We start from the raw sequence: 72,089 nt of genomic DNA on the forward strand, positions 1-72,089 counted from the left end.
TGGCATGGACATATATACACTACCAAATGTAAAATAGATAGCTAGTGGGAAGCAGCCGCATAGCACAGGGAGATCAGCTCGGTGCTTTGTGACCACCTAGAGGGGTGGGATAGGGAGGGTGGCAGGGAGGGAGACGCAAGAGGGAGGAGATATGGAGACATATGTATATGTATAACTGATTCACTTTGTTATAAAGCAGAAACTAACACACCATTGTAAAGCAATTATACTCCAATAAAGATGTTAAAAAATAATAATAATGAACAAATTCTGTTAATGGGTATGAAGTTTCTATTGGGCATAGCAAAAGTGTTTTTAAATTGATTATAGTGATGGCTGCCTAACTGTGCATATGTTAAAAGCCATAAATGGTACACTTTAAAAGCAAGAATTGTGTGGTACATGAATATTATCTTTAAAAACTGTTATGTTAAAAACAACAACAAAAACTCCGGATTTGCTAATGACAGTCATTAATGACCTCAGCGAGAGCAGCTGAGTAGTGGTAGGGGTTGAAGCCAGACTGAAGAGGGTCAAGAAACAAATGGAAGATGAGGACGTAGGCAACAAACATCACCTGCCCTTTCTAGATGTTCTGACAAAGGAGATAAAGGAGTTCTAGAAAGGGGAAGGTTTACAGGGACTGTGATGTTTTAAAAAGGAAAAAGAGAGAAAATCCAATAGAGAGAAAATGTTGGAGCCCATGGAAACTTCAGTTTCAAACACTGGAAGAAGATCTATCTTCTCTGATTTAAAACAGAAAAAATATTTCTTCCTAATATCTGTCTAAATATGACCTTTTCTTCCCTAAGATAATGTGGTGGCTTTCTCCAAGAGTTCCCATCATTTACATTTTACCAATTACTCCTTATTAGTCAGGATTCAGGTAATGGAAAGTATCACATTGCAAGAAATATAGCCTCCAAGGATTAGAATTTAATCTTTATGTAATCCTTATTCTTTTATCTCCAGAATTGGACTTTAATACTGAGGATGTAAAATGACAGCATCTCTCAAAAATGTTAAATTTTTAGTCAGCCAAAGATAGGACTAAGGCCATCAATATGGAAGGATGTAAAACTGTGGTTATTTTCAAATCAATAGATAAACTTTTTCCCCTAATATCTGAGCCTAGATAACCATTTTAGAACTCTGGAACATATCCATGGATCATTCCAATTTACCTATTCCCTAGAATTTAAAACTATCCAGTAATGGCCTTTTACCAAAACTTAATTTCTGGGTTCATTATTTTCCAAGACTGAGTCCTCCTGTGGTAGTTCTAAAATCTTTGTTATTTTTCTGAATGCTTAAATTCAATTCCAGCTGAAAGCTCTTGATAAAAATCCCTGATATTGGTCTTCCCTGGTGGTGCAGTGGTTAAGAATCCGCCTGCCAATGCAGGGGACACGGGTTCGAGCCCCGGTCCGGGAAGATCCCACATGCTGCGGAGCAACTAAGACCGCGAGCCACAACTACTGAAGCCCGCGCACCTAGAGCCCGTGCTCCACAACAATAGAAGCCACCACAATGAGAAGCCTGCGCACCGTAACAAAGAGTAGCCCCCACTTGCCGCAACAAGAGAAAGCCTGCACGCAGCAATGAAGACCCAATGCAGCCAAAAATAAATAAATAAAAAAAATTTTTAAATCCCTCATATTAATAAAGAGTTGGTGGTGGAAACTATAATAATGTGTTATCTTTATTAATTTTCCTATTTCTAGGCCATAAATTATATCCTGATGGGTGCTCTGATGCAGGGAAATACCATTCAGAAATGTAACAGAACAGTAGTACCATAGGGAACTGGTTCAGATATGACCCTTTTGAAAAGGAAGAACGTCTAACCTTGGCAATTATTCATTGTAGGCAGCCTTCTTGCCATATCTCGTTTTCATCAGCTGAAAGCTCAATAATGTTAGTTTCAGCTGAACAATTTATATATGGATAGAACACTTTTTTAATCATGGTAGAAGACAATTGTTAACCTTCTTGATATAGAAACGTTGGCACAGAAGCCAGAAGTTATACGGTCCAGAAATAATTTTGCTACAAAATATATGTAGCTTCTGATGCAGTGTTATGTCATCATTCTGCCCTTAGCCATCCTGACTCATTCTTTGCATTGGTGTTCACATTGAATTAACATAAATTCAAGACAAAAATCTCTCCATATCACCTTAGGAATGCTGGCTCATTAATTTTTTTGCTGTGTTAATAGTCCCTTATAATTCAACCTTACTAATGCATGTAACATTCATTTTAAACAACAGTAGCTTTATTTACAGGAGAAACACTAAGAGGAGATTTGACATAGTAGTTAAGAACACATACTCCAGGGCCACACAGAAATCTGCTGTTACCCTTATACCCATTCCTTTATAATGTGCATTTGGCTCCCGAGTATGTGCTCTTACCCACTGTATTAAATGTGCATTTGAATCCCAGCTCCGCCATTTAATAGCTTTAGAATTTGGGCACGTAATTTGACTGCTCTGTGCCTCATTTTTTTCATGAGTAAAATGGGAGTAACAGCATTTCATAGGACTGCAATGGGAATTAAATGAATTACTCCATATCAAGTGCTCCAGAACAGTGCTGGGTACATACAACATCCTCAGTAAACGCTAGCCACTGTTATTAGTTCTTATTTTAAATTAACTAAGAAAATAATTCACAATATAAAATTTGAACCTAAATATTGCATACAGTGTTAGGAAATCTGATAGTGCTTGAGGAAATTCTTGCAAGCTGAACAAGCACTGGCGTATCATGGAGAACCAGGGGAGGTTCAAGTCTGAAGTGCAGGAGCAGGTCTTGTTTCCAGCCTTACCAACCAGCAGTGTGACTCTGGGCGTGGCCTCCTCCTGTCCCATGGAGAGATTCAACTACATAGTCTCTGAAATTACTTCCAGCCTCAAACAGTCTGTTCCTTGAATTCACATTTTTTGTGTTCTGTCAGCTGAGTAGTACTATTTGTATAATCTGAACAGAAACAAATAAATACCTGCAAAATAGTTTTCATAAAGTTAAAAAAAGGTAAAGTAACATAGATAGAGCCCAAAGCCCAAAATATGAATGTGAGTGGCCTTGGCCCTTTAACGCATTTTGTTGTATGAACACCTCAATGAGAATTCCACTAAATACTGGAGAGGAGAGCCTGTCTAGGATTTTACAACGCACAGTATTGGGTCCAGCCTAGCCTTCTCAGGGCTGACCACAGGGGACTTCTGGCCTATGACTCCATTTCTAATCCTGATATTCTTATATTGACAACATGATAGCCCATAAATAGCTTCTCAGGAAAAAGCAAAATTGATCGCACATCATTTCAAATAAAATTAGAATAAAGACTTGATTTCTAAGACTCCTGGACTTCTGGAAAACTTTTTTAAACTGACATGACTGAAATAAAAACTCCTGAAAAATAACGGAATGATGGTGTTTTATACACATTTATTTTAAAGCATAATATATAAGAAAAAGTAGAGTGTCTCACAAAGCATTTGATAAAAAATAGCTTTCAGGACAAATTTTAATCTCTAAAGTCTCTACCAAGGATAAGTATATACACTTTTAGTCATAAAAGTGCAATTTTAAAGGCAGATTTCAGACCTCTTAAGCTACATGATAGCTAATGGCCAGGACATTAAAAATGTGCATTTATAAAAATTTGAGGAAGTTCATGAAAATGTTTTGTAAACATTACAAACAAACATCTACCATATAATGTGGGAGGTTTCATAATCTGCTTACAAATGCTTAAATCCTGTCTTTTATAACACTATCTTATAAAGTTATTATTATAAAGTTTTAAACATTCTGGTTTAGATTTCCTTATGTCACCTTCACTAATATCAAGCACAGGTCTGTACTACACATATATATACACTACTTTTTCCCTTGCATAATGTTCCTCCCTAAGAATATCTTTAGTCTGAGGAAAACTCAGAGCATAGCAAAATGCTGCTTTAACTGCTTAATTAAATGTTGAGTGTCCACGTGATCTGGAAATGCTGCTTCAGACTTTTGAGCAGCAATGTAGCTCCTCTGTAGATCTCCCATCTGTAAGAAAGACCAGACCAGAATAAGACCACAGAATGAGAACCAGAAAAAAAAAAAAAAAAAGACATAGTATCTGCACAATGTAGAAACCCAAGGTGAATTGCTTGATTGTGCTACTTTGATTTAAAATTTTTTTCACCTAGATTACAACTCAATCTTGAAAAAACATGAGAAAAGTAAAATAACCAATTAATAAATAATTTCTGCTCTATTACAGTTGTCTAGTTATGAATTCATAAACCTGTGTTTTCTTTTCCTGTCACTGATAGTTATCATAAAAATAAACTGATGTCTGCATGCTAAAACAGCCAGCTCGGTAAGAAAACTATTTGTAATGTACCACAGACAATGACATATTTTGATTAGGGTATTATCTTTTAGACAGAAAATTCAAGTAAAAACTATTGTATTTAAGATACAATAACATGTTCTGGGAGCTTTTAAATGGTTGCTAACACAGTAATGTTGGGCAGATAACCTGGTTTTAAAAGTTTATAAAGGACATATCTGATTTTCTTTTCTTTTTTTTTTTTTTGCAGTACACGGGCCTCTCACTGTTGTGGCCTCTCCCATAGCGGAGCACAGGCTCTGGACACGCAGGCTTAGCGGCCATGGCTCACGGGCTTAGCCACTCTGCGGCATGTGGGATCCTCCTGGACCGGGGCATGAACCCGTGTCCCCTGCATCGGCAGGCGGACTCTCAACCACTGCGCCACCAGGGAAGCCCAACATATCTGATTTTCAATAAACTTTATGTTAAAGTCCAGTCCCCAAGGAAAACACACACAGTAACCAAATCCATCTGAATGTATTTTGATTCATGTATACATTTCTACAAAGAGAAAGCTTTTTAGTGTGTACACACCAAAAAAACCCAAAACAAATCTAGATCATTCACTTCTGGTAGTTTTTTGGTAACATGCATATGAATTAAAAACGTAAGTTTCCTTTTTTAAATCATAGCATTTCTTTTCAACATGCAATTTTCTCTTATGGAAATGTAGCCTTTGGCTTAAAGAAATATTTCATTTGCATTATATATTATTAAAATGTAATAATAGTCCTGAAAGAAAGTAATCAAGGCTTCTTTGTGGTTTAACTAAGTGGCAGCACAGTGCAGTGGAAAATATGTGGGAATCCTTGGGAGCTGGGCATGAATTCTGCCATGGGACTCCAGGGAAGTCTTTTAAGTTCCAGAAGCCCTGGGTTCCATTAGAATATAAGCTGCACGAGGTAGAGGTTTCTGTTTTACTCATTGCTAACATCCTCTGTGCCGACAACAGTGCCTGGTACGTAGCAGAGGCTCAACAAATGAAACATCAGTTGTATGAAAAAATGAGTAGGGGAGGTAAGTGTTACCTACATCGCAGGGTTGTTGAGAGAATTAGCGGTTCAGAGAGCACCTGGAACAGTGGCCAGCACTTAACACGCACTCAAAAATGACAACTTATGAATAACAGCTTATTTTATTTTCAAAACAGAAATGAAAGTGCAAATGACTTCACATTCATGCTATGAAAAATGATTTTTATAATGTCTTTTGGTCTATAAAGAGTCTTTACATCAGCAAACATTTTTAGCCATTTCCTTATCCTCAAAACTCACCTTCCATGTTAAAGTAAGGTTTCCAAGTCAAAGTTATTAGATGACTTTTGTTTGTTTCCTCTTATTGTTAAAATGGCACATGATTCCTTTTAGCTCTTGGATGTTAACTGACTTGTAACACAGTATCAATGGTTGCATTTTCCCCATATTGTTCATAGCTAAAACAGCTTTCACTAATATCCCTAATTTTACAGCATCATGCCAGACTTGATGGCAATATGACCTACAAATAATATACAGGATTTCCTTGCTGCAAACGCTAATTACTAAATCCTTCCCAAACCAGGAGTTAATGAATAGTTTTTCAATGATTAAATGTCATATCTGAAAACATAAAATAATTCTTCTGCAATCTATAATGGTGTTAAGTTTAGCTAATATTCAGTGATAAATATACTTAAAGTGTATTAAACTGTCCCTCGAAGTGAAGACATATGTGTACATAATAATTAAGTGTTGAAAAAAATAATCTCTCAGGAAGTTATGGGTAGAATGTCCTTATTTAACTGCACATTGTTCTAAAAGCAAGAAATAAAAACAAACAGGTCAGATGATAAATTGACAAAGAAAGAGAATACCTTATCAGAAACTGTTGCAAAATTAAAATGCGGTTCATACATGTGGGGTGCTAAAGATGAAGCAGTTTGTAACAGTGCTCTTGCCTGTGTTAAAAAAAAAGGAAAGAAAAGAGAAACCAAAGCTATATGAGCATATATTAGCACTGTATTTGTGATTTTTTTGGTTTATTTTGGTAAAAGAATACTTTACCCAGGATAGGACTTTAATAAACAAAACCCTGTAATAAATAAGATGAATTCCTCATGAAATACAACTTACTGATAACCAGGAACTACCTATATCTTGCCAAAATTATATTAATAATAAAATGCTTCAAAATATGGAAAAAATGATGGAATCCAAAAGTTATGTGAGAAACACTGATCTTACAAAGTTTATATTTCAGTATGATGTACAACTGAAAAATAATGCTCTCAATGCTAAAAAGTCTTATTAATCTAGTTTTTGTTGATGTTGATTGATTCAGTAGGCTTCTAATTACCTGTTCTCTAATGCAACAACAAAAACCACCAAAAAACCACTGTAAATTCAAATCCCCAATTTCTGTGCTGGATGACACTGAGCAAGCATTTATTATACTGCTGACCTGAAAATGACAACTGAAGGCGACTGAAAATGACGAGCTTTCTGTTCTCTAAAGTACTCAAAAGACAAAATTCACATCGTTTTTTTGTCCCCTCTAGACTCAAAGGATCACACATTGCAGAGACCACTGAGAGACACGAGATGCCCGTACACTCATTGTTAAGATCACAAACTCAGCATTCCAAGCTGCCGAACAGCCTTTCAACTTGTAGCCAATCTTCTATGTATGACCCTGAGGACAAATTCTTTTATCTTTTTTTAATGGAAAATAAATAATAGTTTAAATAGGATAGTGGACATTAAATTTTGTTTTATGATTTGCTACTTTTTTTAATTGAGCTATAATTTTTAATAATAATGAAACCTTTCACCAAAACATTTCCAATCAATTGTATGCTAGAGAAACTACAGTAAGTAGGAGGGAAAGAAAATCACCAACATGGAAACAGAGAAAATCATAAAGAACACTTGCTTCAAATGGACACAGGCAAAGTTCTATGACAGAACAAGTTCCCAGTTTAGAGTAGTTAGTTTTTGTTTAAAAAATACAAATCCATCTTATTTACTTTGGGAAAATTTTGTGAAACAAAGGCAGCATCCAGTGACGTTTCTTTGCTTATTTTATTAAGTTTATCAACGTGCTTAGGAGACCAGGCTGGAGGTTAACATCCTGGCGTGCTGCTCACTACGTCTGTGACCTTGGGTAGTTACTTACCCTCCTCTAGTCTGTTTCTTCATCTGTAAAACAGAGGATGTAATATCTATCGATGTTGATTGCCATTAATATTGTATGAGTGTATTCAGCATTTTAAACTTCTTGTTATGTAAATAACAGTAATAATAATAAAATTTATTAAGCATCTATCATGTGCTTTTACTACGCCAAGGGCTTTGCATGCACAATCTGCTCATCTTCACAAGCACACCTTCGGGTCAGTACTGTTATTACCCTATTTTATTTATCATCCACTCATTCCACCAATACTAAGCACCTACTGAGTGTCAGGCAATGTTTTCGATACTGAAAATATAGCAGTTAGAAGACACAGAAGGCCCCTGTTTTCATGCAGCTAGCATTCTACATTTTACATATAAAGATGAAAATATCTGGTAAAATGATAAGTATTGTGAAGAAAAAAATAGTAGGAGATGTGATAGCACCTGAGGGCTCCTTTAGACTGATGTTCAAGCAGGTCTTTCTAAAAAGGCGGTAATTAAGCTAAGACCTGAATGATAAAAAGAAAAGAGTCATTTCAGGATCTGAAAGTATTTTCCAAAGGCACTACAGTAAGTGCTACTGCCCAGCAGCAAGCAGCTAATGTTTCTGGAGGTCAGTAGTGAAGGAGTAGTGGCAAAAGATACAGTCTGGCGGGACCCAGAGGCTAGATTAGGTGGGGCCCCGTAGGCTAAGGTTTGAAGTTCAAATTTTATTCCAAGTGCAGGGAGAAGCCTTTGGAGGATGCTAAGCAATGTAGTAATAAATAATCTTGTTTTTTGAAAATATCCTCTAGGCCAGCGGTCCCCAACCTTTTTGGCACCAGGGACCGGTTTTGTGGAAGACAGGTTTTCAACGGGCGGGGGTGAGGGAGGGGGGCATGGTTCAGATGGCGATGGGGAGCGATGCGGGGCGGCAGATGAAGCTTCTGCTCGCTCGCCCGCCGCTCGCCTCCTGCTGTGCCGCCCAGGTCCTAACGGGCTTCAGCCCAGGGGTTGGGGACCCCTGCTCTGGGCTGCTCTGAGGGAGATGTATTATAGGGTGCTACTCCTTGCTGATGGAAGTGGAAACAAAAGCAAGAGCTAGGAGACCCTTGTAGTCACCCAGGCAGGAGATGAGAGCAGCTTGGAGAAGGGGGCCGGGAGGGGAGGACTGAAGAGGTGGGGGTAGAATTGACAGGGCTCACTGGACAGCACGGAGGCAAAGGGTGGCAGGGAAGGCACTCAGAAAAGACAGGTTTCGAGGGTGGGTCCTAGGATTTTGGCTTGAGCAGCTGGATGGCGGATGTGGGGCGGTGTGAGTGGTGGAACAGTTCACGAAGATAGGGAAGCCTGGGGAGGTGCAGATTTGTCCTAATAAAATCAAGTGCTCTATTTTGGATACTGAAAGGTTAAGTAACTTGTCCAAGGTCACACTGCTAACACGTGACAGAGCTGGGATCAAACCCAGGCCAGTCAGACTCCAGAGCTCATTTTAAAATTATAACGTAAAGAGAGCTGCACGTGACAGCTTTTCTTTGAAGAAAGAAGACTGTCCACAGTAACCCAGTAGTTCACTGACCTGTTCGACATGGCCCTTCCGCATCTCCAGCACGGCCAGGTTGTTGTAGGCCTCTGCGTGGTTATTGTTGTTGACCAGAGCCAGCCTGAAGCACTGATGGGCCAGATTTGTATCTCCTATTCCCTACAAAAGAAAAGCACAAACCCGTACACACAAATCCATTCACTTCCCCCTGCCACCTCTGTCCTCCTTTCCTCATACAAATCTTGTGGCCACCACAGAATAAACAACATAGTACCAACACAGGAGTCAAGTGTGAATTGTACATAAGAGGATTTAACCTAAGAAGATAAAGTGAGCTGCAGTGACCCCTAGCAATCTCCAAATTGCTACAAAGGCTGTAACCAAACCTGGATTTCCAATATCTGAAAACTTCTTCAAACTAACATGTGGCTATCTTCTCTATTACAGAAATTATATTACAGAAACAACATACCACAGCTACATGTCCCAAGTTGTACCAGACGTCAGCTATCTCTTCTTCATTTTCAGCCAGAGAAAGGGCACGTTCAAATGAGGTCAGAGTCATATCATACTGCTGGGCATAGAAGCAACAGAGCCCCAGGTTGTTAAAAAGCTGGCAGTTATAGACACCCATCTGCAGGAGTCGCCTTTTGGAAAAAGAGCACACATAGTTTGGTGTCAGACCAACTTTATAACTATTAAGACATATTTTTTACAAAGTTAGAAATGAATTCACTTTATAATTTTTAATACCCTCCAAAGAACATAAAGTATTATAGTAAATGAAAAATATTTTAGAGCAAATACAAAAGCATGTCTTTTGTAATGGTACTAGTCATAGGAAATGCATCCAGAGGCAAGGTCAGAAATAACTTACATCACTTTTTTTTTCCCCAAAAGCTTTGTTAGAGAGTCAAAATAATCAATAAATAGTCACATAAAGTAAAACCCACACATTTTTGCCTCATACAGCTTTGGTGCTTGTAGGTAAATTTCTAAGAGCTTCTAGTCAATTTGAGGCCTGTGTTTAGCATTTACCGCCAAGTTTTCAGCTGAGTTGGATGCTATTTTTGGTTATTTGTATTGTGTGGTTTAGCTGCATCTAACGACCTCCGATGAGCTTCTACTCAGGAAGACAAGATTGTCAGAGGATCCTCATGTTATCCACTTAGCTTTCACACTGCAGCTCAAGAACCTCATTTTGCTTCTACGAGTCATTAATCCCAAAGGATGAGAGTTCAAATAAGCATATGAAAATCACCCCAGCTGCCCCAAGGAACCCATGAGCCACTGTGGGGGTAGGCGAGTGGGGTCAGCTGTATGTGCACAGGCTACATTCATCTTATTGTTTTATGCTTCAACATATATTTGGAAAGAACTCTTGTCAGCTGCCAGTTATCTCCTTGTATACTACCCAGGGGCTAAAGAGGAAATCATAATTAAAAAATTAATTTCAGGAACCATCTATAGGATAAAATAAGTACGTGTTCAAAGAACCAGTGAGAATAATTTGTTTAGATTTTGAAAAAATATTTGGACAAGAGTTGACAATACTTCACAAAACCGGAATCCTGTTTAAGGTCCTCGTCAGGATTAGGGCCTGGGGCCCACTGCTCTTTGCAAATCACATTACTATTTTACCTTCAGGGTCTTGATATTATGTACAGTGGTATTAATGGAGGCAGTGATGTGGAAGTGCTTCTAGGAACTGTTATTGGCGGATAACAAAACGGCCAATTTATACAATGACAAGGTGTTTAAAACTCAGGCAATTATCCAGGTGTGTTTCTGCAAGATGCCAAATACTTGTGCATTTCCAAATTATTAGATATAGCTTTAATATTCATAAAACATCTGGGTGCTTGAATTTTTAGTCTCATATAGACATGGCCTAAACATTATTTCTCTACATTTTCATCCCATCTTTATTACTGTTGCATCACTATTTCATAGGAAAGCAGTTCTACAAATTGAATGTAAAGTGCACCTGTAAAACCGGAGGGCTACTTCTGGTTGATCAGAGTAAAAATGGTTGCTTCCAATGCATGCAATGGCTTCCACATGAGTATTGTCCTGTTTCAAAACCTCTTTGTAGTATTCAGTGGCTGATGAAATATTGTTCATTTCCTATTCTCCATCAAGACAGAAGAGCAATACTGTATTAATATTGGACAAGAAATTATTTTTATTCTGACTGGTTTAGATTATTTTATTCAATTAAATATTTATTAAGAGCCTACCATATGCCAGACTCTGTTCTAGGCCCTGGGGACACAATGTGAACAATAAGATAAAATTACAGTCAGCCCTCTGTATCTGCAGGTTCTGTAACCACGATTTCAACAAGCCACAGATCAAAAATTTTCAGAAAAAAATTCCAGAAAATTCCAAAAAACAAAACTTGAATTTGCTGCACTAGCAAGTATTTATATAGCATTTACATTGTATTTATAGCTAGTTATATAGCATTTACATTGTGTTAGGTATTATAAGCAATCTAGAGATGATTTAAAGTATACAGACGGATGTGGGTAGGTTATATGCAAATCCTATGCCATTTTATATAAGGGCCTTGAGCATCCATGGGTTTTGGCAACCAAGGGGTCCTGGAACCAATCCCCCCGGGATACGAGAAGACGGCTGTACTGTCCTCAAGGAGGTTACATCTGGTAGGAAGACAAACAAATGAACAACTATCTAAGAGGAAGTTCTTTCAGTTTTTCACCACTGAGTATGATGTTATCTGTGGGTCTGTCATATACGGACTTTATTATGTTGAGGTATGTTCCTCTATGCCCATTTTCTTTTTTTTTTTTTTTTTTTTTTTTGCCGTACGCGGGCTTCTCACTGTTGTGGCCTCTCCCGTTGCGGAGCACAGGCTCCAGACGCGCAGGCTCAGCGGCCATGGCTCACGGGCCCAGCCGCTCCGCGGCATGTGGGATCTTCCCGGACCGGGACACGAACCCGTGTCCCCTGCATCGGCAGGCGGACTCTCAACCACTGCGCCACCAGGGAAGCCCTATGCCCATTTTCTTGAGAGTTTTTTATCATAAATGGATGCTGAATTTTCTCAAAAGTTTTTTCTGCCATCTATTGAGATGATCATATGGTTTTTAGTATTCAAGCTGTTAATGTGGTGTATCACATTGATTGATTTGCGAATATTGAAAAATCCTTGCATCCCTGGGATAAATCCCACTTGATGATGGTGTGATCCTTTTAAGGTATTGTTGGATTTGGTTTGTTAATATTTTGTTGAAGATTTCTGCATTTCCTCTAAGATCAGGAACAAGACAAGGATGCCCACTCTCACCACTTTTATTCAACATAGAGTTGGAAGTCCTAGCCACAGCAACCAGACAAGAAAAAGAAATAAAAGGAATCCAAATTGGAAAGGAAGAAGTAAAACTGTCACTGTTTGCAGATGACACGAGACTATACATAGAAATTCCTCAAGACACCACCAGAAAACTACTAGAGCTCATCAATGAATTCAGTTACATTACAGAATACAAAATTAATACATAGAAATCTGTTGTATTTCTATACACTAACGACAAACTATCAGAAAGAGAAATTAAAGAAACATCCCATTTACCATTGCGACAAAAAGAATAAAATACTAGGAATAAACCTATCAAAGGAGGTAAAAGATCTATACTTGGAAAACTATAAGACACTAATGAAAGAAATTGAAGATGACACAGATGGAAAGATATACTATGTTCTTGGATTGGAAAAATCAATACTGTTAAAATGACTATACTACCCAAGGCAATCTACAGGTTTGATGCAATCCCTATCAAAATAGCAATGGCATTTTTCACAGAACTAGAAAAAGTAATTTTAAAATTTGTATGGAGACACAGAAGACCCTGAATAGCCAAAACAATCTTAAGAAAGAAGAACAGAGCTGGAGGAATCATACTTCAGACTATACTACAAAGCTACAGTAATGAAAACAGTATGGTGGACTTCCCTGGTGGCCTAGTGATTGGGATTCTGGGCTTTCACTGTGGTGGCCCGGGTTCAATCCCTGGATCCCTGGTCAGGGAAATCCCGCAAGCTGCACGGTGCAGCCAAAAACAACAACAAACAAACAAAACCAGTATGGTGCTGGCATAAAACCAGACAGACATATAGATCAATGGAACAGAATAGAGAGCCCGGAAATAAAACCAGGTACTTATGGTCAATTAATCTACCACAAAGGAGGCAAGAATATACAATGAAGAAAAGACAGTCTCTTCAATAAGTGGTGCTGAGAAAACTGGACAGTTACATGTAAAAGAATGAAATTAGAACATTTTTTTCACACCATATTCAAAAATAAACTCAAAATGGATTAAAGACCTAAATGTAACACCAGAAACCATAAAACTCCTAGGAGAAAACATAGGCAGAACACTCTTTGACATATATCGTAGCAATATTTTTTTGGATCTGTCTCCTAAAGCAGGGGTCCCCAATCCCCAGGCCATGGACCAGTATCGGTCCGTGGCCTGTTAGGAACTGCTCCACATAGCAGGAGGTGAGCAGTGGGCGAGCGAGCAAAGCTTCATCTGCAGCTCCCCATTGCTCCCCATCACTCGCATTACCACCTGAACCACCCCCCCCCGCCCCCATCTGTGGAAAAATTATCTTCCACGAAACTGGTCCCTGGTGCCAAAAAGGTTGGGGGCCGCTGTCCTAAAGCAAAGGAAATTAAAGGAAAAATAAGCAAATGGGAACTAAATAGACTTAAAAGCTTTTGCACAGCAAAGGAAACCACTGACAGAATGAAAAGACAGCCTAATGAATGGGAGAAAATATATGCAACTCATATGACTGATAAATGGTTAGTATCCAAAATATATAAACAGCTCATACGATTCAACATCAAAAAATAAACAACCCAATTAAAAAATGGGCAGAAGACCTGAATTGATATTTTTCCAAAGAGGACATTCAGATGGCCAACATACACATGAAAAGATGCTCAATATCATTAATCATCAAAGAAATGCAAATTAAAGCCACAATGATATATCACCTTACACCTGTCAGAATGGCTGTCATCAAAAAGACCATAACTAACAAATGCTGGCAAGGATGTGGAGAAAAGGGAACCCTCGTATATTGTTGGTCAGAATGCAAATTGGTGCAGCCACAGTGGAAGACAGTACGGTGGTTTCTCAAAAAACTAAAAATACAACTACCATATGACCCAGCAATTCCACTCCTGAGTATATATCTGAAAAAAACAAAAACACTAATTCGAAAAGATTCATGCACCCCAAAGTTCATACAATTGCTAAAATATGGAAATAACCTAAATGTCCATCAATAGATGCATGGATAAAGAAGATGTGATTATACACACACACACACACACACACACACACACACACACACACACACACACACAATAGAATACTACTCAGCCATAAAAAAGAGTGAAATTTTACCATTTGCAACAACATGAATGGACTTGGAGTGTATTATGCATAATGAAATAAGTCAGAGAAAGACAAATACTATATGATGTCACTTATATATGTAATCTAAAAAATACAACAAACTAGTGAATATAACAAAAAAGAAACAGACACAGATATAGATAACAAACTAGTGGTTACCAGTGGGGAGAGGGAATGAAGGATGGGCAAGACAGGGACAGAGGATTAAGAGACACAAACTATTATGTATAAAATAAGCTACAAGAATATATTGTACAACACAGGAAATATAGCCAATATTTTATAACCATAAATGGAGTATATAACATTTAAAAATTGTGAATTATTATGTTGTACACCTATAACTTATACAGTATTGTATATCAACTATATCTCAATTAAAGACTTACATCTATTAAATTTATCACCAATTTCATCAATACTATTAGTATTATGAAAATGGTTTTGACCCTATAGACTCCTAGAAAGGACTTCCCCAGGAATCTCTGAACCACACTTTGAGAAATGTTGATAATTAGAATGATTTGGGGGCCTTTCTTCCCACTCATTCCCTCATTCCCATGAGGCAAATGAGTATGGCTGTCTCAGCCCCTTCTGGGTCTCTTTAGAAGTCAACTTTCCTATAAGATGCCCACATTCTCTTCCCTGCTGTGTAGAGCAGGCTCTCCTGGGTAGGGTACACTACAGGATGGATTAGTCTGTATAACTCAGAGATAGAACAATATTAAGTCCTTTTGGTCATAATCTAGAGCCACATGCTCCAATTCTGCTTTTATCAATAATAAAATTAATGGTTTATCCTCCATTTGTGTGAATCTTGTATCTACTTTTCAGTTGGTTCTCAAATTGGAGAAACAGGAGTGTTATTTATTAGTCCCATAAAACCCTGATATAACATCCACAGATTGATCCAAACTCATGCTTTATATATATTTTTTCACATGCTTTATATTTGAAATTCTTATTCAAAGTGCTTCCAAGATTTGGCTCCTAAAGAAAAGAGGCTTTTTCATTCATTGCTTATAGCTGAAAAATAACTAAACTGTTTTCAAAACACAGGGATGTTGATACATTTGTTAGTTAACTCTGAGTTAATTTTCTCCTGAATTCTACACTGCTTTTATACACAACTATTCCACGTTCTTAATATTTTAACAACATAAGAACCCATTGAAAAGTATAAAAAATAATTTCAATAGAAGTATATTTTCTATTTTTTGGTAAAACAAAAGCCTCGTAAAACTAAAAGGAAACAACAAATGAGCATCTTAACTCACGACCCTGTAATCCCCACCCCTATACATACAATAAGTCCTTCCCTGACATGGGCTGTTTGTGTCCTCCCAAAATTCATATTGAAGCCCTAATCCCCAATGTGATAGTATTTAGAAGTGGAACCTTTGGGAAGTAATTAAGACATGAGTGTGGAGTCCTCATAATTGGGATTAGTGCCCCTAAAGAAGAGACACCTGAGAGATGATCTCTCTCTCCACCATATAAGGATAGAGGAAGAAGGTATCCAGACCAGGAGGATCCCTCACTAGGAACTGAAATGGCCAGCACCTTGATCTTGGACTTCCTAGCCTCCAGAGCTGTGAGAAATAAATTTCTGTTGTTTAAGTCACCCAGGTTATGGTATTTTGTTATAGTAGCCCGAGCAGACTAAGACTTTCTCCTTCCAAAGAATAATCTTCACACTCAGGATGTGACCTGACCAGTGAGCCTTAATGGCCCCATGAACCATGGGGCCCCCTGAACATGACTTATCTGGTTTCCAGGGCAACAGCGCCCCACAGTACAAGGCTTCATTCAGCGTTACAGCTGCCAAACTTGGTGTATTAGTCTGCTTGGGCTGCCATAACAAAATACCATAGACTGAGCAGCTTAAACAATAGAAGTTTATTTTCTCACAGTTCTAGAGGGTAGAAGTCCAAGATCATGGTGTCAGCATGGTCGAGTTCTAGTGAGGACTCTCTTCCTGGCTTGCACCTTCTCACGGTGTCCTCTCATGAGAGAGAGAGAAACAGAGACAGAGAGAGAGGGCTCAAGTACTTTCTGTTGTCTCATCTTATAAGGGCACTAATCCCATCACAAGGGCCCTATCCTCGTGAGCTCATCTAATCCTAATTATCTCCCAAAGGCCCTATCTCTAAATACCCTCACATTGGGGGTTAGGGCTTCAACATATGAATTGGGAGGTGGGGGGAGGGGACATAACTCAGTCTGAAACAGGTGGTAATGTCCAATTCAAAGAAGACTCCAGCCTCAATGGTCAATTGTTTCAAGGCTTTCAGTTCTATAAAATTACTTTAGTAGTCTGTATCTGTTAATCCCATACTCCTAATTTGTCCCTTCCCAACTCCCTCTCCCCTTTGGTAACCCTAAGTCTGTCTTCTATGTCTGTGAGTCTGCTCCTCAGAGCAGACAATATTGTCCTGTAAGACAATATTGTAAATCAACTATACTTCAATAAAAAAGAAAAAAAAAGAACATCTTAGAATGTTTGTATACTTGATTGATGGGTATGGACTTAATTTATGTAATCTCTAGGAATTTTAGACTGAAACTAACATGTTTTTGACAACCTTACATGCAGTTTTTCAAATTTGTTATTATAAAATACGTGCTGATGTTAAATAAATTTAAATGCATGTTTAAAAATCTCATAATTACAAATAGCCTCCAAATGGCTTGTACCAATGTACACTCCCAGCAACAATGTTAATACGTGACCTCTGTTCCTCCACACCCTTGACAACCTTAAATGCCACGGAACTTATTCATCTTTGTTAACTGATTAAGTAAAAACTGACACTATTGTTTGAATTTTTATTTCTTTAATCATTACTGAGGTTAGACATTCAACACACCAGGTATTTACATTTCTTTTTCTGTGAATTGTGGATTCGTGTTTTTTGCCAGTTTTCTTATCCTGCCTCTTGTCCTTTTATTATTTGTTTATGTGTATGAGGGGCTTGGGTGGGAAACCACCCTCCTGGGCTCAGGAGAGCTGGAGACACAGCTGTAGCTCGGGGATCCCTGGACACCGACTGTTTTCTCCTTCCGGATGCAATGAGCCTGTGCTGATGCTGAATTCAGTTCAAAACCCAGCGAGGCCCTGTGTTTATAAACATTCCCTTCAGAGGAGAAGCACAGATGGTTTGGTTGAGTTGTTCCAGATGTGTGTTAACCGGCGCCGGTATGAAAGGGCAGCGGGGTAGCTGAAATGCAGCTGGGGTTTGGCAGTTGTCTCATCTCTGGGGGGACTTTACTGGCGTGGAGACGGTCAGCAGCCACTGTGTGGGCTGGAAGGACAACAACGGTCACACTGTGATCTCACCTCCACAACTGCTCTGAGGAAATACCGAGTTTCCGTGTTTACATGCTTGACCAAAATGAGAATTTATAAGTTTGTGTATGCACAGGTATGTGTCTATGTGTAATTCTCCATCAATTGGAAACCACCTGAAACCCAGCAATTGTTAAGCAATGTATAAACTGAGGAAATGAAAAGAAGCCCTTTTTTCTGTCCCAGGTATGGCAAGTATGTGCCCTGTTTGATATTTTTACCTTTTTTTGTTTGAGTTTGCTTTTATTGGTATTTTTGTTTTTACAATATAGAAAAGTTAACTTTTACGTTCTCAAATTTATCAATTTTTTTCTGTTATGGCTTTCTGACTTAGCATCATGTTCAGGAGGGTCTTCCCCATTCCAAGTTTATACAGATAATTCATCTGCATTTTCTTCTGGAACATTCATGGTTTTAAATCTTTGAGGCACCTGGTAGCAATGGGTTCTTTTAGTATAAGAAATCATTACTCATCCAGCTCTATTTCTAAACTATTCAATAATCCAATAATCCAATTGGTTTAATAGACAATCTTTAGCACATAAATTTTCATATGTATGAATAAACACAGTTTCTATTTTTGTCCTTTAAATAATATCTTCAAGCATATAAATGTCACTTCAAGTGTATAAACAACCGTGGTATCATTTAAGTGATTTTATAGTAGCTATCAGTGGTTATTTTTGAACCAATTCACAGAATATTAACTCTAATTAGATTTTTAGTTATTTAAAACAAAACTGCAAATAAGAAAGTGAATTTTGCAATGATCCTCAAACTCTGTTATACTTCAGAATCACCTAGTGAGCTTGCTAAGCAGACAAAAATCTACATCCCACCTTCCAGGACAGCTGATTCAGAAGGCAGAAAATGGGCCTCACTCTCAAAACACTCCCAAAGTCACTTCTATTCACAGTAAAGTTCAAGGACCACAAGAATAATATTTCCTAGGGTAATGTTTCTCATTCCAAATACCTTTTAACATAGAACAATTCAAATAAAGTTTACCATACAAAGATTTCCAGTGTATTCCTTTTCTCCTTATGTGACAATGGATTGAGGGTTAATTACTAAAGTTTGTTCCTTAGCGTTGCAGCCTACACAACATATGCCTTAAGGGATTTCTGCATGTCTATCATACTTTTCTCTGGAGGGATTCTTTCCCTTTATGTTCTCTTTTTTAAATTTATCACTTTCATTTTGGTCTTGTTTCTTCTAAATGAACATGTTGTGCTGCCTATTGTTCATTGCTTGTTCTGTACAGAAACTTGTTTAAAATGATTTATCCTTGCTAATTTTATTTGGTTGTGGTTTTAATTTTTCTTGGGGCCTTTTGTTTATTCATTTGAAAGGAAGACCTTTATTTGAACTGTTCTATGTTAAAAGATATTTGAAATTAGAAACATTTAAATCCCTATCTCATACCATTCTCTATACCCTTCTATATGTTTGAAATACTTCATAATAAAAACTTAGTTTGACTAATGCATACACTAAAATCTCTTATTCTGTTGGTAAATCACAGGCCAACAATCATAATTTTATAAACTGTTATCCTTTATAAGACCCCAAGGGACTATGACCTTACTTAAGTAGCATACAACCTCAATTTTACAATAACTTTTTGAATGATATGAACCTTACCTCATAGATCCTGGCAATTCCACAAAGTAGGGCTACTTCTCCTGGAAACTTATCTAAGCCTTGTTTGAAAAGATTTAAAGCAGTCACAGGTTGATCCAATGAGATGTAAACCTAAAACCAAGATACATTTCGATAAAAGTACTGGTTCTTAAAATAATAGCATTTGTTATGACAAGTTTATAATTATTGCTTAGTAACAAATTATCTCCTAGATATTACAGTATAAAAATTTCAGAAATCTGTTGGATTAATTTCCAATAATGATACTATACTTTTATATCCACATGTTGTATATGAAGCATTCATTCATTTATTCATTCAGCAAACACTTACTGTGGACTTACTATTGTCACAGAGACTGGCCAGGACTAGAAAAGAAAGGATCAAGGGAAAATCTTTCTAGGATGGAACAGACATAAGTATATCTATAGGCTGGCACTATAAAGACCAATTATGAGGCTGATTTTGAAGATGCTGGAGAAAGAGGGACGACCCATGGAAGAAGGTCTGAGAAGGAGCAGCCGGGGAGAGCCTCTGGAGATGGTGGTTTGGGAGAAGGACCCTCGGAAATAGAGGAGAAACAGATTTGTAGGGTACAGGGTCAGGGAGTTGAGAGGGTTGGCACTTGATAGTTTCTGCTTAATTAGCAACTGGAACATTAGCGTGGATAAACCATATACTTATTAGGAATTTCTAAAATAAGAGAATTATAGTTTTATGTATAGAAACATAAGATTATGACTTTTTTTTCTTCATGACCTTGGATCCTCTGTTTCTTCCTAAACATTCAGATTGTGCTTTGAAGAGGCCCAAATGGATACACAAAAAACTGCTTGCAGTGTTTACTGCTAAAGTATGAGATTAGAGGGAAGGGTATGGATGAAAACGTTTCAATTATTACCTTACATGCTTCTGAACTGCTTTTTAAAATATAGTAAGTATATAATTCCATATACTATGTAATATAAAATATTTAATAATTTTTAAATTAACAATCTAAAATTTTAAGAAATAATGTGGTTCCTAAAATCTGCTTGGTCTCTATTACTGAGCAATAATTCCTTCACATATTAAAGAAAATAAGTAAATTGTACCTCTATATAGTCATGTAGGCAACAGTGGATTTAAACAAATAAATTTATGAAAAAATAGTCAAATTAGAATTATTAAATATGACTCTAGTCATATTTAACAATAGTTAAAAAGTACATTTTTTAACCATGTGGCAAGTGATTATCAATTAAGATAATAGTCAAATACTGTGACCTGAGTTATAATTTCAAGCTGTCAGAAAATTTTACTATGATGTTTAGAAAACTCTTTAAGAATTTTAACATATAATGTATAGAAGATACTTAGAACCAGATAGCTTCAAATATTTCTGAAAAACCACTATAAACATACTAAGATTATCACAGTAAGTTTATACGGCAGAACTTCCATTTTGTTTCTTTTTAGTATGCAAACGTTAATACCATATTTTTTGAATTTTCTTTTATTTATTTTTTTATACAGCAGGTTCTTATTAGCTATCCATTTTATACGTATTAGTGCAATACCATATTTAGAAAGTAGTAGCACTTCCTTTTACATCTCATCTTCTTTTCAACCTCCTTTACCACACTTTTTTTTTTACCACACTTCTTAAATTTAAAAAATTCTTAAAGATATAGCAAGATGATATCCTAAGCACCACTTCAACAAATGTTCCTTTAAAGTAGCCCCGGTGAGGGTAAAGAAGTAACTTTATTCCAATACTGAAAATTCTAGGTGGCCCTTCACTTCTGTTGTGGTTTGTGGATGGTACTACAGGGCAGTGAGTCAGTTCTGGAATCAGAAATTCCTGAGTTTGAATGCTGGCAAATAGCCAAGTGAGCTTGAAAATCTTAGTTACCCTCTTTAGGTCTCCCTTTCCTTAAGAATACAAAGGAAATGTTAAAATCTGCCTCGTGGTGTTGCTATGAGGGTTAAATCGCATATGGAACAGACCCGATAGGATACCTTACCACTGAGTAGGTGCTCAGTAAATGGGAAATATTGTTTTTGTAATAATGGCAGAGCCAAAAAGTGAAGGACCTATATAAAAACAATCCCTGCTCTCTATAGTCTGCTTAGGTGGGAGACAAGTGTGCTGCAGAAAAGTGCCTCTCTGGGGCTTGTTACCCATGGGGGTAGTAAGCCTGGGGCATTTTCTTCTGTTCTAATGGGCAATATTTCAAAGGTGTTGTCTTATTTTTCACGGCAATCAATTTTTCCTGAGATGGGTATTCTCCATATGTTCTCACCTTTTCCCTTATTATTAAAAAAGAAAAACAACAACAACAAACTTAAGTCTGAACACATTAACTTGTCAAATATTCCTAAAGAAACTGGTAACTCTCCCCATGCACTTGTCAGAATTTAAACATTTACCCTGAGAAGACAAATTCTACTCAAATTAAGAATACTTACTTTTGCCAAGTAGAGAAATGTATCTACCATTTCCTGCTGCTTCAGGGCTGATTTAAATTGTTTTTCTGCTTCACGATACATTCCTAACCTAAGAACAGCCATTTAAAAAATTAGACATTCAATTTAAAATAAATACTACAGCATTTATTCATACCTTGAGGATATGAATTAGAGACAAATTACATCTGTAAGAGCAAGCATGTAGCAAAGAAGGTGATGTTATACACACATACATATTAACATGTATGTTTATATAGTTTAGGAAAAAGATTCCTGTTTTCCCATATTCACTGCCTAATGCTTAAATGGTATGTAAAGCGTCTGTCTGAAGCCTAGTCACAGCAGGACTAATAGCCGCCAGGGAGCAAGGTCACACCAGTTCACCACCCAAAGAGCTTATGATCAGCTGACATATGTCACATGACCTCAATAAATGCTTGGAGCCTCCATTTTATTGGAAGAACTGAAGATGACATTTCTTTGAAAACATCTGCTTTGAGATAAAAGCCCATTTTTTTAAAGTGAGGTATAATGACATACAACATTATATTAATTTCAGGTGTACAACGTAATAATTTGATATTTGCATATATTGCAAAATGATCATCACAGTAAGTCTAATTAACATCCGTCACCATACATATGTTAATATAGTTACAGAATATATACTTCATTTTGTTAATATAGTTACAGAATATAGATATAGTTACAGAATTTTTTCTTGTGATGGGAACTTTTAAGGTTTACTTTCTTAGCAACTTTCAAACATGCAATACAGGATTAACTACTGCTGCAATGCTGTATGTGATATTCCCATGACTTGTTTATTTTGTAACAGCATGTTTGTACCTTTTGACTCCCTACACCCACTTGCCCACCCCCTACCCTCCAGCTCTGTCAACCACCAATCTGTTCTCTGTATCTATGAGCTTTGTTCTTTATTTTATTTTTTTAGATTCCTCACATAAGTGAGATCATACAGTATTTGTCTTTCTCTATGAGACTTATTTCACTTAGCATAATGCCCTAAAGGTCCATCCATACCATCGCAAATGGCAAGATTTCATTCTTTTTCATGGCTGAATAATATTCCATTGCATATATACATATATATACACACATACATATATATATATATTTCTTTATCCATTCATCTGTTGATGGACACTTAGATTGTTTCCATATCTTGGTTATTGTAAATAATGCTGCAATGAACATGGTGATGTAGATATCTTTTCTCTGAGTCAGTGTTTTCACTTTCTTCAGATAAATACCCACAACTAGAATTGCTGAAGCATATGGTAGTTCCATTTTTAATTTTTTGAGGAAGCTCCATACTGTTTCCCATATGGCTGCACCAACTTACATTCCCACCAACAGTGCATGAGGGTTCCCTTTTCTTCACATACTACCAACACTTGCTATTTCTCATCTTTTCAATAATAGCCATTCTAACAAATGTAAGGTGATATCTCACTGCGGTTTTGGTTTGAGTTTCCCTGATGATTAGTGACGCTGAGCGCCCTTTCGTATACCTGTTGGCCATCTGTAATGTCTTCTTCAGAAAAATATCTATACAGAGCCTCTGCCCATTTTTTAATCGGATTTTTTTTTTTTTTACTATTGACTTTCATGAGTTTTTTTATATATGTTAGATGTTAACCCCTTTTGGATATATGATTTGCAAATATTTTTTCCCATTTGGTAGGTTGCCTTTTCATTTTGTTCATGGTTTCCTTTGCTGTGCAGTAGCTTTTTAGTTTGAAAAAGTCTCACTTATTTATTTTTGCTTTTGTTGCCTTTGCTTTTGGTGTCAAATCCAAAAACTCATCACCAAGACCACTGTTAAGGAGCTTACTGCATATGTTTTCTTCTAGGAGTTTTATGATTTCAGGTCTTATATTCAATCTTTAATCCATTTTGAGTTAGTTTTGTATATGGTGTAAGATGGTGATCCATCATTCTTTTGCATGTGGCTGGCCTATTTCCCAACACAATTTATTGAAGAGACTGTCCTTTCCCCATTGTACATTCTTGACTTTTTATAAATTTTTTAAATTAATTAATTAATTAATTTGTTTTTGGCTGCATTGGGTCTTCGTTGCTGCGTGCGGGCTTTCTCTAGTTGCAGTGAAGGGGGCTACTCTTCGTTGTGGTGCCTGGGCTTCTCATTGCAGTGGCTTCTCTTGTTGCAGAGCACAGGCTCTAGGCATGCGGGCTTCAGTAGTTGTGGCACTCAGGCTCAGTAGTTGAGGCTCATGGGCTCTAGAGTGCAGTCTCAGTCGTCGTGGTGCAAGGACTGTTGCTCTTCGGCATGTGGGATCTTCCCAGGCCAGAGCTCGAACCCATGTCCCCTGCATTGGAAGGTGGATTCTTAACCACTGTGCCATCAGGGAAGTCCCTCTTTTGTAAATTTATTGACCACATGTGCATGGGTTTATTTCTGGGCCCTGTATTCTGTTCCATTGATCTATGTGTCTGTTTTTATGCCAACAGCATACTGTTTTGATCCCTATAACTTTTTAATTTAATTTAATTTAATTTATTTTTTATGCAGCAGGTTCTTATTAGTTATCTACTTTATACAATCCCTATAGCTTTGTAATTTGGTTTGAAGTCAGGGAATGTGATGCCTCCAGCTTTGTTTTTCTTTCTCAAGGTTGTTTTAGTTCTTCAGGGTCTGTTGTGGTTCCATACAAATTTTAGGATTGTTTGTTCTATTTCTTTCAAAAATGCCATTGTAATTTTGATAGGGATTGCACTGAATCTGTAGATTGCTTCAGGTAGTATGGACATTTCAACAATAATAATTCTTCTAATCCATGAATGTGAAATATCTTTCAATTTACTTATGCCTTCATCAATTTTTTTTATCAATATCTTATAGTTTTTGGTGTACAGGTGTCTCAACTCCTTGGCTAAATTTATTCCAAGTTATTTTATTTTTTGATGCTATTGTAATTGGGACTGTTTTCTTAATTTCTCTGATAGTTTGTTATTAGTGTACAGAAAGCAACAAATTTCTGTATATTCATTTTGTATCCTACAAATTTACTGAATTCACTTATTAGTTCCAATAGTTTTTTGGTGGAGTCTTTAGGATATTCTATATATAGTATCATGTCATCTGTAAACAGACAGTTTTACTTCTTCCTTTCTGATTTGGATGCCTTTTATTTCTTTTTCTTGCCTAAACTTCTCTGGATAGGACTTCTAATACTATGTTGAATAAAAATGGTGAGAGTGGGCATCCTTATCTTATTCCTCATCTTAGAGCAAAATCTTTCAGATTTCCACCAATGAGTATGACTTTAGCTGCAGGCTTGTCATGTATGGCCTTTACTGTATTGAGGTACATTTGCTCTACACCTGCTTTGTTAGGAATTTTTATCATAACTGGATGTTGAATTTTGTCAAATTCTTTTTCTGCATCTACTGAGATGATCATGTGATTTTTATCCTTCATTTTGTTAATGTGGTGTATCACATTGGTTGATTTGCATATATTGAACCATCCCTGCATCCCTGAAATAAATCCCACTTAATCATTATTATGATCCTTTTAGTGTAATGTTGAATTTGATGTGCTAATATTTTGTTGAGGATTTTTGCATCTATGTTCATCAGTGATATTGGCCTGTAATTTTCTTTTCTTGCGGTGTCCTTATTTGGTTTAGGACATTACCATTATCAGGGTAATGCTGGCCCCATAAAATAAGTTCAAAAGTGTTCCCTCCTCTTCTATTTTGTGAAACAGTTTGAGAAAGATTGGTATTAATTCTTCTTTGAATGGCAGAATTTACCTGTGAAGCTCTCTTGTCCTGAATTTTTGTTTGTAGGGAGTTTTTATATTACTGATTCAATCTCCTTACTAGTACTTGGTCTGTTCAGATTTTCTATTTCTATGACAAAGTCCTGGAAGATTTTATGTTTCTAGTAATGCATCCATTTCTTCTAGGCTGTCCAATTTGGTGGCCTATAATTGTTCATAGTAGTCTCTTATGATCCTCTGTATTTCTGTGGTATCAGTGGTAACATCTCCTCTTTCATTTCTGATTGTATTTATTTGAGTACTCTATTTTCTTGGTGAGTCTAGCTAAAGTTCTGTTAATTTTGTTTATCTTTTCAAAGAACTAGTTCTTGGTTTCATCGATCTTTTCTACTGTCTTTTTAATCTCTATTTCATTTATTTCTGCTCTGATCTTTGTTATTTCCTTCTTTCTACTAACTCTGGGTTTCATTTATCCTTCTTTTTCTAGTTCCTTGAGGAGTGAAGTTAGGTTGTTTATCTGAGAATTTTCTTGTTTCTTGAGTAGGCATTTATTGCTAGGAACTTCCCTCTTAGGACCGCTTTTGCTGCATCCCATAAGTTTTGGTTTGTTGTATTTCCATTTTCACTTATTTCAAGGTATTTTTTGACTTTGCATAAACCCATTTTTAAACTTTAAACAATTTTGAGGTAAATAGTAATTGCCACTCGAGTAAAACAGCTGTACCATTTTATTATTCTACAAACATTTTCTTTTCCTTTTTTTGTATCTAGTCTATGAACTTCAGACTTGTTCCTTGCCTAAATATAACTGCTCTGATGTCAACACGCACTTCTTCTGCCCAGGGAAATGAAATCAATCATTAAAGCGCACTTCAGCCTGTCTTTAATAGATCTGTTGGGCTTTCTCATAACTACTCATCCCCAGACATCTAAGAGCTACTTAGCACTTTATGACAATGCTTTTATTTTGTAAAATAAAGTCAAAACAACATACAATATGGTCCATTATGTTACTTTCATTCTTGAAAGAATAGCTTTGTTCTTTTTTCCTAACCTAAGCCTCAAGTACTGGCATGGCTATACCCAGCTATTTGGGACAATGGACAATGTGGGACAATGGACAATGTGGGACAATGAGGTTAAAAGTGACCCCAAAATCTGGCCTAAAGTTAGAGGATGTGTGATGTAGTAGAAGCCCCTACCGCTTCAAAGGTCCCACAACTTTTACAAGGAGTATTCATAAAATGTTATCAGAGAACTCTGAAGTTCTGAAGAACGGCTTTATATTTATATACAAAGCTTCAACTGAACATTCAAGTCTTAAACACGTGGCTGAAGTTCAGTCACTGAATTCCATGAACACCTAATTATCCATGAGAGTCTATATTTGTAACTAAGTTGTCTCTTTCGAAAAATGATTTAAAAGGGATTACAATAACAAGATACATGTAAAATAAGAATATGAAAACAGAAATAGATTTATAAAAAAAAATGGAGAATAAACAAATTAAAAAGCAAACAAGCAATCAGAGCTATTGAATCACCTGGAAACCAAAGAAAGGAAAGAAGAATGAGTCATACGTGTTTTATTACTGTACCCTTGTCTAGGAATAATGAAAACATCAGTCAAGTTCACAAACACAGGACAATATCAAAGAATCAGAGTCCAGAGATGATCTCCACCAACTGCCAACTTTTTCTCTCCAATTTAATTCAATAAACATTGTCAAGGATCAACTGCATGCACATTTAATGATGGTAAGGAGTTGCAAAAATGAAGATAACAACCATGTTCTGAAGGCACCAGTAAAGATTGAAACAAAACATATTTTAAAATAAATTTAATTGCATTATGGCCAATGAGAAAAAAAGTGTTTTGAGAGCACAGCGGAGGAGCAAACTAAGTTTCAGCGGGGAAGTAACAGGCAAGATTTTGACAGCTAGATAGGATGGGGTGGGGGTGAGGGAATATCTCTGATGGAAGCAAACTATCAGCATAAGCACACAAGCAGGAAAGTACACAGCATGTCAGGGGAGTGCTGAGTTGTTGGGTTTAATTGAAAAGGAAAACACAACAAGGAATGAGAGAAGTAACAGAAAAGTGAAAAGCTGTAGACTGGGACAAAGTCATGGGTGCCACACTTAAAATCCAGACTTCATTTCAGAGATAATGGGGATTAACCAAAGAATCCAACAAGAGCTGGTTTTTTTTGCAACAGTTACTCTGACAGTGGGGTATACAGGAAGGATTGATGGGACACGAAAATGGAGGCAGAAAACCCAGATAAGTACCTAATGTAGCAATTCAAACAAATCACACTAAAAGCCAGGATTAAAGCACTGGAGTGGGAATGGGTAGCAGTGGAGCAACTGTAAGAGATACTGCAGAGGAAGAACCAGTAGAACTTAATGATCAGGAGCAAAGAGACAGAAGTCAATATGGGGCTACATCCTCTGGCAATCCATCCTTGCCATCTTTCTCTGGGCTCCCACTGCACCCTGCACTTGCTTCTATCATAATGGGAACCACATTTATAATTGTTTCCTGTTCTCTCTCCTCCATTCAAATGTAAGCCATTTGAGCAAATGAATAAATGAATGAATGCTGAATACATAATAAGACAAGAAGCTATTAAGGAACAGAGGAGAACAATAATTAATATGACAAAATATACTCATTTAAATGCCATCTTATATGGATGGCAGAAGGAATCCAAGTTGTGCTTTTCTCTCATTATTATAGATTTCTGAGAGTTTTGCTTAGAAGCTCAAGATTTCAAGCGTGTCTTCAGAAATTATATTCATAAGAGTTTAATGTTATAATTGTCCAAAATTACCTTTTAGCAGAAAATACTTCCTCAATCTAACAGTAGGAAAAAATACTTCAGAGTTCTATGTGAAATATCTAAATGGAAAATAGTCTTAATTTCAATAGTAGAAGAATAAGCATCCTTTTTATTCTATTTATATATTTCCTTTTCCTCACAGTGTTTAACTAATAACTAAAGTTAATAACCATCGAAGGATACTCACAGTACCTAGTCTACCTTGTTTTTGAATAATAAAAGACATATTTATCTTTATAAAATATAATTTTTCATTTGTCACTATTTTTCAAATGCTCCTAGTGCATTTCAATATCAAGCAATCATTTCAGATCCTATTTACCAGTTGCTATATAATATGCATAAATTATTACAACTTTTTTTATCTCTCAATTAATTTGCTTAAAAATGTGTTTAAACATTAAGTAAGTTAGTGTAAGACTATTTAGATCCTAGAGAAACACCATGGGATTGTGCAAATAGTAAAAGAACTGGCATCAGAAAGCTGAGCTCAAATTCTTGTTCTGTCACATACTAGCTACATGAATTTGGGAAAGTCACTTTATCTTTCTGAGGCTCAGTTTCTCACATCTGGACAAAGGGCTAATAATAGCAACTATATCCAAAGTGCCATAAGATTTAAGTGAGATAATGTAATGTGTGGACAAGCTATCTCAACTATAAAGCAGTTTACAGACGTGAGGCATCAGTAGAAATAAAAACTTGATGGGGAAAGAATCTAAAAAAAAAAAACAAGTGGATATATGTGTATGCATAACTGATTCACTTTGCTGCACACTTGAAACTAACACGACATTGTAAATCAACTATACTCCAATAAAAATTAAGAAGGAAGGAAGGAGGGAGGGAGGGAGGGAGGAAAGACTTGAGAGCCAAGAGGAGTGGAGTGAGAACGAACAGACTTGATTCTAGTCCTAGGTCTGTTACTGACTAGTTCCTGATGCAAATCACAACCTCTCTCTGGCCTCAGCTTCCTCGTCTGAAAAGGAGTGTTGGATGTGATGGTCTCAAAGTTTCCCCTTCCCAGCTCTAAAATTTTACTATTCTAAAGGTGTCAGTTCTTGGCGCCATCATGTGATTGCTAAGTAAATGCTTCCTCACGTAAGCCAAAGACACAGTTCTCCTTTCTTCGTGAGGAAATCTATCCCCCAGAAAAGGTTACCAGATTTGAGACTCTAAAATATGTTGCTGCTTCTAAGCCTTTTCCAAATAATCAAAATTTTACCTGTAGTAACATTTTCCAATCTGCACTTTCCACCACCAGTCCTTGTACTGAGAATGCTCTGTGGAAAGGGCAGCCAAATCCAAAGCCTTTGAAAAACAATTCATTTTAGATTAGGATTTTCTTTTCTAACAATAAACAGAAACAGAAAATAATGAAATAAACTATATAATTAGCATCAATCAAAACATGCATTAGAAATCAGACAGAAACTCAAGCTGCTCATGTCTCCAGATGGCCCCACCAATCTTCCCTAAATAATCAGTTCCAGACCAGAGGACTGACAGCAGATGAGAAGTAAACAGTGATCAAAGGGAAGCAGATGCACAGTCTATTTGAATACAATTTTAATATACAAGGTACGAAAATGGTATTTAAAAATCCGTCAGTTTTTACCCTCTCCCAACCAAAATGCCTCCAAACCCAGTGGGAGTCAAGCCTTTACCACGTAAGGCAGGCCCAACTGCAGGCCCCACTTTAACGACAGGTGTAGAGAAATAAAGAAAGATCAAGTATGCAGATAGTGAAAGGTTTGAAAACAGGGTCATGAAGAAGAGTGAAAGGAGCTGGGGTACTTGGGTAACCGCCGTCTTTTAACAACCATCATTCCATTATTCTGACATTACCTCACATGCCAGTAATTCTAAAGGTCAGACTTTCCTTCGCTGCAGACTGAAAAAGATCTTCTTAACTGCTTTTGCATTTTACATGTGTTTATCCCTTTCTCTCTAACGTCTTCTAGTTTGTTCCTTCTAGTGATTATTTAAGATCAGACAAGAGACATCTCATTAGGAATTAGGATTCTATATCAAAAAAGTGGAAACCATTTGGACAAAGAGGAAAGTAAATCAATCTTTATACAAATTCAAAGCTCACAGAAATCTGAAGCTCATATAAAGATTTGGTGAATAAAAACTCAGGTTATTAGTTTAAAAAGAATTCCGATTTTTTAATAATACTTGTTATTCTTGCTCTTAAGGTTGAAAACCTTTTATTCTTTAGTCAGTGTTAACATCATGATGATATCCAACAGCTCAGTTAAAGTAACTCTTAGATTTTCAGTTCTATAATCTCAGAATGCATCCCATATTATTGCCCATTTCTTAATACTAACGCTTTTCTGAAATGAATGCCAGAAGAGCTCCTTGAATCTCCTACTGCAAAATAAATAACTTTCCTTGTGTTCCCCATCTTCCCTCGCTCCAGGGGAGACTTCTAAATATGCAAACTATTTATAAAGGAATGGTGTCACCATGCTGAGGTTCTAATGGACTTGAAAAATCAACACCTCTACTTGAAAGCTATGGAAATTAAAAGCACACTACACACTATGTTCATATGCTTATTTTTCTTTTTTTCCCCAAGCAAGAGGTAAAAATGGAAGTGAAAAATGCAGAAAAAAAGTATAATTTCAATTATCATTATCTCTGGAAATACCAGAGAACCATATTTCAATCAGCTCAGTTCAGGAGTAAATTGTAAATATCTGAATATATTCATTTTAACTTAATCCTTTAAAAGACCTGTTCCAGCGAATAGATCAGATTCACTTTCATGTTTAATATAACAGACCTTCTATTTTTCAGAAAAATGTCATTCTAAATTTTTTTTACACCTTCTAATTTTTCCAAGATTAGACCTAGTGCTGATTACAGGCTGCTGATTTTGCTTTCAGATATGGTTCCTATGTAGGACCCACAAGTTTGTCTAAACCAATTAAGGAAATTAATATGATTACTGATGTAGAATAAAAATGGTCCAAAAAATTACATATTAATGATCACTCTTCATTTGAAGACTGGGGCTGCACTAGACAAAACCACTTGTGACTATTTCAAATGGACTCTAAATTCCCCGAGGACAGGCATCCACTTCTTAACACATCTCTGTTGTTCTGCAATGTCATTGTGCGGTTAAGAGGCCCTCAAGAATTATTTGTTGACTGAATTAATTCTATTCTTTACTTCTGACTTACGTTGAAAATAACTTAAGAACCAAACAAAACTGTCATAGTAATAAGATTCATAATTAAAAGCTATTAACATTTTAAAATTTTAAAGAGGTTACAGAAAGCTATATTTCTTTAAAGTCCTCCCCGGTTTTTTAAAATAAATTACTATATACTTATATTTAAGGATCTTTGAATAAGTCAATCAATCCGATATCTAGATATTAATAAAGACCTAGAAGGTCATAAATAAAAGGCGTAAGTTTATAAAAGTCCATTAGGGAACCTTGGCAGATCTCGACAACATGTTTGTGAATACATCCACCTGGGCATCCCAGTGACCTTCCTAAGTAATAGTGCTCCAACCTCTAAAGTTTAAAAAACAGTCATCCTTTCACTATTGTTAGAGTTGCGACAACTTCAGCATGATGAAATTAAAGAGCATATGGAAATAAAGATTCCAGAATCACCAACCCACACGTCCCTTCAGTTTGTCAACATTGCCAATACTGCCCCAAGAAGGGAGAGGAAGGAAGTTATTAAGAACTCAAAGGCAGAAATACAGTTTTCCATAGAACAAATTCTATTTTTTCAATGTAGCTGAAAAAACAACATTCCTCAACAAAATTATGTAAATGCCAAGATGCAGAACAACATCTTCAAGATGAATAAAGACATCATCACTATGACCTATAAACAGCATATGATCTGTCAACTTTCTGAACCCATTGCCTACAACTCTTCCCCTTCAAAGACCTCACTCCAGCCACAGTGGCCTCCTCACTGTTCCTTAAACAATCCAAGAATGCTAATATTCAGGGCCTTTGCAGTTAAAGTTCTCTCTGATTTACGTGCTCTTCCTCCACCTAACCATATGGTTTGTCTCCCTTCATACAGGTCTCTGTTTAAATGTCTTTTCAGAGTGGACTTCACTGACCACCTCCCAGCCCATATAAAAGGACATCTTCCCCCATGTCATCTATTCTCTTACCTGGTTTCCCTGCTTTATTTTTATACTGCTTATCCCATGACATTTTATATATTTTTAAGTTTGCTAACTGTCTCTATTCCTTGCCCAACCGGAACGTAATCTCCAAAAGAGCAGAGATTTTGTCTGCTTGCTTCACTCTGTAATCTCAGGGCCTAGAACAGTGCCTGGCACACTGTAGTGGCTCAAAATATGTTGGATGAAAGAATAAATGTCTCTGCAATAAATGAATTAATCTTCAAAAAGTCAGGATATAGCTTTATGATACTCTAGTAATTACAAATATTTACTCATTTATAAAATGGGATGGTATTTGAATGTTTCTTTTTAATGACAGTGTAACTACATGATTTTATATATCACCCTGCAGCTCTCTGACCAGCTTTATATTGAGTGAAAATGGCATGTACTGACTTTTATTTACAGAAATGTGCATGGTTTCTCAGTTGCCCCAACCTTAGTTTTCTCTTTTCTCGATGTGACCACATCCACTATCACTTCATTATCGATAACTCCCATACTCTGTGTATCTGGCCCAGGACCCCTATATTTTAGTGTCACAGCTTCCAATACATGCAGTGACATCTCCACTTGGATAGCCTTTCACAATTTCAAACTAAAAATGCCTTCTAGTGAATTATTCAGCTTCTTTACAAACTGACGTCCTTCCCTAATAATCCCATTTCTGTTAGTAAAACGGTCATTCTTCCAGCATCTTTAAGAGGCAAGTTTGAGCTGTGTCTTTCCTTTGGCTCCCATACCAAATCTAGCATCACGTTCTGTCACTTCTTTCTCTAAAATGTCTCTTTGACACCCCCATTTTTGAGAATGTGGTTTATTTATTTCTCTTTCGATACCTTGCTCATGTTTTTACCCTTTTTTTACATTTTTTCCCACCCTTTCCAAAAAATCCTACTGATTTTATGGATTTTTACTAATATTATCCCCTGATTTTTCCCCTTGATCTTCGGTACCAATTTCACATTCCGGCAATTACCTTTTTAACTGTTTCATTATGTCAATTTTATTTCCTCAGCTAGATTACATGGCTTGTAGAGGCAGGAACAAATATCATATTTTTATTAGTTTTCCTAGTACATAACATAATGGTTGACACATAGAAAACACAATTGAGAAAAATGCTTTTGTCTTCCTGAATACTTAATGTATAAGGTTTTTTCCTTGAATAAGAAAATGACAGAAAATACTATCATTAGACACTGTAGAATTAACTACATTTGATTGGACAAGATTTGTGAAGTTACTGCTCATTTGCATATTAGCATGTTGAAAAATGACACAAATGGAGAAGTCCTGAGCATGTAACCTTAAAATTCTCTGTTGAAAGGCTACCAAGACGACTGATTATTGATTATTGTTGAAGCTGGGTGATGGTTGATACAGGCTCATTATACTCTCCACTTGCACATGTTTGAAATTTTCTATCATAAAATGTTAAAGGGGAGGAGATGGGGAACACTACAAAGAGACCAGAAATACATGTATTAGTAAACCTATAATCACTATATGGACCAAAGAAGAAAACGGATCAACAATGCTAACGATTAGTATAAAAAATAAACTTTAACACAAACATACTACGCAGCATTCTCCATTATCTATATCTTGCCCTTTAGTGGAGATCTACTACTCTATAGATCAGGCACAAGTCTTATGACTTCTATAGTTATACAAAGTTTCCTACTGAAACTGACAGTGGATTTGAAAGTATCAGTAATTCTCCAATCTTCATAACTCCACCTGTTTATAAGGTAAGAAATAGAACATTTCAGAATCTAAATCCCCGAAGTCATAAAAATCACATTAAAAAATAGTGCAAATTCAAAACTTACAGTCTTAACATCATTTTCATGATGAAAGATATACTCGAACAAAGCCTGTGAAGAAAAAACATGCAAAAAAATACATTAGAGTTTATTTTAACAAAGGTACTTTATTGTCATATCAAAACTCAAAGGCCATTTTTTGGGGGGTTTTTTTTGGTTTTTTTTGTTTTTTTTGCGGTACGCGGGCCTCTCACTGTTGTGGCCTCTCCCATTGCAGAGCACGGGCTCCGGATACGCAGGCTCAGCGGCCATGGCTCACAGGCCCAGCCGCTCCGCAGTGTGTGGGATCTTCCCGGACCGGGGCATGAACCCGTGTCCCCTGCATCGGCAGGCAGACTCTCAACCACTGCGCCACCAGGGAAGCCCTCAAAGGCCATTTTGACAGCAGCTAGATTGAACCAAAATAACAAAGTACTGTAAAGTGCCTGGGATTTATAAGTAAAGGGTCCATCCATCATTTGTTACAACCATTCATTTTAAAATAAGGCTACTTATAACTGATTCCTGTTTTCACAGAATACGAACTGGAAAGCTCAAATAATTCAACAATTTTTTTCATATTACACATACTATTTTATCAGAAAGAGACAAATGAAAAGACCAACTTTAGGACTGTTATAAAACTGCATGTATTATACAGTGATTATGATATTAATAATGACACTTTAGACATGGGAAAATCTGGAAGTTCTTTCTGAAACAAAGTAGAGTTTAACGGTAAAGTAGGGAGTTTTTCCTTAATATGCAGATGCCTCTATGTGCAGCCAGGGCTGAGAATCATTATTCTAATACTGCCCCCAATCTATCTGGATAAATAAGCATTTACCAGACTACCTCTTGGTGGTACTACATTTGTCCATAACACCATTATTTTATACTTGCAAAGAGGCTAGCACCCCTGAAAGATATCAAGATTATTAACAGAGATGACCTGAAGGCAACCAAAAAAAGAAAAAAAGAAATCAGGATGAGGCCCTCTTTAGAAAACTATTCCTAATCCTCCATTTGTTCTCTTATTAAAAAAAAAAAAAAAGTTATGAGAGCAGTTGGTGTTACCACTGCCATGAAAAGGATGTTATAACACCCAAGGCAGTGTCAAGGGGTCACCAGCCACCCCAAGCAATATGCCAATATTAGTAATGAGTCCGGATAAGTCAAGGCAAGTTGGGGACCAAAGACAGAGAAACCTGGCATTATTTCTACAACACACTAAATAAGTGCAAAATCTAGTTCGTCTAAATCTAGTAACATAGACCAGGTCTGTCCTGGAAGCATCCTAATTGGAGGGAAATGCCTCTACTGACTACACTCTCTGGTTAGAAAACAACAATGGTATTAAGTAGCCATTCATTCATTCATTCATTAAGTAGCCACCTCAAATAAATGGCCTAAAAAGATAAGGAATCAGATATTCCTCATAAAGGAAAGGGAAATAAGTAAAACTTTATGATTTTGCTAAATGAAGTTGACTGGGTTGCTATCAGATAAGAAATTAAGAAAAACATCATTGGGGGGCTTCCCTGGTGGCGCAGTGGTTGAGAATCTGCCTGCCAATGCAGGGGACACGGGTTCGAGCCCTGGTCTGGGAATATCCCACATGCCGCGGAGCAACTGGGCCTGTGAGCCACAACTACTGAGCCTGCGCGTCTGGAGCCTGTGCTCCGCAACAAGAGAGGCCACGACAGTGAGAGGCCCGCGCACTGCGATGAAGAGTGACCCCCGCTCACCACAACTAGAGAAAGCCCTCGCACAGAAACGAAGACCCAACACAGCCAAAAGTAAATAAATAAATAAATTTTAAAAAGAAAAAGAAAAACATCATTGGCATTCTTATAGTCTGATTCCTTGTTTGCCAACTGGCATTCCTTTCCCTGATTTAAATTTCAAGTCTGTATGGCTAGTGTCCTTTTTCATTTTCCCTAGAGTGTTTAATATTTACTAAATATGTTAAACGCCAGTAGAACTGATAATAGGAATGAGCTCAGCACTCATGCACAGAATTCATAGAGATTACAGCTAAAAACCTGAGCTAGGCTTACACCAATTTCCAGAAGCTAACTGCTCCTGGCTCTGCATTATTCCATGCTCACCTCTAAACTTTTCTGTACTGGAAAGGTCACGAACATCCTCCTTTCTCTCCCTCTCCCTCTCCCTCCTCACTCTCTTATCACTTTTTCTCTTGCTCTCACTTTCTCTTTAATTTAGAGGAGCATTTAATAGTTAGAAGTACTAATGTAGTTGGCTTGCTGCTGTCTGGCTCAAGTAATCTTTATTGAGATGCCTGATTAATTACTAATTAGAAAGAGAACATTTTTTTATCTTCTTTTTGACAGTTCTAAAATCCTACAAGGATAGAAAATTATTTTTCTGAGAACAGTCCAAGCTGAAAAAGAAAAATACACACACACACAGATGATCTCCTAAACTTCATTACCCAAAGATGGTGGGTAATGGGTAACATCTGCTTTCTTTGTTATAAATCGCTGTTCTTTATTAGGAGAAAAAGAATTTCCTATTATAATGGTATATATGCTTTATTTCTGATTGACTTTCCTTAACTCAATACTAAGAGAAATTTTAGATATTAGAATAATTAAATATTTCCATTTCAATCAAGACAAGGTCTTTTCTTCACAAATTTTTATCCATTTCCTGTAATGTTATGATAACATTTTGAACATTACTTCATAACATAAAATAATTTGAAGTACATACCTTTGCCAATTTAGGTTTCTGGGCATATTTTGTTAAATTCAGTCTAGATAAATTTATAAAAGGTCCATCAGGACTTGTAAGCATGGAAGCCTATGGGGAAAAATGATAGAACAAGAAATCTGAAACTTTCTCGAAACACAAATTGAGTTTAATGTGCATAAAATTATAAAGCCAACACAAGTAAAAAGAATCACCTTCAAAAATTTTCCATATAATTGTCTACTATAAAAATAGTGAAAAATGATTAACATAACATAAATTACTTTGGTCATACAAGGTTATGGTAAAGCTGACAGAATTTACCGTTCCCAGCCTGACAAATCTTCCAGATGAGCTGGTAATAGGGCGAGCTGTGTAGGCAGTTCTGGGTGTTCTGATGGCCTGTTCCATAGTGCCTGGCCTTCCACTTTGTGTGCTGGGTCTAAGGAAACCTGTAATGGGTCTTCCAGCTTGAGTGATCGGCCTGTGAAGATTGTAAATTGTTAAAATACAAAGAAGATCAATAAAGGAAGATTCTCATGCAGCCCGGTCAATATTTAGTGGCAAAGGGAATGAAATAGGAGTATACTGAACATACCTGACAGCTGGACTAGGCCCTCCTGTCTGATTAGTTCCAGGGAGTTTCAGAGATGTTCCAGGACCTATAAGATGAGATGGCAAATTCAATTTGTATATTATTTATTGATCTGTAAAAACTGTCCACTAACGCAATTTTCACAAATGTGCTAGCCTGGTGAAAAAGACATTAGTAACAGGAAATGTATCTAGAAAAATGTGTTTGAGATTAATATTTATTGAGTACCTATCATGTTACTTTTGTTATTACATTTAATCTCCACACTAATTCTGCAAGGTAGTAGTACTAACCCATTTAGCAAAGGCTTAGAGATTTAAATAAACAGGTCAACCTGTTAGTAGAGCCAGCATTCAAACTCAAGACAGGCAGGCTCCAAAGCTCCAACACATCAAAATGACAGTTCTATACTCATAGTTTATTTTTCATACAAACTTCTTCTCCCAATAAAAGATCAGTTACCCCCAATATTTGGAATTTAGATATCTTAACTCCAAAAGAGCAAAATGATAGGGAAAAAAGACATCTTAACATGAAACATATGTATTTTTTTCTCAATTTCCGCTGAAGCATTAAAACAGCTATTACCTTCCAAACATATATAAATGACTGATAACTGTCACAACTAACAAATTACCAGCAAGATACCATATGTCATGGTAATCATCCAATACCATTCACAGCAGCACACCTGCAAGCTGGGACTAGGCCACTGTGACAATCCTGATGGACAGTCACTGCCTAGCAAATCACTCCATCACCTCACATCATGCATTAGAGCAAATCATTGATTATTACAATTTAGTGATGTTTTCAAATTATCATTTTTTTAGAACACTTCTGTTGTTTGGATGCTTCCTGTGTTTAGACTCTCAGATAAACAATCTTTGATATATTAGATAAGCAGCTCAGATAGAATGCCTTTTTATAAAATATTTTAAAATGCATGATATAGCTTCTACTGAAAAATAGTTATACATCAATCTCACACCTTAAGTTTAAGATAATATAATTATGCCTTTGTACTATAAGGCAGAATAGAGGTAATATTTTTTCATGCATACACGTGCTTCATGTATGTGTCTTATTTTTATTATAAAAAAGTACACATAGAGAGTATTCCTCCTCCTAATGGCTTTTCATTTACTTAACTGAAAAACCAGTACTTACGTGGAACCTGAGCAATAGCATTTTCATCCAGTATCATTTCTGCAATTCCTTCCTGATCTACATCAATTTCATCTATGTACACCATTTCAGTTAGTGCTCGTGCTTTTAAAATCCAGGCTGCCTAAAAAGCATAGATAAGATAAAGCATATCTTAAATTGCATTAGAAGTAGTGCATAGCCTATAGAAATCAGCCATCCTTTATTATTATCTAATTTTTTATCAAACATGTTTACCATACTTAATGCATGATACTAATTTAAAGGGCTATGTCCAGGAACTAATACAAGAAGGCAAGGTCATTATTAATCAAGAAACAATCAATAGATCAATTACCTAGTAAACAGAAGTGTGGTAATTACCTAGTAGTCTTCTAACATGCCTTTTTATAAGTGAAAGAAGATCTTTATAGAAAATTTTACTAGAATAATAATTTGAAAACAGATGAGTAAAGCTACACCCACGTGTTCTTTCTGCCTTTCTCCTTCAGGGCCAAGTCCTTCGTGAAGACTTCCCTGATAGTTTAACTCTGAACCTACTTCCCTCTTGTCTTTCTTAGAAAGCACTTTCTTTTATACTTCTATTATTATGTACTTACTATATTCAACCAACACTATAATTATTGGGGCATATGTTTGCCCTCCCTTCCCCCAGAACACAAGCTTTTTTACCTTGTTCACTTTTGAATTTTCCATCACACCTATGGTTTGTGTACACAATAGGTATTCCAAAAATGTTAACTTGAACTAGGATTAATTTTTCCCACTTCCCAATAACTAATCAACACAATCTTGGTTGCTTTGTGATCTAGCCAGTAGATCAGCTAGTAAACCTGCTAGAAAGTGGGGAAAAAAATGGAAAGGTAATTAAGGAACCTAGAAAATATCTCATCAGCTTTGCTTTACCCTGAGAAATCAGACGTAAAGGTGTGCACGATTAAATACCTTGTGAAATATTTAAAACTGCTTTATCAGAAAAGTTTACCGTTCTGCTTCAATAGAAGCAGAGAGCAATAAAGCTTGGTGTCCTATGGCAGATTTGGGGAGAAGGCAACCCTTGAGGCAGCAGTATAGGACCGACTCTATACTACAGGGGGAGCAGCAGCAAGGGAAATCTGGAAAGGGGTTAGGCCTCATCATACTAGCAATCTGTCTGTGAAGCATGCTGCATGAAGGCAAGGGACTGAGGGAGGAACAGATGGAGGCTACAAGAGGACCAGAGAGTCCTCACATAAGGATATCGAGATGCACTGAAGCATCAGCGTGTATTTATTGAGCACCTCCTACTTATGTAGCACTGGGCTAGGTTCTGAGAAGGAAATGCGAGAAGATAAAGACATGGATCCTAATTTTCCTGAACGTATCACCTACTGGATTAAATAACAAGGCAAAGCAATGCATGATATGTGACAAATGAGCTACATGGAAAATGGTTTTACAAGAATTAGAAGGCAGAGATCCTTTTGTGGGCTAAAGTAATTGGAATGTATATTTTTAAAAATTTTTAAAGAAAAAGAATTTTTAAAAGTCTTCATGCTTTCCTTTTAATGGGAACAAAAGGAAATTACATTGTTGCCTTTGGTCCTCACCATGAGGTATTATCTCCCCTGTGTGAGTCCAGGTCCTCCCAGAAGCAGATGCCAAGAGGGGATTGAATGTGCAGGGCAGAAATAGAGACACAGATGTAGAGAACAAACATATGGACACCAAGGGGGGGAAGTGGTGGGGGGAGGTGGGGGAGGGGAAGGGTGGTGGTGGGATGAATTGGGAGATTGGGATTGACATATATACAACTAATGTGTATAAAATGGATAACTAATAAGAACCTGCTGTATAAAAAAATAAATTAAAAAAATAATGTTGAAATGAAAAAAAAAAGATATATATAGTATCAGCTGTCCACAGAGCTTGTCATCACAAGAGACAGCCTACCACAGGGAAAAAAAAAAAAGAAGGCTGTCTTCACAATATATTTAGGTTCCTCAAGTGAAATTACATTTGATTAGATTATTGGGGTTTTGTCTTATACTTTTCTGGTTGAGGTTTACTGGATTCTTAACAGATAACTTAGAATAAAATATTTCAAACGTTATGTGTAAATTTAACCCAATTGAATGAGAAGAATATGGACCCAAAGAACTAATTTGTTTGTTTAAAAAGTCAGTTCCAATTGGAACTGCATCTAACTGTGGGAGCCACCAAAGACTAGGAAAGTTGCCAGATTGATACAGCTATTCTCAGGGGTCAAGGAAGTCGTCACTCATCACTGGCTTGGACTAACGGTTTAATTTAACTTTAAAGATGGAAATAAGTAATCCTGATTTAAGTCCTCACAGTTCCTATTGCCCTGCAAGTATCTGATGGCTTTAATTTTTCAAAAGGGCATATTCTTTGCTGAGCACCTCTGGTGGACAGGAGGAAGGACGGCAGCATTTTCTGTTCACACAGTAAAACAGGATGTGGGCTTCACTAGTTCATTCCCATATTCCCAGGAAGCACCTACTGCATGCCAGGTCCTGGGAACAGAGATGCGTAAGTCACAGCCCAAGTTCTAGCTCATAAGAATTTCAGTGTTATGGGGAAAGTGTAAAAACGAAAACCTGGAACATGCTATAGAAGGACAAAGAAAGGCACGCAGCTGCCTTGGGGTGGAAGAAAAGGTAAAGGAGAGTTTGCCCCACGGCCAAGACAGGAGAGTGCGTGCCAGGTAGAGTGCATAGGGCAAAGGAAGGCCAGCTTGAGGGCTCATATGGAGAAACAAGAGTGTGGTAGAAGAATCAGGTTCAGCTGAGGAGAAGCTGCTTGAGAAGAAGCTGGAGAAAAAGGCAGGGGCCAGTGAGGGATCCTGTATGCCACCTGTATGCCATGATGAGGAGTTAATAAAGCTTCAGGAGTATGATTTGGAGTCCTAGTTAAATTGACTCTCTAAAAGTCAAGTTTTTATTATTATAGTATCATTTATACAGTTGGATATTAATTATCCATGCACATATTTTTTAAACTATTTTCATACCCATTCTGTTATCTCATAGTCCAATCCATCATGCTTCTTGACTTCTATCCTTCTACTAACCCCTCAAATATTAAGAAGGTGCAAATTATTTTACATCAGGCTAAGCAAAACATAGGAATGTAAATCCACTATTCTCTCCCAACCAAATGAATATATGCTTCAGAAGCCAAATAGGAAGATCTTTTTTTTAAAATTTTATTCCATAAGAATTCACTTTTTCAAGTGAATATTTGTTTCAGTTTCTAAAACCTCATTATTAAGAAGCAGAAATAATGAGGTGAATTTCTGATATTTAAAGATCTGCAATAAGACCTACTTGCACCATTACTTAATTTTAAATTTCATCAGTATTTGAGAATATTAATTTTCCTGACTTTCCTCCTTCTATCCTAACAAAAAATGACCTTGAAAATCATGTATCACCGCTTGATTAAACATCAGATTGTATTCAAAGAACTGCTCTGGGCAACAGGAACAATTCTCGGAATTTTAATGAAAACATTTTATTTTGGAGGCAAGCCAAGCATGTTTTACAGCCCTAAATTCCTCTGCCTGTTTAAATTTTTTTTAAGTTCAAAACTAATCAGTGATTAAAATAAAATGCATACAATATTGTAAATCAACTACACTCCAATAAAAATTTTTAAAAATAAAATGCATAACAAAGCAAATTGGTAACCCTACACTGCCACTTGAATCTGAATAAAACTATAAACTGGTTTTTATCAGAAGTACTTAAGTTGTTAATAAATGACAGGGTCATGCAGTTTATGTAGATAAATTTGAATACCTACGTATTGGAAGTTCTGTAAAATCGATAAAAATAATAGATGCTTAGGAATTTTTTTTAAGGGAAAAGCATAGATCCTCCCAATGTAAATGAGTAATCATCACATCAATTATTTCCTTTTTTATCTGCGAAACATAATCCCATCTCATTTACCTGCTTAGTTAGTCTATATATAGGACATTACTCTTGAGGCAACTATCTACCAGCTAACATCAGGAAAATACTGACTTCCCTGTACTACCTTCTGTGAGGGTAATCCAATTTTAGTGATAAAAATAGACAAATTAAAAGGTTAAAGCTCTACTGACTGAGCAAAGCAGGTTTACACTGTTTTGTTCCTCTTAATACAGAATGCAAGGCTATGTAAAGCCTTTTAAGACAGGTAAGAAACAATTTTACTAAGTTATTCTTAGAATAAAGCTACCAAAAGAACAGTCTGTCTAACCTGATTTAGACATCATGAGAATCAGTAACATGTGACACTCTGCCTACTCTATGAAAATGAAAATTTAGGCACAAAATGTTGAATTGCTATTGTAAAGCCTCATTTATTTTGAAGTGATAAAAACCTGCAAAAGAGGAAAGGCAAAAAGTGTGAATAGTGAGCTCAAAAGAATCCAGTCAGCCTTGTTCCCTTCTGATTCTTTTAGATCACTATCCAATTAAATCTATAGTAACAGAGCAGGACATGTCAAATACAGGTCCTTCATGAAGTCTCTGTGCTGGTCGGAAACTTTCAAATACCATTGAAAGTTTTCAAACCATACCAACAATGCAAATTATTGATGTTTCAATTTAATTTTAACTTTAATCAAAATCTTCCAAAATTACTGAAAACAAAAGGCACATTACTTACTCTCTTTATACCTTAGGTGATTCTTATGACTTGTACATGTATTATACAAAAAATAGTTTTCCACCCTCTATCAATTTGGAAATCATGATTATGAACATTCCAATGACAAATGTCATCCTTTTAAAGAACAGAGTACTACATTTTAACCTATTTACCATGTTTGTTTGAAACTGCACAGGCCTCCATCAGAGTATTTTGCATACTACTTTCTTCTAAAAGGTCTGATAATTACACATGTAAACCCCATGAGGTTCAAATTGTTTATTTATCTAAAAAACACTTAAAATTCACTCTTGCTTGGCAGGGCAAATCCCTGACAATATTTAAGTTCTCTGATTTACATCTCTCTCGTCCCTTCTCCTTATTCCCAGACTTACTGGAAACACTCTTGGGCTAAAAGCTTCACTGGCCAGGAGGCCCCCTAACCAGACCTCCTCTTCCTGGGTTCCCTTTCCACTCATCTGCTGTCTCATGCAGTTAGCAGGTCTCTCTGGCCACCTATCATGTCTAACAAAGTTCATTTGGTAGATGTGGCTGTCTGGCCAAGTCTTTTCTTCCTCACAGTGGCAGGCACCTCTCTCTAAAAACAAGACCTTCCCAAGCGGAGTCGGCCTACTCTTTACTCAAGACCTATGATCCAGTCCATCACAGACACTCCTGACATCCTGGCTCCCTTTCTAAGCCTCTGACTCCCCTTGCCTCCGCCTTTATTTTTCTCATCCTCTAGGTCAATATTGGTCATTTCTATTTAAGCTACAAGTCTCAATGAGTAGAGTGCCCTAGTTTTACATCCATAGACACAAAGTATTAGAAATATAATAGTTTATATCTACAGAATGACTGGTAGATATAGCTAATTTTATAACAGCACAAGTAGATAGGCAGCAAATTTTCTAATCTATAGCAACAACTAAGCAATAGTAATTAAACTATTCTCTAAACTAAAGGTTGCAGCTAAATCTTTACCTGAGACACTGGCAATTCTGGATCTGGTTCCTGGAAAGCATTAAGAAGGTTGTAAACATTTTTAGGATAATACAGTTTCTAAAATTAAAAGTCTTAATGACCAACCAAGTATTTGTAGGTGGACTCAAACTCATTCAATAAAAACCCAAACATGAACTTTAATCTTTCCCCAAAAGCACCCTTACAAGTTCTGTACAAGTAACACCCTATCCACTGAAGAGTGCTAAATTTTCTATGATCAGAAAATTCTAATTACTGTTACCTCATTTAGAGCACAGAGAAGAAATCTTTACATATTTAATGAATTCACAGTATCTCAGGAATTAAAAATAATTTTACAACTATACCAAGGAAGCTATTTTTATATTCAAAAACAAGTTCATGGTGGTTAAAGCATTCAGACTTTAATCCCTTGAGGAGGAGGAGGAAAATCCACATACTATAAACCCTTCTATTCCCCATAAACATAATGGGATCAGTGGCTAAAGATAAGAAATTAATTCTGACTGCAATGTCTTCCGAGAAATTTTTGTAAATAGACTATATAATATATATCAGGGTCAGGTGCTGATAAACTCAGGGTTTTTTTCTGTCCAAAATTAAATAGAAATGCATTGGTTAAAAACACAGATTTATAACAAATTTATTTATAAAAGATCTACACTTTCACATCTACAGTCAGCAGCCTCTGAACACTCAATCTGCAGCATGTTTTACTGGGAAAGCTACTAAGAAACAGAAAAAGGAAAGAAAAAAAAATCCTTGCTTTCTACAGCTCTAAAATCCAAAAAGAATACCCGAAATATTTTTTAAAGAATATATTATGTGTGCAAGCAATGTGTAAACCATCTGGTCACCAAGCAAGGATAAGCAATTTCACATGACACACAGCAGCAACAAGAGAGGAAAAGGCTAAACTAAGCTAGAAAGTGAGAGTCCTAGCGGGTGGGAGTTAGAGAATACTTGGCAATCAGCTGAACAGAACACAAAACAGCAACTAAGAAGACACAGCAATTGGAGGTTTTCAATGCCGGCGTGCAGAAGAAAGAGCTGGAAAAAGAATAGATTTCCTAGATCCCACAATCCATATTTAGAGAAATACACTGATACAGGCAATGAGATGACAGAAGAAATAACCCCTTCTATTCTTTCTTCTATTTATTTGTATACGTGTCTAAATGACCCCCCATTATCTCATTTGAGTCCCACAACAACCATTTCAGGGAGGCAGGTAAGTGTTATTATCCATTTTACAGATCAGTAAACAAATTCAGGGATGTCATGTAATTTGCTCAAGGTCACACAAAGAAGCCAGAGCTCTTTCTTGCCAGTCCACCTTGGAGATTAAAAAAAATGAGTTAGATACATAAGGCAGGATTGAAGGGTAAAGTGTAGGAGAGATACAAGATAAGTTCCATATAGAAACAGGTTAAAAAGTTTACTAGAGGTGATTGTAGACAGCGTTTGAAAAGGAAAACAGTGAAAGGAGACAGAGCCACGGAAAGTAAGTAAATGCTGGACGCTTGTTAGTCTGCAGGGAGATTCCTCCAGTGGCCCAAACTGACCCCGGCAGCTCAGCCTCAGAGCGCTCTGTTCACCAACGAACGCCTTCATGCTCTCTGCGTCTCGTCCTGCCCCGCAGGATTGCACTTACGACTTACCAGGTAGGTAAAGAACATTAGGGACCTGATGTGAAATGAGAAGAAAATGAGAAGGGAGAGGATGGAAAGGTGTAGAGACCGGTGAGGTGGTACGGATGGAAGATGGAGGCAAGGCTTAACCACGAGTCGGCAGAGAATACATTAATTCCACAACATTCTCTTGGCATCCCTGGAACCCCGAGAGGCACTGAAAACATTCTATGTGGGAAGGCACATAATTAAATAAATTACAGTACAATGTGTTAAATGCCATACTCAAGCATGGACCAACCACAGATGACTTAGATGGAGGACAGAAAAGCAGAACATGAGAGATAAGGAAGTCAGGGTAAAAAGAGAGATTATTCTGGAAATGATTGTGTACCAATGATCTATGAACTATATTCAACATCATTTTATCATCAATTTCACTGGACACTCCTCACAGATGCTCTCCAGATTACCAACAATCCTTTCAGAAAGATATGACAGAATCCCACCTGCAAATATCTCTAGCTAACTAGAGATAATAGCAGCTCACTTTTTTGATCACTTAGCATGTGTTAATGAACTTAACCCTCACAACAACCCTTTGAGGTAGGTATGTTACCATGGCCATTTTATGGATAACTCTGAGGTCAAAGTGTGCAGGCAGTATTTGAAGCTAGATACTCTCAGTCAAGAGCATGCACTTTGCTTTACATATGAGACCATAGCAAGGCCGGAACGCAGACTACTGTAGAGTGTGGGAAGACCAAGGCCAGGTATGGCTGGTCTGGAGATCCACCAGGAGCAGCAGAACGATGGAGGAAAGAGTCAGGATATTTTAATTTAGAGACAGGGCAAATTTAGTGATTTTGTTTTGTTTTGTTTTTTTGCGGCACGCGGGCCTCTCACTGTTGTGGCCTCTCCCGTTGCAGAGCACAGGCTCCGGACGTGCCGGCTCAGCGGCCATGGCTCACGGGCCCAGCCGCTCTGTGGCATATGGGATCTTCCCGGACCGGGGCACGAACCCGCGTCCCCTGCATCGGCAGGCGGACTCTCAACCACTGCGCCACCAGGGAAGCCCAAATTTAGTGATTTAATTTTTAAATCACTAAGACCTTCATCTGGGTCTCTCTCAATTATAGTTTTTATGATTTAAATTAATCCACATACACAGGAAACCACAAGTTAGGTTCACTTGGTCTAGCAAATTATTTCCATGGGTATTATCAGCATAGTTTGAGTAGAAAGCACCAGGCCCAGGCCTAGAGTCAGAAAACCTGGGCTTGATCCTCAGGGAGCCACTTAGCTGCATGACCTTGAACAACCTCCATTACCCAGTCCTCCTCTCAAATTAGAGCAATAGTGCCTACTTTATAGGATAGCTTTAAAAATAAAACCTTGAAGATTATTTCATAATTTTCAGAGTTCTTATACCATAGTAGTTCATGAAGTATAAGGTGGTAGTACTTTCAACAAGAAGTATTAACCACACAGAATTTCTTTATAAATACATGTACATAATGAACAGAAAAGCACCCAACTCTCTATTACTTCCTTTTTCAGAACTCAGAACTGACTCCCAGTTACGGCACATCAAATTAAAACTTCCCTTTGAATCTCCGTGAAAGTAAGAAGACAGGGAAAGTACAGTGGCACTGCCTAGAACCAGCAAAAACTCACCAGCATAAACTTCAATTCACAGTAGTTTGCTTCCTTCCTTCCTCCCTAGGGTATAGCTTTCTCTTAGGTTGTTGCTATTACTTTAGGAAATTAAAACTCCAGATGATTCTGAATGCAACTTCCAAATTGCCACCAATACTTACTCTGGCTAATGAGTCTGCCCAACTCTGCTCTTAAACTACAGAGTCATTATTCAGAATTTAGCAAAAACAGGAAGGAAAAGAATGTAAGAGAACAGAGAAATGAATGGATTTCAGAAGGTTTAGGGAAATCTAGTGACCAAGGAGCCAAGTGGGAATGTAATCTTTAAAATTCAGCAACGTGAACTGCTCTGCAGAGTACAGAATCAAAAGAATGCCTGGTTATAAGTCTCCATGGCCCAAATGAGGAAATAAATTAGATAATCATACAGAAAGATGTTTATTTGGCTTGGATCACCAGATCATTGTCTCAACCAACTACTAACATACAGCTCATTGGGGACCCCTGCTTCTCGACCTTTCATCTAAGCCAGTGGCTTTCAGCCTTTTCTCCACCTTCAAACTATTGACAGTAATAACCCCCTTCTCTCTCATTATAAGCAGAGATTGCGGGTGGCAAGAAAAATGTGAATTACCCCCATTCTGATAAACAGCTAACCCTCCCACTCCCAGAATCACAGATTTTAACAATTTAAAAATCTATCAGCAATCTACCTCATTAAGAAAAGTATATTAACTTTAAAAAAAATCAACGACTACCTCTATGTTTTATGAACTGTTGAATTATACTGGAGCTAAAATCGGGGCTGCTTTTAAAGCCATGAATCTGACATATGGAACACAAAGAACAGTAATCAGATTAAGCAACTAATCAGGATGACCGACATGAGCCGTAAAAGCAAGCATTCCCTCTAGGTCATGTTGCTGCATGGAAGGCCATTTTGCATTTCTCTCTTTTATGTCTTTTAACTTTTAACCACTTTTCTAGTCACGATTTAGAGAAAACTTTGAAAAAAGATAGCACTTCTCTATGAATTGATTGTTCCTACTGTCTTTTGTCAAATGGGGAAACTACGATGATGAATTAACCAGTTATCCTTCTTTATTCTTAACTGATCAGAACTTTAACGTCCTTCATGCTTACAGACCCTGCCCTCTGTTTCACACCATTCTGCATCTGGGAAAAGCAGTCCAGAATCCATCTTTTTCAGGAACCCTTCCCAAACATCATGTTATTACCTTCAACCTACCCTTCAGTCCTCCCGTATCCAAATAAAATTGTGTAACGCTAAGGAAACAAGCTGGTCCGTAGTATATCATACCTCTCCAGCCAACCTGACTATGCTGACTTTGGCAAGAATCAAAACCAAATAAAATCCACATGTCCTAACAGAAAATACAAGGCACTAATTAAATATTTTTGATGATACTATACCAAAATGGTATCTCTTAAAGGAGAACTAAACGTAGAAGAAATAGTCTTAGAGGTGGGCTTCATTCCAAAAGGTTAATGTATCACCACCAAAACGTCTTTTTGAAGCTCCCTGGACCAGCTTATAAAAAGATTAGCAAACAGCAAATCACTTTAGAGAGGTTCTCCTCATCCAGGAGAAAAATAAGCAAAACCCAAAGTGAATATTAACATAAAAAACAAAAGCTATTTTTGTTCTAGAAAAAAAAAAAGCGAGAGCAAAAATGAATCCATTTGGCACTCAGGAGAAATATTTTAATTTCCTTTCTCTTCCATGTGTCCAGGCACTGCTTCAAAGTCACTCATTTGTAATCAAATCAGTTGCGTGGCACAGGAATGGTAATTCAAGAAGCTGCAGAGGAAAAATATTCTACTTTAAAATGTAGAAGCCTCAAAAAAAAAAGCCCATGAGGCTAAAGGGGTACATGAAGATAAACCAGGGAAACCGCAGGGGCTGAGAGTCATCTGCCTCTGCTCTGATCACATTACCGTTAGCTTTTCATAGATTGCTAGTCTCTCCATTTAACTTCCTCCACTGAAACAAGAGCGTTGTGAAGAAATACCAATGATGATAATGACTACCAGAAACACTCTCCTGGAGGGATCCAGGAAGAATTTGCTCAACTGATTTAAAAAAAAAAAAACTGACCCTCGAGATAAGAAATGAATTAAGAATGTCCATAATGCAATTACATGTGTATGAAAAGGTGAATACATATAAGAACCTATGGTGCTGAGAATTAGGATGGGGGGCAGGGAGAAGCAAAGACCACCAGGCAATTAGGGTGATCTCCATAAACAGAGTGGAAGTTGGCACACATAAATAACACCATCCAGATGCATATATGAATATGATCAAGGCACTCATTCAGCAAAATACATAATGATGGCACCTGGGTGCCAGATTCTGTGCCATTCCATACGGATCTGCCATCCTGGACTCATATTCTAAGAGAAAGAATGAGAATTTTCAAGCTTTTAATCAAAGGAACCTCCTAAAGCTTCCTGAAGCTCCTCATTAAATGCATCAGCACTCTAACATAAATATTTAAATTCTTTTTAATTAATTAAGAAAAAAGCAGGATTGCTTTAAGCTTGGGGAAATCATAATGGAAAATATTTCCAAAATGAAATAACACTTGGATACAAAATGCACAAATCGGTGCTAAGAGAAGCATACAGAGAAAAAGCGCAGTGTTTAAAGGCTGGATCAAAGAATAACTAATAGGAGTGAGCCATGTAAACTTTTCAGAGGCCCTAACCAGGAATCCAAAGGCCGGTTTGGTAAGGTAACATCAAGTTAAAACTTCTGTTCCGGGCTTCCCTGGTGGCACAGTGGTTGAGAGTCCGCCTGCCAATACAGGGGACACGGGTTCGTGCCTCAGTCCAGGAAGATCCCACATGCCGCGGAGAGGCTGGGCCCATGAGCCATGGCCGCTAAGCCTGCGCATCGGGAGCCTGTGCTCTGCAACGGGAGAGGCCACAAAAGTGAGAGGCCCGCGTACCGCAAAAAACAAAACAAAACAAAACCAAAACTTATGTTCCTGGTGAAGTGCTACTCGTCATTCTGACAATATATATAGTTCCTCCTTAAATAAACTATCTCAGCATAACAAATAAAAAGGATTAGAAAAAGGATTAGAAAAGGGAAAAAATGTCATAAATTTCTTCTGGTAGATTCTCCTCGGCAGCCTTTGATACTTGTAGGAGCTAAACATATCAACGCCTGCTTATAACAATAAAACAGTAACAAAGAATTACATTAAAAAAAAACATTTCTAGGATATTAAAATTAATTATGTATCACATTACGAAGTATTATTTCAAATCCACAATAAATAGGATAGTGGAAGAGGCCAGGACTTAACAAGATCTGTTGCCATAATGATCTTAACCATGTCAGATGGTTAACCAATGACAACAGCAATATTTCCCAGTATGATCCTGTATCTTTTATTCTTCACCACCATTCTCATTCTCAGATCCACTAACCATTCCCTGTAACAAGTCTTAATTTTCCAAGAGGGCCAGCAAGGCCTAAAGGGAACTATATAAGAGGCCAAATAAAACGATCCAAGTTACTACCTTGTTTAGCTGTTAATTTTGGAGACTTTAAATGAAGTTCTTAATTTGTTCACCCTGTTCTCCCTAGGTACAAGGAAAGGGGTCAAGATCTCCGCGACAGCTCCTTCTTAACCATTAATAGAAACGCTGATGCTTTGCCTATGCAGTTCCCAAAGTGACAACATCTCCCCAGATAAATTTGTACCTCTCCCCCAAAAAAGGAATCAGTCAGCGGTCGAGTAAGTTTCAGAATACTGTCTTAATCAAAATTAGGCAGGTTACCTTCCTTCAGGACTTCTCAGAGCCTTTAATCCAAGTACACAGATATGTCAAATTCCCATTTAGCTAAAAATCTTGAAAAAGGAACAGCACATGGGAAAATGTACTGGAAAAAGTTCAGAAACACAGAGTTTTGAAAAATTAGGCTACATAAGCACCAAAGAAGCAGCACAGGATAGACAAAGGGAATGGGCTTACCAGCTTTGTACCTTTGGACAAATTACTTCACCATGTGCCTCAGTGTGCTCTATCTGTAAAATGGGGGAAATAGTACCAACTTCCTAAAATAGCTGAGGATTAAATGAGATAACATATAAAACCCTCTGAATCAAGCCTGACACAGAGTAAATACTCAATAAATGTTACCTATTATCTTTGTTACATACTTTGCAAGGTTATTCTAAGCAAAGAAATACACATAATTTATAGAATATATCCCTGGCAAGTAGTAAGCACTCAATAAAAGGTCATTGAACACTGTAAAGTCCTGATCACAGTGTCTAGCACAAACTAAACCTGAATTGCAGTACTGAATGTCACTATGATTACATCATTAAGATTAGAGACACGGAAAACAAACTATGGTTACCAAAGGGGATAGCAGGGTGCGGGGGGTTGTGGTGGTGGATAGATTAGCAGTTTGGGATTAACATATACACACTACTATATATAAAATAGATAACCAACAAGGACCTACTGTATAGCACAGGGAACTATATTCAATATCTTGCAATAACCTATAATAGAAAACCTGAAAAAGAATATATGTATGTATAACTGAATTGCTTCGCTGTACACCTGAAACTAATACAACATTGTAAATTAACTATACTTCAATGGTTAAAAATGGTTTAAAAAAGATTATAAGGTCTTAACCATTAATAAAAACACTGCTGCTTTGCCTATAACACATTTCCTAATGTGACAACATCTCCCTAGGATGATAACAGCAAAGATATCTGAGCCTCGCCCACTGCCAAAAAAGGAATCAGTGATCAAATAAGTTTCAGAACTATTGTATTCATCAAAATTAGGCAAAGTTTCTTTCTGCAGAACTCCTCAGAACCTTTAGTACGAATCTCTAAGTAGGGAATATACATTTCCCAAATGCATTTAATGAGGAAACTTTCTTTCACTGAGCACTCTTGGGACTGTTGTTCTTTGGAACACGGAATGGAAACTATCCTAACTCAATGGAAAAATAGAACAATGTCTGGTACATCACTAGTTTGTAACAAACTTTGGTTGTACAAATGTAAAGGGGTCCATATTTTGTCGTGGTTCCCAAACATATTTAAGGGTGAAATCCTTTTTTTTTTTTTTTAAGCAGCATTTGTGGGACTACAATGCCAGGAAACATATCTGGAAGCGTGCTTGTCTATGGAAATGCAGTCCTATTAACCAATGTGACCTAACACAAGCACAACCTAGTTTAGCATTCCTACTAACACAGATTGCTCTGTGGGAGACGTGCTATCTATCTGAAGGCCAAAAGATTCACTTTAATAGGTTATCCTCAATCCATTTGCTGGGCACTAAGGCAGAGCCTAGTGACAGTTTTCACGCCTCAGTTTACGGAACTCCCCCTCAATTTTCCTTTTTTTTCTAACATCTCCAAGGCAACACCACTAGAAGAAAAGCTGGGAAACTATAACTACATGGGTACGTTCTGCATTTAATAGACGTACTCACAAACTACCAGAGTTCTGCTCTCCCTTTTTCTCCTTTTTTGTCTCTTCCAGGAACTACCTGACCCCCAGAGTTGTACCTCTCTTATACCTAGCATAAAAGCCTTTTCACTCACTTTATTTAATATTATACTTTATTTAAGAAACCCTAAATAAACTACTATAATCAATGCCATCTTTCCTTCTTTTACAGGAACTTTTTTCCCATCCCTCCCTCCTAATAATGAATGTATCTTATCCTCTCCTAGATTCTCATTCCTCTAATTTGCATTATTTGCCTCAAGTTGCACTCAAGCCCCAGCATCGAGGGTTCCCCACTCTTGGACAACAGTCTTAAGATGAACCAGAAGGATTACACGTTTGATCAAAAGAAAAAAAGGCAGCTATTTCAACAGGGAGTGGGAAGTTACAGATCTTTATGTTTATACATAATGGTTTTAGAAATCAATACCGTACGTGCAGCGAGCTTAAGAGCCCATCCACATGCCAGTATAAAGGAACTAACAAAGTTCGTCACCAAATTGTTCCTTTAAGCGACGTTTGAAGGAAAGGGTCTGCTGAAGTTTGAGGAGGGGGCGGTCGTGGCACAGCACTCGTGGGTCCCGCGGGCAAGGACCCACCGGCCAAGGCTCCAGGGGGTCTCGCTCCAGGTGCCTGTGCTGACCACAAGGTTAACCTCGCCCTGCGCCTTCTTCCCTGGAGACCCCTCCCGGGGACCTGGGAATCCCCCAGAGCCCTCAGCCTTATTGCCGGGATCCACAGGGCTGGCGGGGTCCGGCCTGTACCTGGTCATAAGGGGACTTCTCCAGCATCTGCGTGCACAGATCGGCGCAGAGCTGGAACTTCCTGCGCCTAAAATAGCTCCAGGCCAGGAGCAGCGGATCCATCTCCGAGCCCATGGCGGCTCCGAGAAAGACCAGGGCCCGGCTCAGGGAGGGCGGGGGGCGAGGAGCAGGCGGCGTCCAGCCCTGCCCGGCAACGCGCGGGGGCAGGGGCCTTGCCAGAGAGGCGCCCCGCGTCGCGCCTGAGAATAGGAAAAAGAAAACCCACCTCGAGTAGAACTCAGCTATAGGACTGCCAAACCTTGGCTTTAAAAATCATATACTTTTAAAGACTACATATTTCATTAATTTTCTAGAAGAAGGAACCGTGGCTAACGTAAGAGGCAGTGACTTAGACACCTGCAACTGGGGTCCTCCACCCACCCAGAGGAGGACCGGTTGCCTGGCAACCGAACTCTCCGCGTACTCTGCCAGTCCCAGAAAAATCCCGAGAGTTGACCGTACGGCCGGTCGTTGTCATACTCTTACTCTTCAGGCATTCTTACCCCTATCACTTATCCCTCCGACTTTAGAAACACAAACATGAGAACAGTTTCTCCAATACCATCTCGCCCACCAGAACCCAAAGACCTGAATCCTAAAACTCCCAGTCTGTTTTCCTAAATCCCTCTCACCCAATCTCGGTGTCCGAATGAAAAGGTACATTGAGGATCGCTTAGTCCAAACCGTTCGTTTTACAGATAAGAAACTGAGATGAGCTCAGAGAAATTATTAACCTAGTGTGGCGTGGAGTTAGGGAGCTGGATTGTAATCCAGATGACTACAAACTGTTAATACCATTTGTTAATTCCACGATGCCTAGGGGTTCTGGATTATAAATCGGTGACATTTTTGCCAAACAAAATAATGTACGAAAAAAAAATCTTTGAGGAGGTTTTGAAACAACATCTCCACGTACTTGTTGTTTGTCAAATGTTTACTTGTGCAGAGTGATTTTTTCAGGTACAATTCTGACTTTCCTCTAGAGATTTACACAGATGACAAATATCTTTTATGGTTAGGAAAAGAGAAGTGTGACCAAGCTAAGTCCAGGTTGACTTCATTATGGAGGACTAGGGGATATTGTTTCCTTGCCTTCTTCCTACCACAGTGAGAGAGGCGGGAGAGGAAAAGTTAACTCGATATTGAAGAACTTTCTGATCAGTTCTAAATCTCCTTTACAGATAAGAAGCGAACTAACAGCTCTTAGTAAAGGTAAATCACTCGTAATTTTCTCAAACCACTAAGGTACCATAATGAAGACATTATATTGAATCCAGATATATATACGTCTCATATATATCAAAATGAAAGCTTTCTAAAATAAAAAATAGGTTGTGAGTAGTTTTTTCTCCTTTACTAAGCAGTCATTCTTGAATTTTTGTATCTTGGAAGCAATTAATTATCAGGATTGTGATTATTCCAGTTACGTTTACTACAATTAGTCCATTTGTGTTTCCCTGGAGGTGCCTCTAGAAATGTAACCAGTCTAATGCAGCAGCCCACTGTTTCTAGGGGTCAGGACTTTAGGACCGTACATGCTGGAACTGGCACTTGGGCTCGATATTTCACAGGGTCCTTTTGTTTTCTGGTAAAATGTAAGTGGAATCTATGTAAGTGATTCTCAACCCTGGCTCCATATTAGATAGATTTTTTTAAGTAAACTATTTTAGAATATATTTAGATTTATGGAAAAGTTACAAAGATAGTACAGAGAGTTCCCATCTACTCCTCACCCAGTTTCCCATTGTTAACAACATTACTACAGTACATATGTCACAACAAAGGAACCTACATTGGTATATTACTATTAACTCCACAATTTATTCAGATTTCCGTAGTTTTCCCCTAATACCCTTTTTCTATTCCAGGATCCCACTTTGGATACCATATTACATTTAGTCATCAATGTCTCCTTTGCCTCCTCTGGTCTGTGACAGTTTCTCAGACTTTTCTTGTTTATGATGACTTGACAGTTTTGAAGAGGGCTGGTCAAGTATTTAGTAGAATGTCTGTGGAGCTTTTAAAAATACAACTGCTCACATTCCATTCCTAGAGAGTCTGACTTAAATGGTTTGATATAGGGCTGGAGCATCGGTTTTTTTGTTTTGTTTTGTTTTTGTTTCCCATGTAATTCTAATGGGCAGCCAGGGTTAAACAACCTCTGTGCTGAGTTCTAAATGGTTTTGTATACATTGTGATTATTGTCAACTTCCTAGAGAAAAAAATGTGTGTGTGTATATATATATATATATATATATATATATATAATTTTAAGAACATGTAATTCATCTTAGCTTCTTCCAGAAGGCTGTTAATTTTTTTTCTTTCAGAAAAGTCAAGTGGACGAGAAAAACTGTAGAATCTTAGCACATTGCAGATTGTTAAGCATGTCCAAATGTGGCATAAAATGTTACTTTAAAAGCTTATAAACATTTGTTTTTTTAATCTTGTTAATATGTGTATAGTTAATTTTATGAATATATAGATAAATTTTGTTACATATTTTATAATTACTAATCCATAATGCAGAAACCTTTTTGTTTTTTATGGCCATGCCATGCAGCTTGTGGTATCTTAGTTCCCTGACCAGGGATTGAACCTGAGACCTCAGCAGTGAGAGTGTGGAGTCCTAACCACTGGACCTCCAGGGAATTCCCAACCATTATTTTTTTTAATGACATGCTAGTGATAGGAAAAATAGTAGATGTAACAGTTCCTGGTGAAGGGGATGGATAAGAATTACTAGGGCTATTTTCCTACTGGAGAAAATGAAGCATAGAGAAACAACTTAATCTCTTTGAACGGGTCAATTTCACAATCAGAGCTAGATCTCAGTTCATGGATCCTTATCTTTTGCTTTCTAGCAACTGGATCTCTTTAGGTTAATTCAGTTTAAAATCAGATACGGATTTTCTTAATTTTAATTAAATTTTCTTAAATGTTAAATTGGAATCGCTCAGGCCATTTAAACTTAACCCAAAACAAAAATAGAAATGTAACATGAGGTATTCTCTTGATCAACAGCTCCTATGCTTGGTGATAAGAATGCAGAGAAGAAAAAGACAGATCTGCCCCAAGGGTACTTATACATGAAGAGTAGTTACAGGAAAGAGCATTGGGCTTGCGGTTAGACTTGCTAGCTGTGTTTTCTCAGGCAACTTAGGAATCAAGATAGGATGGTGATTAAAAAGTGGGCTCTAGAGCTAGATTTCCTATATTTGAAACCCTGTCTCTGCCATGCACTAAACGTGAGGATCTTAGGCAAGTGGTTTAATGGCCCTGTACCTCAGAAATGCGCTTCATCCATAACAGAATAAGTGTTTTCTGTATGCTTTAAGAATTTTAGATTCTGCTTTAAGAATTTTAGACTCTGCTTTAAAGAACAAGAAAAACAATGGGATGGATGAAATTCATAAGAAGCGTTAGGAATACATAGTAAGTACACCTTTAACCTATAGGACACCTTAAACATACATAGAATAAATAGACACTTACGGCTTTTTCACAACGGGTTTGCCGCCAGGATAGAGGTGTCGTGAAAACCACCGCTAAACCTAAGCAAAAATGGGAAAGGAGAAGACGCACATCAACATCGTCGTCATCGGACACGTAGATTCCGGGAAGTCCACCACTACTGGCCATCTGATCTACAAATGTAGTGGGATCGACAAGAGAACTATTGAAAAGTTCGAGAAGGAGGCTGCCGAGATGGGGAAGGGCTCCTTCAGGTATGCCCGGGTCTTGGACAAACTGAAAGCTGAACGCGAGCGTGGCATCACCATTGATATATCCCTATGGAAATTCGAGACCAGCGAGTACTATGTGACCATCATTGATGCCCCAGGACACAGAGACTTCATCAAAAGCATGATTACAGGCACATCCCAGGCTGACTGTGCTGTCCTGATTGTTGCTGCTGGTGTTGGTGAATTTGAAGCAGGTATTTCCAAGAATGGGCAGACCCGTGAGCATGCCCTTCTGGCCTACACTCTGGGTGTGAAACAACTAATTGTTGGAGTTAACAAAATGGATTCCACCGAGCCACCCTACAGCCGGAAGAGATACGAGGAAATTGTAAAGGAAGTCAGCACCTACACTAAGAAAATTGGCTACAATCCCGACACAGCAGCATTTGTGCCAGTTTCTGGCTGGAGTGGTGAAAACATCCTGGAGCCAAGTGCTAACATGCTGTGGTTCAAGAGATGGAGAGTCACCCATAAGGATGGCAGTGCCAGTGGAACCACACTGCTTGAAGCTCTGGATTGCATCCTGCCACCAACTCGCCCAGCTGACAAACCCTTGCGTTTGCCCCTCCAGGACATCTACAAAATTGGTGGTATTGGCACTGTCCCTGTGGGTCGAGTGGAGACAGGTGTTCTCAAACCTGGCCTGGTGGTCACCTTTGCTCCAGTCAATGTGACAACTGAAGTGATGTTTGTTGAAATGCACCATGAAGCTTTGAGTGAAGCCCTTCCTGGGGACAATGTGGGCTTCAATGTCAAGAACGTGTCTGTCAAAGATGTTCGTCGTGGCAATGTGGCTGGTGAGAGCAAAAATGACCCACCAATGGAAGCAGCTGGCTTCACAGCTCAGGTGATTATCTTGAACCATCCAGGCCAAATCAGTGCTGGCTGTGCACCTGTGCTGGATTGTCACACAGCTCACATTGCCTGCAAATTTGCTGAGCTGAAGGAGAAGATTGATCGTCATTCTGGGAAAAACCTGGAAGATGGCCCCAAATTCTTGAAATCTGGTGATGCTGCCATCGTTGATACGGTTCCTGGCAAACCCATGGGTGTTGAGAGCTTCTCTGACTGTCCTCCTCTGGGCCGCTTTGCTGTTTGTGACATGAGACAGACGGTTGCTGTGGGTGTCATCAAAGCAGTGGACAAGAAGGCAGCTGGAGCTGGCAAGGTCACCAAGTCTGCCCAGAAAGCTCAGAAGGCTAAATGAATATTATCCCCAATATCTGCTACCCCAGTCTTAATCAGTGGTGGAAGAATGGTCTCAGGACTGTTTGTCTCAATTGGCCATTTAAGTTTAATAGCAAAAGACTGGTTAATGATAACAATGCATCGTAAAACCTTCAGAAGGAGAGGAGAATGTGTTGTGGACCATTTGTTTTGTGTGTGGCAGTTTTAAGTTATTAGTTTTTAAACTCAGTACTTTTTAATGGAAACAACTTGACCAAAAATCTGTCACAGAATTTGAGACCCATTAAAAAAGTTTAATGAGAAAAAAAAAGAAAAAAAAATGGACACTTATGTGTTAAATGTAGATTAAACTGATGAAACAAATGAGAGTGTTAATTTGTAGATAGAGAGCGATGGAAAGCAAAACCTTAAATGTTCACAAAGCATGGTTCAGCTTTACCTACCTCAAACTGGCCACCCACTGATATCTACCCATTCTAGCCCACTTATCCTGTGGTTAAAGCATGCACTGCTGCCCACCAAGTCATCACCGAGCTATAGCTGTGGCCAAGCATGCCTGCCTTTTCATCTCTCCAGTAGAACAAGCATTTTGGGACCATGAACCTTCCACCTCTGAACTTGCTTGTTTGCCCTCAACTCGTTCTTATAACCACACAATCTGTGGTGTAGGCAGTTGAGGCAAAGAGTCAGGATATAGGAGCCTTAAGTGACCCACAAGTAGTGTGGTCATTCTACCTGCTTTCACTAAATGTCTTAACCTACCTAATCTCTTTCCTCTTGCTTCTCACTGTATGTTTTAAGTAGATTTAACAAACAAAATGATTTGAGCATCTTAATTTTGTTTATGAGCATTTCAGTTCCAGGACCTCTGGGATAGCCTGCTAGGTTGTATACTTAGAGGCCGCCATAGCATTTCCCTACTACGTATAATATGGGGGTGATGCTGCTGCTGAGGAGGAGGGTTATGATGACAATGATGATGATAATAGTAAATATTTTATGGGAAGGTTGTAGAGATCAAGTCAATTTAATTCAAGTAAGGCATAATTACATTGTCTTTTCAAAGAACATACAGACTCATTGGAGTGGAAACCAGCAATATGTGCAACCAGGGATCACATCAATTTTCAGTCAGAAAAGATTTATTACATGCTAGAGATAGAGCACTTTGAGACAATGTCAAAAACATTGAAGGTAGTTCTCATTTTCCCATTTGAGGAAGTGCTTGATAAATACCTGTTGATATTGATGTTGATGCAAAAAAAATGGTTTTAAATACAAACTATGAGATGCCAGAGATACAGAATGAATAATGCATGTAAACAAGTTCAATAAAACCTATCCGGGTAATGGATACAAGTGAAGACACAGGACTGGGCAATTCTACTTCTGCACACATGGTTGGTGAAGGGCTTTGCAGTCAGCAGCTCAGGAAAAGGTTCACAACAGCATGGAGCCATGTGACCAGGAAAGAAAGTGTGGAAGGAAAGAAGAGGCAAAGGTGGGCTGAATGTGACACATGATACAGTGGAGTTTGCATGAAAAGCCCCCAGAGAAGTTTTATAAGGGAATAAAAGCAACTTGACTGATGAAGAGTGAAGGACAGGAGATTGCTTAGGACACTATGGCAGGAGTCAAGGTGTGAGAAGCTGGGAGTAAGGAGAATGGACAGAAGAGGCCGAAAAATATTAAGGTAGAATCCATAGGACTTGGACACTTGATTGGATATGTGGAGGGCATTTGGCTAAGGAAAAAGAGGAATCTAAGCTAGCTCCCAGGTTTCCAGGTTATGAGGGGGCACCAGTCACCAAGATCAGAATGAAGGAGAAAGAATAAGTTGAGAAAAAAAGGGATTAAATTCAAATGGGACATAATGATTTTAAGTGTCTCTAGGACAGCCAGATGGAGATGTTCTCTTGATAACTGGAGACAGATACATGTCAGAAGCCATAGAAAGAGGTCAGGGAGAGAGAGAAAATTTGAGACTCATCTAATCATACGTCTGCTCACTGAAGGCAATGGAGAGGATGAGATACACCATGGAGAGTTTGTGGAATGAGAAGACAGCCAAAGAAAGAACCCTGCAGACCCCCAGCATTCAGGGACAGCTACTGAAAAGAGGAAAGATGAACCATACCAAGAAGAAACAGTCAGAGATGTAATAAAGCAGATGTAAGAAAACCAGGTGAGTGTGGCTTCATGAAGCCAAAGCACAGAGAGAATTTCAAAAAAGCAGAGGCATTTCAACCATGTTAAATTCTGTAAAGAGATGATGGAAACTAAAAGCTAAAAAAAAAAATCACTGGATTTGGTCATTAATCATCTATTTACAATATTTGTCAGAGAAGTCAAAAGAGAATAGGCACAGAAATCTGAGTGCAATAGGCTGAGGCAAGAAATAGACCTAAAGAAATAGACATATAAATACAGCTTACTCTTCCAAGGGACAGACACTAGTGCAAATGATTTTAAAATACTTGCAAAGCCACATGCCTATGTGTGAATTAATAAAAGTGTTATGCTTTTTGGCTATTTACCACGTAGTAGATGTTCTTTCAGAATTTTAAAGCTATAGAGTTCTATTACTGGCAGTTGCATAAACCGCTGATTCTGGGGTGGAACTTTTTCTCTAAAGTGGATAGGATCCGAGGTAACGTGTTTACAGTCTTTTTGCTCAGGAAGAAGTGATACTTCCTCTTGGGTTCTTTACGGAAAAGTGAGCTCATTATTAGCACTAACATAAGAATTATTCTGCTTTTTAAGTTAAAAAAAAAACGAGGTAAATAATTCTCAGCACTACATAAGCAAATCACTACTTGATACTACTTAAAGGAGTCACTAACGATTTATCTATATACCAATGTAAAGATGACTAACATTTATTGAGTCTTACTCTAGTTAGTAGTCTTCCTACTAGCCCTTGGTACTGTTATTATCTCCATCTTCCAGAGGGAAGAACTGAGACTTAGTTATCTGCTCAAAGTCATCCAGCTAGTGAGTGGCAGAATCAGAATTTGAACTCATATTGACTCAAGATCCTACACCCTCAACCAAATGTGCAACTTGAACTTTTGAAAGTACAAATACTCTAGTCACACTGCATTTCTCCCTATTCTCTGTACACTTCATGTACTTTCAGGATTTTGTGCCTTTGCATATGCTGTCCCATACCTGCAGTGTCCTTATCTCCTTCCCCCATGCCTTGTGTCTTGTTGGTATAGATCCAAGCCAAATTTCAACTCTACTTTGAGCTCCAATTCTTCAAAGACCTGTCTGCAAGATACTCTCAGTACTACAAACAATAAATGCTGAAGAGGGTGTGGAGAAAAGGGAAACCTCTTACACTACTGGTGGGAATGTAAATTGATACAGTCACTATGGAGAACAGTATGGAGGTTCCTTAAAAAACTAAAAATAGAACTACCATGTGACCCAGCTATCCCACTACTGGACATATACCCAGAGAAAACCATAATTCAAAGGGGCACGTGCACCCCAATATTCACTGCAGCACTATTTACAATAGCCAGGATATAGAAACAACCTAAATGTCCATCAACAGAGGAATGGATAAAGAAGATGTAGTGCGTATACACAATGGAATATTACTCAGCCATAGAAAGGAATGAAACTGGGTCATTTGTAGAGACATGGATGGACCTAGAGACTGTCATACAGACTGAAGTAAGTCAGAAAGAGAAAAACAAATATTGTATATTAATGTATGTATGTGGAATCTGAAAAGATTGGTATAGACGATCTTATTTACAAAGCAGAAATAGAGCCACAGACATAGAGAACAAACATATGTATACCAATGGGGAAAGGGGGGCTGGGATGAATTGGGAGATTGGGATTGACATATATACACTATTGATACTATGTATAAAATAGATAACTAAATGAGAACCCATTGTATAGCTCAGGAAACTCTACTCAGTGCTCTGTGGTGACCTAAATGGGAAGGAAATCCAAAAAAGACGGGTTATATGTATATGTATAGTTGATTTGCTTTGCTGTACTAACAACTAACACAACATTATAAAGCAACTGTACTCCAATAAAAATTAAAAAAAAAAACCGATACTCTCAGTAGCCCTCTTATAAAACTTATTGTGCTACATTGTAATGTCTGTCTCCCTAGCAGACTTTAATGTCATTTAGCCCTTTTCCAAAAGCCCAGCACATGGTACATAGTAGTAGGCATTTCGTAGATGTTTGTTGAATGACTAGCTGAATAAAGTTCAATAAATACTATACTTTTCTACTAAATGCAGAACTAACAGTTATATATATATATATATATTTTTTTTTTTTTTTTTCGGTACGCGGGCCTCTCACTGTTGTGGCCTCTCCCGTTGCGGAGCACAGGCTCTGGACACGCAGGCTCAGTGGCCATGGCTCACAGGCCCAGCTGCTGCACGGTATGTGGGATCTTCCCAGACCGGGGCACAAACCCGTGTCCCCTGCATCGGCAGGCAGACTCTCAACCACTGTGCCACCAGGGAAGCCCTAACAGTTATATTTTTAAATAAATAATTTAATGTTTGAATATACACTTTGCCATCTATTTAAATGTTTAGGGAACTAATTTTAACCATTTCAAAACTTAGTGCTATATAACTTTTTCTTTAAAATGCCAAAGCCTCTGAAGATCAGTCTATGTAAGTAGCGTTTACCTAAAGCAATTTGAAAATTATTTTTCACTTGAAGGAGGTAAAAGTCAGTCAAACTGGTTTTTGTTCTTTATTTTTTTTAATGACCAGTTTAAAGATCTTTGTGCATTTTAAGGTACTTTAATTATTGTACAAACTATGAAAAATTTCTCTTATTTTAAGATAATGGATATATTTTTCTAATATAACTTTTCTCTTTTTTTTAGTTTTTTAAAATCTTTATTGGAGTATAGTTGATTTACAATGTTGTGTTAGTTCCTTCTGTACAGCAAAGTGAATCAGTTATACATATACATATATCCACTCTTTTTTTAGATTATTTTTCCATATACGTCATTACAGAGTATTGAGAAGAGTTCCCTGTGCTATACAGTAGGTTCTTATTAGTTATCTATTTTATATATAGTAGTGTGTCTGTGTCAATCCCAGCAATATAACTTTTCTATATGTATAATTCCAATATTGTTAGATAAATTATTAAGATCTCAAATATTTTCGGAAAATTTTATTGACACTTCGTATGTTTTCTTGATACAATCCTCTTAATTTCTTATTCATTTGCCAAGCATTTATTGAGTGCTCACCTGTGCCAGGCACTTTCTAAACTATGGGGATACAGTACAGACTAGAGCAAAATCTCTCTCCTCTTATGGATGGGAGAGAAAGTGATAACTATTGGTAAACTAGGAATATAAGGACATTTCCTTATGTCCTTGTTAAAGTATAGCTATAGCATGTTAAAGTATAGCTATCTTAAACCACATTCAACAGTACAACCTTAGAAGCATCCCCAGTAAAATCTGGCATAAGACATGCTAGCACTACTATTATTTAATATTGTTCAGAAAATTATAGTCAATGCAATGAACAGAATAAGACATTTGGCTATTGGAAGGCAAAGCCAAAGTAATTATTATTTGCCAATTGCTGATAATTGTCTTTCTAGGAAATTTTGTTATACAGGAAAGCTCTTGGGCTTTTAAAAATATTTATTTAGTATTCCATAATTTATTAGACACTTTGATTCAGTGATTTTGAATGCTACCTTAATTATGTGCTAAATTATAGGATAGAATGAATGCTGTTTCTGGATTGTCTATTCAAGGCCATTGATATGAAGGTCAATATTTATGAAAATATAACACAACTTTAATTACTACAGCTCTATTTACAAATCTTCACATTTTCTCAAGTCTTCAAACTTATGTAAAACTTTATTCATAGACAAACTACTTTATGCAATGAAGTTAGTCACAATCTAATATTCCTGGCGTTTCAAATATTTGAAAAATAATTTTTCCTAGCCTGGTGGGAAATATTCTCTGAATACTCTGCTACTACCATTGTAATTTCCAAATTGAAAAGCACTGTAAAACTAGTGACTTCCCTAAAAATAAATAAAATGCTTCTCAATTTCTGTACATGAGCTGCGTTTCATTAACCTCAAATTGTTGACCATCTGCCAAGATCCATTTTCTTCTTGCGGCTCTCCCAATGAAGTCATCACTTGTTATTTTGGCAAATGTCTTAGAAACGTGAAAGTACAATTATTAAACATTTCGTTTTATTCTAAATTTGCTTGTTTCAGTCTGAATTTCACAGGCAATTACACATCCACTAAGGTGAGCATCTAGGTGTTCTAACGAATATTTATCAAGTCTCTCTGATTCATATCACATACGACAGCCTAAACAGTTTTAAACCAAACACATAAGGAGAGGCTGATTGCCTTCAGTTGCTTTTTCCATCAAGCTTCTTGTACTCTGAAAATCGGATGCTGAAGTCTGAAAATGAATTAATTTTCAATAATTGAAGTAAGCTTAGAACTCTGCTGATATAAATTCTATTTATGTGACAATCACTTCTGGCTCCATGTCATACTCTTTCGATTGAACATGATACGAAAGAGTGCCTTATTTCTATTCATTGGTAAGTGGTCGTGCAGATCCTTTTCAAATTATTTTTAAAAAGAAAAATAGACCTAGATTTTTTTTAGCTAAAATAATGACACTGTGATCAAACCAAAATCTACTTATCATATGGCATTTATATACAGGGAATCCTGGTATAAATATTTAAAATGCAAACTAAAAGTACTGGTTTTTAAAATGCAATATACATTATATGCTTACATCCCTGCCTGCTATAATACTTTGATCTACCACAAGGACACTTATATACACCTATGACAGGAGGGCAGTGTGTAATTAAATGTCTTTGATTTGGCGAGAGTACTGCTCTTTAAAAAAAATTAAGTTCTGTAATGCTCTAACACCACCATCCAAACTCCCTACCAAGGTCTAAAGGTCCTACAGGTCCTAGCTCCTGCCTACTTCTCTGGCCATATCTTACCCGTTCTGATTTGCTCACTCCACTGAAGTGACAATGGCCTCCTTATTGGTCCTTGACTGGACTTAGCAGAATAGTGTTTGCTGACAGCCACACTCTTCCCCCAGGTAGCCACTTGCTTCACTCTGTCACTTCATAAAGTTCCCCACTGAAATGTCACTTTATTAAAGAGGTTCTCCCTGCAAATCATTCCCAACTCATTTCCCTGCCACATTTTTCTCCACAGCACCTATGGCCACCTGATATATTTCATTTGTATGCGTATATATATTTACTGTCTCTCTCTACCCTTACCCACTCTTTCCCAGGATGCAAGCACCGAGAGTAGAAAGTCTGCTGCATCTTCAGTGCCTAGAATAGTGTTTGGCACATAATATGTACTCAAAAAATACTTGCTGAAAATGGCTTTCTTTCCAATAATATTATACTTAATAATACAAGTTCTGGATCACTATTTGAGTTTAAAGATCCAACTATTAATTAGTATCTTGAGAAATATTAAGACTTGGTAGTGTAGATTATTTAACTGAACATAAAACCTACACCTCTTCATCAAACCAAACAGAAAACTGTCATCTCAAGAACCTCTGCACCTTTATTCTATTCTCTTCACAATGCCTGGCCTTGGCCCTCCCTCCATTGTTAGAGGAAATAACAGAGTGCTACCCTACAGTATTCTGACTAGATGGGTTTAGGAGAGAAACACAATGAAAAGGGAATCCAGAAGAGTCATCTGCCCAGCAGACCTACCTCATTCACCTCCTGACCACTCATCCCTGAACCCCCGCTGGCACCTGAGAAGAGGAGGAATGGCTAGAGTTAACATCTCACTGCAAGGTGGAACATATTTTTGTCTTCTTGTGAAAGTCTCACATTTATACTTACTGGCATTCCCCTTTCCTTCCCTCATATTCTGAGAAATTTTCCATTTTACTCTGGAAGTTCCAAATTTTTAAGTGTTTATAGGGCTTTGAATTCCATGACATTATTCCTTTTCCTTAGGATACTGTGGCAAACTGTATTATTGTCTCCAGTTATTCATTCATCCCTTCTCTACAGGAAGATTAAACATCCACCCCCTACTGCCCTGTGACTTCCCTGCCCCCACTGACATTGGAGTCGGCCATGTGACTTGCTGTGGTCAATGGGTTATGAGCAGAAAAAATACACTCCATGTTTTACCAGAATCCTTAAGAGCCTTTGTGTGGTTGGCTTTTGTTCTTTTCCCTCTGCTTCTTCAGCCTGAGTTCTAGAGTGAGATGACAGGGGGAACAAAGGACAGCCAAGCGACAGCACTGCAGCTGACCCTCAAATGCCAACATGCAATGTGAACAGGAAAGAAATGTGATTGTTGTAAGTTCCTGAGAAGTTTGGGTCATTTGTTATTGCAGCAAAACTGACAAATGCTAATACGTTCACACTCATTTTTTTTCTCCCACGATTAGATTTTGGACATCCACTGATAGAAAGTTAGCAAGATGCAGCTAACTTCCACAGGAAGAACACTGCTACATTTTCCTGAAGGGCACATGAAAAGAAATACAAATATATACCATGTTCCTAGATAGGAAGATCAGATAGTGATAAGTTTCAGTTCTCTTCAAATTACCCTATAAATGCTGTGTGTTTTTAGTAACTAGAATTATTGAGTCTGACAATCATCAGGAAGAACAGCCCCCTCCAAAATTGAGAAAGAATAATAATAAGGGGGGATTTGCCTTACAAGATATCAGAAACTTACATTAAAGCTATAGTAATCAAAACAAGAAGGTACTAGAACAGGTTACCAAAGAGACCAATGGACTAGAATAGAGAAGCCAGAAATGGCTGCAGATATATGACAACTTAACATACGACAAACATGGTATTTCAAAATGGTAAGGAAAAGATAGCCTTTCCAACAGATTGTGTAGGGGATAGTTAGCTTTCCTTCTGGGGAAAAAAAAAATGAGTCAACTCACCAGTGTACAAAAATAAAGACCTCCTGGTTAAAACAAATTCCAAAAGTAAAAGAAGAAAAGTTAGAAAGCTTTTTTACTTTTTAATCTTCAGCAGGAGAAATTTTTACCAAACAGGCACAAAAACCCAAAAGTTGTCATTGAAAGATTGGCTTATTTGACTATGTAACACATTTTACTCCTATAAAGCAAAAGAAACCAAGAATAAAGTTTAAAAAAATTGTAAAACACATGACAGATAAAGTATAAACATATGCGGAGTTGATCCACCTCCCTGTTAATCAGAGAAATAAAAATTAGAGCAGCACTTATTTTTCACTCAGCAGGTTAGGAAAAGTTAGAAAGATAAAAATTGTGTTGGCAAGAATACGAAGAAAGAAACCCTTTCATCCACTGTAGGATTACTGGGAATTTTGACAACCTTTTTAGAAAATAACCTAAAGTTTAAAATAGAAAAAACCTTTGATCTCACTTTTGGAAATTTAACTTTCAGGGAAAGAAAAAGCATGCTTTTAATATATCTTCAATTTTTATAATGAAAATCAATGTATTAGTTTTATAATATAAATTTTAAAATTTAATATCACACTTCCAACCTCCACCTCATGTGCACCCCTATTCTTTTCAATAGCTTTACACATTCCAGGAATGTCCTCCTTTTCCTTTACAAGTTATCTACCTACCAAATTTTAGGCCCAGCTTAAATTGCTTCTACTCTCTAAATTTTTACTTATTCCTGCAGAGTATACTTGTGATCCTACCTTAACAGCAGTTTTTATGTCCCCAATTGAACATGGTTTTATAATTAAACTTTTTAAAAAAAATATAGTAGCGTTGTCCCCCTAACTATTAGTAGTCACTGCTGAATACACCTAGACCTGAGATTCTCAACCCTGGCTACCCACTAGAATCATCTGGGTAGCTTTCACAAAATACAGATGCTCAAATCTCACTCAAATCCAATTAAGTCTGAGTCTCTAAAACTGAGTCCTTGGTATTAGTAAATTTTGAATGTTCCCTAAGTGATTCTAAGGTGTAGCCAGTGTTGACCACCATGACACTAGATGCTCCATAAAAAATTACTTGTTAGTTGACTGCACTCTTCCACTTTGCCAAATCCAGTGGCCAATCATAATTGATATTTCAGCAGAATTTGACCCTGTTGACCATGCCTTCAGTCCCTAAGCTCTCTGCTTCTGGAACTCTACTTCCTCACTGGCTCTTTCTGTGTCCTTCATCAGTTTGCCTTTATCGCTCAGGCCTAAAAGTTAAGAGTACCCCAGCATTCAGTTCCTGGGTCTTATCTCTCTATCAATATTTATCCGCTAGGTGGTATGATCCAGCCTCAAGGCTCTAAATATCATCCACCTGTTGCTTATATTTCCCCCCCAGACGTTTCTCCTGTACCCCAGACTCATAAGAATCACTGGACATCTACACTTGAGACAAACAGGCATCTCAAGTTGATACATCCAGAATGAACCCTTGATTTCCTCTCTGTATTGCTAAACCTGTTCCTTCTGAAGTCCTTCCAATCTCAGAAAATGGCCCATCCATCCTTCTAGTTGTCCAGGCCAAAAGCCTTACATATATATTTGTCTCTTCTTTCTCTAACACACCCATCCAAATTCATCAGCAAATCCTGTTGGTTCTACTTCCAAAATAGATCTAGAATCCACCTCTACCTAAACCATGTTGCCCCAGGCAATGTTGGCCATCTCACTCAGGTTAGAAGCCAGAGTTCTTACACTAACTCATAAGACCCTACATGATCTACCCACTCACTGTACCCAGCTCTCTGACCTTATCTAATGCCATTTTACACTGGCTTATTGTACCCAAGTCACACAGGCTTCTATGCTATTCCTTGAACTGATCAAACATGGTCCCATCTCAAGTCATGTGCACTTACTCTTTCTTCTACCAGGAATGCTCTAACCCCAGAGGTCCATGTGAATATCTTCCTCCCATCCCTCACGTCCCATATCAAATGTTACCTTATTAGAGTGGTCATCCCTGACCACCAGGACTAGCTAACTAACTTACAGGGCTCAGTGCAAAATGAAAATTCAGGACCCTTTGCTACCAAGACTTTCAAGACAGCAACCCAACATCAAACCAAGCACGGGACTCTGCTAAGCACGAGACCCTGCTAAGCATGGGGCCCTGTGCCACCACAAAAGTCACACACCCATGAAGCCAGCCTCACTGACAATGTCACATAAAAAAGCAACTTCACTGCCACATTCCTTATCTCCTTATTCTCCTTTATTTTGCTTTGTAGAGACATGTATTTATGTGCTTATTATCTGTTTTTCCCCACTAGGATATAAGCTCTGTGAAGTCAGGGACTCTGTGTTTTATAAACTGTCATGACCGCAGGATTTAGACCAGAGCCTGATACATGATAAACACTCAATACGTATTTGTTGAATGAATGAATATCCAATCACAATACATGTTTATAGGTTTTGAAAGAAAAGCATATGACTATATTTAGAAAGAAAAATAAAATTAGAGGTGTGAGCTCCTGTCGTTAAGAATGCAAGTAAGTGACTAGTCAGTAAATTGCTTGCTTTCTAGGAAAAAGTTCAAAGCTAATACATATTTTTCTGTCACTTTATTAATTGCACATTAAGCCACTGACACGAAAGGAAGACAACAAATTTTACTAGCGTTTATATCATTTTATGTTTCTGTTACGTACATTAAGACAATCTCAATGATAATGTTTCAACCTCTTTTATGATATAGCTAAATAATATTTCACAAGAAGCAGTAACTCTTAGAAAAATTAATCACTGTTCAAAAATTGCGTCAGGGCTTCCCTGGTGGCACAGTGGTTAAGAATCCGCCTGCCAATGCAGGTGACACGGGTTCGAGCCTTGGTCCGGGAAGATGCCACATGCCGTGGAGCAACTAAGCCCGTGCACCACAACTACTGACCCTGCGCTCTAGAGCCCACGAGCCACAACTACTGAAGCCCACACGCCTAGAGCCTGTGCTCTGCAACAGGAGAAGCCATCGCAATGAGAAGCCCAAGCACTGCAACGAAGAGTAGCCCCTGCTCACCACAACTAAAAGAAAGCCCACGCACAGCAACAAGGACACAACGTAGCCAAAAATAAATAAATTTATTTATTTTTTTAAATTGCATCAGATAATGTCAATAATTCAACAGTATACTTCCTAAGCTTTTCTTAAAGGTGCCTTGTGTTCAAAGGCTACAAACCCCTCAATATATGATTATGTAATGGAAAGCTATCCCATGTTCTCTTCCTACTAAGGTAGATTATTTTTTTAAGTGATTTCTGACACTTTTTCTGAAATCCAAACTTAATACATCATATTTTATGTTTGTTATTTCTATTCCAGCAGGTGCATCCTGTGCTTATATGTAACCAATCCAGACTTTCATTCTATGGCACAGATTTTCCTCTAGGTGTATTCCCAGTCCCTGTGTGTAATATTGCTTGAAAAAAATCTTTACTCTTCATCTCTGATAACAACAACAACATAATTACAATAAGTATTATATAATTCCTTATGTGATTCTGGCCTCCTCTGTGATCTGCCAGTTCACTGGAACCTGAGTCAAGTTCACTTAATGTCTAACAAAGTAGGAGCAATCAATGCTATTGAATTACTTTACTTCAATACTTTGTTCTGTTTAATTCCTGTTTTGATAAGGTTTATCTTTAAATTTTTTTATTGAGGTATAACTGACATATAACATTATATTGGTTTCAGACATAGAACATAATGATTTGATATTTGTATATGTTGTGAAATGATCACCACAATAAGTCTATTTATCATCTGTCACTGTACAAAGTCAAACTTTAGGATTTACTCTCTTGGCGACTTTCAGGTATGC

The 72,089-nt window shown here is 37.6% G+C and overlaps 2 protein-coding genes across 2 annotated transcripts; one reads left to right on the forward strand and one right to left on the reverse strand.

The window, feature by feature from the left end:
• Positions 1-3,507: 3,507 nt before the first annotated feature.
• Positions 3,508-54,385, reverse strand: TTC8 (tetratricopeptide repeat domain 8). Its single transcript, XM_079912800.1, has 14 exons — positions 54,257-54,385; positions 39,059-39,179; positions 37,892-37,955; positions 37,618-37,777; positions 37,315-37,404; positions 34,606-34,650; positions 29,820-29,905; positions 21,977-22,064; positions 19,526-19,636; positions 11,061-11,200; positions 9,546-9,720; positions 9,110-9,232; positions 6,249-6,332; positions 3,508-4,065 (listed from the first exon to the last, which is right to left on the reverse strand). Exons 1-14 carry the CDS (start codon positions 54,368-54,370, stop codon positions 3,949-3,951), a joined length of 1,518 nt encoding a protein of 505 aa, XP_079768926.1. The 5' UTR covers positions 54,371-54,385; the 3' UTR covers positions 3,508-3,948.
• Positions 54,386-57,830: 3,445 nt separating this feature from the next.
• On the forward strand, positions 57,831-59,728 carry LOC307182250 (elongation factor 1-alpha 1-like). The gene has a single exon (XM_079913477.1). The coding sequence runs from the start codon at positions 57,860-57,862 to the stop codon at positions 59,246-59,248; it is 1,389 nt and encodes a 462-aa protein (XP_079769603.1). The 5' UTR covers positions 57,831-57,859; the 3' UTR covers positions 59,249-59,728.
• The last annotated feature ends 12,361 nt before the right edge of the window (positions 59,729-72,089 follow it).

Source organism: Stenella coeruleoalba, assembly GCF_951394435.1.
Source record: "Stenella coeruleoalba genome assembly, chromosome: 2".
NCBI lineage: Eukaryota > Metazoa > Chordata > Mammalia > Artiodactyla > Delphinidae > Stenella > Stenella coeruleoalba.

Coding starts and splice junctions, on each gene's coding strand:
- TTC8 (XM_079912800.1), bottom strand. CDS start 54,370: ATGGGCTCGGAGATGGATCCGCTGCTCCTGGCCTGGAGCTATTTTAGG. Junction 34,651..37,314: donor AGAAACCTAAATTGGCAAAG/GTATGTACTTCA, acceptor TTTTCTTCACAG/GCTTTGTTCGAGTATATCTT. Junction 6,333..9,109: donor GGAAGGGCCATGTCGAACAG/GTCAGTGAACTA, acceptor TTTTTAACACAG/GCAAGAGCACTGTTACAAAC.
- LOC307182250 (XM_079913477.1), top strand. CDS start 57,860: ATGGGAAAGGAGAAGACGCACATCAACATCGTCGTCATCGGACACGTA.